General features: G+C 41.5%; 2 long non-coding RNA genes across 2 annotated transcripts; one reads left to right on the forward strand and one right to left on the reverse strand.

Moving 5' to 3' along the window:
* Positions 1 to 13,649: 13,649 nt before the first annotated feature.
* On the reverse strand, positions 13,650 to 25,670 carry LOC116449979. The gene is made up of 3 exons (XR_004242620.1): positions 25,584 to 25,670; positions 18,426 to 18,609; positions 13,650 to 17,857 (listed from the first exon to the last, which is right to left on the reverse strand). It is a non-coding gene; the product is annotated as an uncharacterized LOC116449979 (long non-coding RNA).
* A 582-nt stretch (positions 25,671 to 26,252) lies between these two features.
* LOC116449978 lies at positions 26,253 to 40,357 on the forward strand. Its single transcript, XR_004242619.1, has 3 exons — positions 26,253 to 30,369; positions 31,160 to 33,397; positions 36,522 to 40,357. It is a non-coding gene; the product is annotated as an uncharacterized LOC116449978 (long non-coding RNA).
* Positions 40,358 to 60,001: the final 19,644 nt, after the last annotated feature.

Here is a 60,001-nt window from a genome sequence, read left to right on the forward strand (position 1 = left end):
TCCTTGTTAAATCTCTCGATAAGCCACAACTATTTTAGGCATAAAAATACCAAAATAAGTTAAAAATACTATCCTGATAGGGAGAGAAAAGAGGAGCCTCTGACTCAGTCTACTCCCAGCACTGTTATAAACATCACATCCAGCCTTGGACATCTCAGTCTCATTGTAGCTCAGATTTCTCATCAGTAAAACTGGCTTCATAAAATGTGCTGCTGTCAAATATGTCTGTGGAGGTTTAACACAGAGCAGCAAATCAAAGGGAAAACAAAGCAGAGAGAGCAGGGCATGACATCTGATCTTAATTTTAGAAATTATTTGGAAGAGAGAGAGAAGTTTCAGAAGGGGGACTTCAATTCTGGACCCACCAAACCTTGTGCAAACAGCCACATTCTATTGGATGGCTGCTGGAACCTCCCCTGCTTGGGTAGAGCAAGACTGCAGAGGGGTAGAGGTCACCAGCAAGATTTAGATCCACACCTTGAATTTTTCACAGCAAGAGGGTTCTGGATTCTTGTTTCTGGGTTTGGGCCACCTCTGGTTCCAGAGAGGTTAGAGTGGGTATAGCAATTACCTTTGGCTTCTACTAAATATATTACTACCTAAGTCTAATTATACATTAATTGCCTGACTGAACTCACTTCGACTGATCTGAGTATTAAAATTTTGGTTATTGAAATAAAACCCCAAAGTATGTGCTGATGTCAGGTTCAGCTGTCTGTGTATTCGCCTGGAGGTTGATAACTTGGTGAGAATTAAAAAACCTATATCCTAGCAGTGAACAGGGAGAGAAGACAGAGCTAGATGGTGTGCATTTATTTTTAACTATATATTTAACCTCTCTGTTATAGCCTCTCTGGCTATTGTAAAACCATATTTTATAGATTATTATAATGCTTACTATTTATCTGGGGTGTTGCTGGTTTCAGGTTTTTTGTGTTAGACTGCTCTGACCTCCTTCCATAAATGTTGCTATAAATTTAAAGGATGCAAATCATCAAAATACCTGCTGGAAGATGTCTTATTTGAGATGGTTCGAATATACTTCTGCATGTATTTTAGAAAGACTTTGCATTTGTTTTAACTCCAGATATCAGAATTATGTGAAAACGAATGCTGTTGATTGCACTACTAATAGTACAATACTAAAATAATAAAAATTGTACAATACTAGTTGATGTACTTATATAAACCTCATTTAGGTTTTCAGAAAGATGTTCATTGTTTGTGTATTTTCCCCAGGTACATTTTGCATAGATCTCTGGTCACTGAACAAGCAGCAGAATTTTCTCCCTGTGAAAATAAAAGCTATTAATACTAGAAAAGTTAAGTTAGTATTTGAATAATAAGTCTCATTTTTCAGGGCAGTATAAGTGAAGCAGTTGAATTCCCTCAAGTCTGAAATACTATGTCAACGCATGAAAATGGAAAAGTTTTAAATTAAAATTTTATTTTATTTTTATCTTCAGTTCTGCAAGTTACACTATTGCCTCGATATCAAAGGGATGGTGCTCACAGTTTATTTTTCAGTCTCCAAATGAGTGTTTATTGTGCTGTAATGTGTCTTAATATTTTAATACAGTTAAATGTATATTAATACCCCAAATATTCAAGGTTGCAATGTAATTTTCTTCTTTTTCTTGGGCATGGAAACAGAAAATAATGCTGAATGTCAGTGGGCTGGGAGTGTGAAGGGGATAAATGCCGTTAGGAAGCCCTGGCCACCAACTCTCCTCTCTGGGGCAAGACAAAGTACTGTTCATTTTCACAGAAATGTCAGTGCTACTGCAGGAGCAAAGCTGTTTTTAAACATTTGTTTCCTGAGTTGGACTGTTCTAAGCCCAGTGCATCTTCCCTGCTGTGCCTCCCCACTCAGAGAATAAATCCTTGCTGCAATACCACTGCTATAAATGAAGTTACTCCTCATTTATATTATTGTGAAAGGGCAACCCAGCCTGTGGTTTCTGGCTAGGAAAGGGTCTTATTTAAATTTATGGCTGCTTTAGGGAGTTAAAATTAATCCACTGTACAGGTTGCTTACGTGTTACTCTGAGGCATCTGGAGCTGATGCTGCTGGAGACAGGAGGCTTCAGCCCTTGAGCTGCTGATCTGTCAGTGGCTGCTTTGCCCCTGCAATCTCACAGAATTCCTCTCGGTCTCTGATTCCCTGTCTGGACCTGGTTTCCCCTTCCTCTCTTTGTGTGTGTATTCAATGAATGTCACCTTGTTGTTTGTTTCTTGAGTAAACTTTTCATTTAAATCAAGATCATATTTGGAAATATCAATTAAAAGTTGTCGTTTCAGTGTTAGTAAGGTGTTGTCAACTGGTGAGCAGCCAGAGATCTCACTGTATGCCTTACCTTGGCCACGTTGGCGATTAGGCCACCAATCCAGAGAATTAACTCCAGCAAGACATTAGTCATTCTTGGAAATTACAGGGCTCATTTCTCTCTCTCTCCCTCTTTCGTATTTAAATGGTAGGGTTTTCAAGCATATTTTTATGGACCTAATTAATGCGTGTGACAGGCTTCTGATGTAAGGTGGAAGAAATGACAATTAAACATCTTTGAATAAGCGCATTCCAGAGTGTGCACAAGCAAGTCTTTATGCAGGGCACTGTGGGAGAAAGTGCTCAGCAACAAAGCAGTGATGTGTTTTCATTTGAAACAACAGGATTGGAGTGAAAAAAGAAAACAATTCATTAGCATTTGTGAGGGAAGTTTCCAATAACCATCGACGTTTTGTATTCTGCGGTTTTGTAGTCTTCTACAGGGGAACTTTGTGCTATAAAAAGCCTTATTTTAAGTTCTTACTTTGGACCCTGGAGATGAGGATGAGGTTAATGGTAGTGACACTGGTTAGCAACCAGCTTTTGTTTTGTGTCTGAGGAGATGCTGCGTTGCTGACACATGCAATTCAAGATAGACTCGAGTTTTTTACCATGCAAGTTTCAGCTTTTTTCCATCTCCTGCTGATGGACCCATTACATGGGCCGTGTTCTCCCTAGCTCTCATGGTGCAACCAGTGTACCTGGCTGTGCAGGACTCAAAAAGGAAAATGTAAATGAAACCAGAGCTAACATTATTGGCAGTATTCATATTTCTAGACATGTGATCTCTGGAGGCTAACACTGGCAAAAAGATAATATCATAGTGCATAACAAACTATGTCAGATTATGCCCTCTCACTCCCCGATTGTTCTCCAATCATAAAAGAATAAATGGGAATGTTTAAATAAAACAGCCACCTGAATTGCAGAACTCTGGTGTTGTATACTGTGACATAAGAAGTAGCTGGGTATTCTTTTATATATTTTGGCTACACTGGTACACTGTCCATTCAGGGCTTTTGCTTTCTGAAATGTTAAGCAGAGGATGCCATGGGATTAATGTGCGGCTGCTAACAACAAGATAACAGTTTTGGTTTTGTGGCCTATGTTAGGAAAACAAGTGCAAAGGTCAGGCTCTCTTAAGGTGATGTCCTTGCTCCCTTGAAGGCAGAGGGATCATCGCCATTGACTCAGCCCAGGGGATATCCATGGTTTAACTTAGTCCAGCAGAGGTGAAGGATCATCTCCAGCTGCTCTGGGCTGATAGGAGCCAAATCCAGGAAATGTGTTTGTTGTCTCCCCGTCTCACTCATGTATTTCTGCTAACTTCCTCGTGCCTGTTCGGCGATGGAGTTGGAGCCGACAGTGGTTAAACTGCATTATCTCCCTGTGAGCAGGCAACCGCAGTGCTCTCCCACTGTTTACACTGGGAGATAATTAATGGATTTAAACACAGGGAGCTCTGTGATACACGTGCCTGCTGGCCAGGGCCCAGCAGCAGAGCTGGTTCTCGTCTGGGGTCCACGTACCCACCCTGCCCAGGGCAGTGGGGCTCAGGCATCCTGTGGATGCGCCCTGGGCTTCCCAGGAGATGGTACTGGGGTATGGACTGGGGTACTGCTGGTGCTCATCTTCTTCCCCCTTAGCTGATGGCACAGGAAGAGTCTTTGGTCCTCATGCAAAGGATTCCACATCTGCCAAGGTACATCTAATGCTGCCCATGAGCGGTGGATAAGGGGTTGTAGGTTCCTGTATTTAAAGCTTGTATCAGCGAGCAAAGTGCACAGAAAACAAAAGTAGATTTTCATGCAGCTCTAAGACAAATCTACATCTTATTCAATGTCTGTGCGGAGATGTAACAGTAACTTTAACTTCTAGTACATGTATATACACCAAGTTGTCACTTTCTTGGGATGAGATTGTGCCTATAAAATGATTAGTGTTCTACTGATTGTTTTAAAATAACTCAAGCAGCATCTGAATTTATTTACATACATGATATTGCTTTTCATAAACACAGCTGTATGCAGAATGCCAATTCAAGGATATTTTTGGAAGTTCATCCAACAGTTCAGCTGGGATAAGAGCAGCTCACTAACATAATCTTGCTTTCTCCCCCAAGGGCTCTGGACCTAGTGTAGGTAGCCACCACCTCTTTGTTTCTGTGCCCTGAACTCCTAGAGACATGAAGAGGTTTGGGATGACTGACTGAGCCTGCAGGGTTGCTGCTGCAAGGATGTTGGAGGATCTGATTGCCCCAGCTTGGAGAGGCCAAGCCACACTGAGGGATGGAGCCACCATCCAGCACCTTGACCTCTTCCCAAAGGGCAGTCACAGCCAGCCATTCCAGGTGTCCAGGCTCGTGGTACAGGGTCATTCCTGTGCTCCCTGCAGGAGTCTCTGCTCCAGCCAGCTCCCTGCTTTGTTCACACGCTGCTCCTCTGCTGTCTTTGTGCTGTGAGACTTGGCACTGAGTGACAGCAAAATCATGGATATAGGTCAAATTCCATTAAGACCACACCTTTAGCGGCACACATTCACCCTCTGGAATTTAATGTTGCTCTTCGTTTAGCGATTTCCTTCTCCCCAGTTGTTTGCTTTTGAATTTAGGATAATATAAGTCATTATTTGAAGTAGGCTATTTAGAAAGCCCTGCACTGTTATTATTTAGTAAGCCAGAGTTACATTATCACTGGCTTCAATCTATGTTTGATGAAAAGATTTTTCCTATTTAAGAGGCAAAAAAAAAGAAGTAAAAGTCTTTAATGGTTTTTGTACCTATTCCAAGATCATCAACATGCAGTATAATTAGAAAGTTCTTGTCTCGTTTAAAATCTTTTTTCTGTCTCATGGGACTTCGACATTAAAAATGCAAGATTTATGTATATTATGTAATTATTTATTTGTAGTACAGCAGCACTTAGAGGTATCATTCAATCTTGGGGCCCCATTTATGTGAAACTCTCTACTAGCAATAGCATTATTGAGTCAGACTAAGAAACCCCAAGCTGAAAATGTGCTAAGTACGGTACTAATATATTGCACTGGTCACAGGCTGGAAGAATTTGTATTCTAAGTAGTTAAGATGGACAAATAGTTAAGACAGGAGAGATGAAGGATTACTCACCCGAGTGTGTCAGAGGAGGAACTGAAGCATATCACGATCTGAGACCAGATTTAGGCATGTAGAAGGTTAAATTGGAAACCTGAAGGTCTCTGTCGAGCCGGTCCTTGTGAGGATTTACCCGCCTTGCTCAGGGTGCTGAAGCTGGGAGCCTTAGAGCCTACGGCAGTGCTTCCAACCAGAAAACCATGGATGCATTTTTTGTTGCCTGCTTTTGTTTACTGTCAATTTTGTAGGTCTGTAGTCTGGCTCTCTAGAAAAAGACAATGAATTCCTGGCTAATCCAACCTGTATTAAACCGAGAAGGAATCCATGTCACCAGGCAGCCATCCAGACAGTTTTGAAAGCGAAATACTAACAAGATTTATTATGCCCCTGTGCTTCATTCTCTTTCTTGGAGTACTGAGTGTAGCATGTGACTTTGTTTGTTTATTCAGGCTATTTGCTCTTCATATTTTACATTTCTGAGTTAGGGTAATTCTTGGAAACCCCCACCATTTGCATAAGGGCTGCTATGCATAGAGCAACTTTTTGAATGATTGGTAGGAATACAAAGCAATAGGTAACTAGGCGAGTTTATTTTTTGGCTAATTGACAGAATTAGAAGTAGACACTCAGGGACAGATAGTCCCAAGATGTATCCTTTAGGATGTTCCCAAAGAGTGAGTAACTGACCAAGAGTCAAGAGACAGCTGCCTTCAGTTAAGTGCAAGATTTGGCTTGGTGGGTCCATGCACACAACTGAGTGTGTTTAACTGGTCAGCCGGGAAAGGGAAATGCTCACTGGCTTGCTTGAAAATCTCTGGAGCTCCATAAAGTCTGTATCCATATGAAAGTAAGGTCTCCTTCATGAAAAAGCAACTAAGAAGGGGGACAGGGGTGGAAATCTAACCAAATGTAGCTTACAAATCTCATTTAGAGGTTTTTGGACTGAGCTTATCACTTGCATGCTTTATTTTAGCAAAGTTAAGTTCCAAAAGCCATCGGAGGGAATAGCAAATTGGGTCATTCTTTTTCCGATTCGCGTAGGGTTTTTGGAATTCAGCAGCAGATGTCTAAATTAAAATACGTATGTGTTCCTTGTATTAACAATCCCATTAAACCATGCTGCCCTTCCCACCCACCCCCCTTTCCAGAAATATATCCTATCATTAGCTGCTATCTGGAATCGACAGCGGAGTAATTTGAACTCTGGCTCCCAGGGGCCTCCTCCTTTACTTCCTGCTCTAGGAATAAGGTGTGTATTGATTAGATATCAGGCTGTAATTGGGCTCCAATCTCTCTGCCTCAAGATATATGATGGAGATGACAGGAAACAGATACCCTGTTGCTACTTGTAAATAGTCTGGTTGAACAAAATGGTTTGTAACCACTTCAGTGCCATAGTCTTTTATTACCAGAATGGGGTTGCTTTATCACTCAGTTTGATGGCTTTTTGAAGGGAAATAATATCTTTCTTCCTGAAGGAGCTAAAATAATTTTAAACAAATTGAATTCCTCTTTTGAGGACCAAAAATAATTATCTAATAGTGCACAACTTGGTATAATTATACAGTGAGCATGTCACAGACATAAAATTAATTAAGTCCATAACCCCAATCTGGTATCCATTGACTATTAAAAAAAAAAAAAAAGGTTGTGTTGAGAATGAGGATGTCAAAAGAAGGTGTTTGTGGTAGTTGAGAATCTGGAATTATTCATGGTTTTTCTGTTACAAGATGTTCTCTCCTATCTATCATCTGTACCAGGCTAAATATGAGTCTATTGGAAACAAAAGTGCAGAGTACCGCAGATGTCTTGCTTCAGTAGGTCAAAAAAGCATGTTATTAAATATTGGTTTGAGGGAAGATATACACAGTCTATCAAAACTTCAATTGAAACACAAGTTTTCAATCTTAAAAGTATATTCTGTTCATGGGGCAGTTGTCCCACAACTTGAGAAAAATGCAGCTTTTACCATTTGTACAGAAGACTTGGAAAAAAGTCCAAAATGCAGACTGAAGGTGAAAACCCATGGCCTTTTGAGATGTAACAGACTTGGGTTTGTTTTCAGAAGTTATCTTTTGGGCTTTTTTTTAATCCTACAGAAGAGAATCCAGAACAGACAATCAGTTTATTCTGATCAGTGATTTATCTGTGAGGTTCTTAGAGCCTGGTTTCAGAGCTGTGGACCAAAGTAACTAATGTGTTGCAATAATATATTTAGCACATGATAAGGCACAGAGAAAATAGAGGGAAAGAAAAAAAAAAAAAAAACCAAAACACCACACATTCCCTGGCTGAGAAGTTATTGAATGTTTAAAGCCTGGGAACAGATAGTTTAGGGCGAAGCAGATTTCAATGACTTCCACTCTGTAAATAAATTGTGAATTCTAAAGCACTAGTACTTCATTTCTCTCTTTCAAGCATATTTTGGATGGCACTTGTATCACATTTATGCCCCAAACATAGTTTGATTTTTGCATACAAGATGTTTATATTCTGCTGCTCCTCAGAGTGACCTTAATGTGATTTACTGACAAAAGGAGATAGAGCTATTCTATTTTTTAAGCAATAGCAGAAGGCAAAAGAAGAAAATATTTGTAGTTTTTAATAAGCTCTACCATGCATACATATATTATCTGTGCTGCAAATTACATGCATTTCTGTTGTTATTAGAGCTGTAATTTTGTTTCCTTTTCTGTAGTGCCTGATTTTCATGTTTGCCCCAATACTGCAGCAGTGTAACTCCACATGCTTCATCTGACCTTATTAACTTATTTTCTTATTAACTTCAGCTGTGCAGAGATGTGTTCTTTTTGTCCCTTCCCTCTCCCATGTGTCAAATCTTTACTTTTGGACAACACATTACATTTAAATCACATAATATGCCTCCTAACCAAACCTCTGAAAGTCCAAATTCTTTGGCTTTCAGTCAAAAAAAAAAAAAAGAAACAAGGAAAAATAACTTCCACAGTGATTGATCTGTAGCAGTGTTAGCCCTGTTTATAGAAGAGTCAGAAAGCAGTGCTGTGAGTTCAGTGCTCTGCTTTTAGATCTGAGGAGTTAAGAGTAAGAAAAATTGATAGGAGCAACACTGAAGGAGTAAGAAATGAACGGAAGGAAAAGCTTTTGGCAGCCATGTGCTTGGATCTCAGAACAAGGTGTCTGACCACGGTGGGGAATGAGTGTGCAGAGCTGGGCACGTGGGGATGGGCTGAGCAGGTGCTCTCACCCACCAGCTTTTTCTGTCCCTCTACTGTGTCTCAGATGGACTTCTCTGAGTGGAAATACAGTGAGGGTGTGCTAGACTGCACTTTTAGGTGAGTTCAGGGTCTTGACCCATATTTGCAGGTGAGCTGGTAAAGTTGTTCCTGCCCTCTGTGTCACTGGGTACCCTGATGCTCTTCTGGGTGTCACAGCCTAAGTACCTGTGACAGATCAAATCATATCTTTAAGCATCAGGGTTTGACTTGTGCACTTCAGCCTGCAGCTGTGCCCCAGTCTCCCTCCCTCTGCTGCTCCCTGCAATAATTCCAACAGAAATTCATCAGAAAAGGTTTGGCTGGGGCGCTGCTTTAATTTCATATGTTTATAGCACTGTCAAACAGAAATGAAGCAAGACAAGATTGACTTCATCCCACAGCTGACCATAAAAGGTTAATATTTTGTGCTCACTCATGCGGGACTTGGGTGCCTGAAACAGGGACCAGGGCACGAGTCATTGTACGGGCTTGGTCTCCATCCTCTCACCCCTTTTTCAGGACTGCTTTGGGATAATCAGGTTTTTTTCATTGGGACCAAGTGGAAGGATCGGTGCAACCGTGTTGAACACACACACATGCATGCAAACACACCCAGGCAAGCAGTGATGCATGTATTCCTCAGAGGAAGCAGAACTAAGTCACTGTGCTTCAAACCGCTGGTATCAGCACAGAGCCTTCAGAAATCCTGCCTGGACCACAGAAAGGGTAGGGCAGAAGTCTATGGAAAGAATATATTAGCAAACTTGGAACGTGAGAGTCTATGGATGTCAAGGGTAATTTCCAGGGATATAAATTATGGAAATCATGGCAAATGGAAGTCTGGTTTAAAAAAGAGCAAGTCAGTCCTTAGTTTCTGGTTTGAGTTGTGGAATCTGAGATTCTCACTTGCTTCTCTGCCTGACACTAACAGAATTTCTAGATGATAGACAGTACTGCATTACTTTTTATTAATATAATTACTCTCAAAGCAATTTGTCCTTTCCATTTCTTTGTCTCTGGGCAGTTTCAGGCAGACAGCAGGCCAGTCAATTAGACACCAGTAGAATACACATTTTATTATGAAGGATCCACTGAATCCTCTCAATATAGGATGTGCTCCCCTTATAGAACATGGCTACAGAGCCTGGTGCTGTCACAGGTTAGCTCCAAGCCACTGGGACACGAGCCAGCTTTGCTCAGGAAGCCATTTAGACACATTAGGGTGTGAATGTGTCTGAAGTAAAAAGTTTGTCTCTCAAGGTGGATTTATCAGCATCTTCACAGTCTTATGCTAACATGGCTCTGTGCCTTCCAGACTGGAGCTGACTGGAACTCTGGTGATTTGGAGTCTGGACAGTTCTTAATGTGCTCCTGTTTGTGTCTGGGTGTAGGCACAGCTGTAATTCTTCTCTTGCAAGCTCGGGTCTCTGAGAGTAGGTCCCTTGGCTTGATCTCCTCTTGCCTTGCAAATCAAGCTGAAATCAGCACAATTAGGTAAATGTAGATCAGATAAATAAGCCAACACTCTTTATCCATTAGGACTGCTCACTTGAAGTGGGGTGGTAGATATGAGCAAGGATTTGCAAGATAAGGTGTTTAATCACAAGAAACCCACATGGAAAAATCTGCTTCATCGAAAAGCAGGGAACTGGCAGAGGAGCCAGTGGTCCTAAAGAGCTTTGATTCTTAATGGGGACAATAATTCTGTTTAATGGGAGTATCTTCAGATGATTTAATGTTGCTTTGGGCCTTTTTATGTATCTTGGTCTTATGCTGGTCTTGTTTGCTTTTCTACCAGGAGTATTTGATGGGTTTAATGCTATGATAGATGTGGGAGGGGGCATGTGTTGGGGCAGCCGTGCCAGTTCCTGGCCGTTGACTTGCTCCTTCCTTATCAATCACACTTGTCAGGTTGCCTTGCTAATCACTGCAAAGCTGCTGTTGGCTTTGGACTGCAGAGGTCTGTGCAGAAAGTGGCTTCACCCAACTGCATCAGCCTAAGCAACATCCCCAGAGCATTGCTGGAGAAAAAATTATGAAATGGGAGTTTTCTTCTTATGGGGAGACACCCAGCTCTGTCTCGGGTGTTTTGCTGTATCAGCTGTACTCTGTTCTCTCAGGTGAGATGTTGACAAATCAATGAATGGGCAGTGGCCTGATGTTTAGATCCTCATCTGTTGTGTATCCCCAGGGAAAGGAAGTGAGACAGCAAATCACAGAACAAAATAAATATTTTTTGCCTTCTTTTTCCCATCATATTCCCAAATATTCCTCATGTGATGAACATTTTGTGTGCCTGTGAAAATCCAGCTGTACTGGAATAGGTCAGAAGAAGATAAAACTGTGCAAAGAGGAGCAAACAGTCCAGGTAAATAAAAACTTAGTAGATTTACTGTCTTGGAAGAAAATCACATTGAGTCCTCATTGCCACAACTTTTTAGATGGTGCTTTCTGGCTTTGAAACTTGGTTGTGAATTTGCAGAATCCACAGCTTTTCTTAAATACTGGCTAAGACAAAAATCTCAGAGATACTTCCATTTTGCAGACACTGAGCTCATCTGAAGCACAAAGCTCAATTTGCCCCTCTGTTACCAAATTTCCTTAGTTTATCTTCTGGTATAAATGTTGGCTAATGAAAACACAACACCATTAAAGGAAGTTTCTTGCCATTCATCCTTCCCTTGCTGTCAGTTCCTTAATTTAACAACCAGTTCTTGTGTCCATTATTGTATTTTATTTCTTCAGGACTTAATGGCTGGAGGGAGGAGCCCAAAGAATAGAATACATTGATGAAGCTCCTCTTTCAGATGCCAGGTTTTGGCTGGATTCTTGGAAAATTTTGCACTTTCTATTAACTGATGTGTAATTCAGAGTAGAGAGATATTGTGTGCTGGTTTCTGACCTTTGCAAATGCTAAATCATGAAAATATCTGATTTATTGAATTTCTCCTCCCTCACCATAATCTTGCCAAAGTGGTCATGACCACAATAAGTGAACTGAAATGACTTTGGTATTTGTATCATATATAAAATGTTTATTTTGGGATGTAGTTTGTGAAAATATTAATGTAAGATAGTTTTGGCCAAAATGAAGCTTATAAAGAAGTAACATTTAATCATCAGAGACTGAACTGCACTCAGGCTGAACAGTGGTGTTCAAGATGACTTCTTGAATCAATTTATTCTATTTCTAGTATTAAACTTCAACCTGGCAAGGGCCTAGGATTGTCCATAATTCTGTAGTACTATGTTGGTGTGCTCTAAAATGCTGTCTGTAGCATTCTGCACTGGATTTATTAGAAAGTTACCATCCTTAAAGCAGGAATTTTTTTGTTCTTACTTGGCTTGAATAGGCACTGGCATATTTTGGGAGAATGATATACATCTTTCTGTTCTGCACCAGACTATTAGCAGGCTTCTTTAATATCAGATACTTTGAAAGAGGTAGAAACTTGAGTTAGAATATTATGAATTTTGAATGAGGATATTATGAATTAACCTCTCCATGGGGTGAAGTCTGTCTGAGTCTTCACCATATATTCTTTGATCTTGTAAGATATTAACCATTCTGGTCACAACTAGGCCTATATGTAAGATGTCCTTAGTTTTAAACACATGTAAAATTCTGCTTGCAGACCTCTTGTGCCAGGGGCTAGTATATAAACTGAATACAAAAATTGGATCTCTCTCTGCAGAAGAAAATACATACTGAAATTGTCATCTGATTTTTTGTTCCAAGTCCTTTAGGCATGTATATAAAAGACACAGTAAAATGTACAGTGTCTACACTGCTGCCTGATAAATGGGGTGGTAACACCATTCATACATCATTTTCTTCTCTTTTGCTACCCAGTGAATTCCAAAAGTTGGAATGAATTTAGGATGGTTTGCTTGGGCTTTGACTAAACTTTAAAAGTTCTGTTTCTAAGTTTGCTGTGTTTTTTAATCCCTGTTAACACCTACATCTTCCCCAAAGCGTGGTTATGTATTTCTTTAGCAGGAGCAGTGTTTTCTGCTGGGCAGGAGAGGACCAGAGCAGGTAATCAGTGTGTGGTGCTGCAGGCTGGCACCAGCCCTGACAGGGACCTTGGCATGGTGTTTTGGGTACCATGGAATAGAAATGTGCATCTTGTGTGTTTGGGGGAATGTTGGATTTGGTAAATGGGGATTGAAACTGGGAGGAAGAAGCAGTAAGGTTCAGGTAAGGTTATACATTGCCTGGAGTGACTTTCTTTTGCACAAGCATTGGATCATCCCTATTCTGAGGCTTAGCTTTTCTTTTTACCCTAAAAAACCTCTCTCTGTTGGCCTTTTGGAAAATGATAACACCAGTGAGGTCATTGTGGAATTGGATGTCAGGCAAACCACTGGATATTTTGTTAAATAAAATGGTCCTTGCCAATATTTTGCAATCAGTCCTTTAAGTTTAAACCACATCTCAAAGTTGAAATGTGTCTATGTCTATGGATAGATAAACTTGTGTGTGTGTACAGCACAGCCTAATCCCCTCATTAATTATAGTTCTTTTTTCATTGCAGGGATCTTTAAAATAGATAAACAGCAGTTCTGAAATCACAACATGGAGGGAGAAAACCTTAATGTGTTTTTAAGTTACTTAGAGGAAGGCCTGTACAAGAGGCTGACTATTTCTTAGCAACAAAAATGCCTTTGAAAATCTTCTCATAGTTCAGGTGTCTTCAAAACCACATCGGATAGGGGTCTAGTCTTTGCGTTCAATAACATCATCATTAAACATTAACACATCACAAACAACAACGTGTTTATCATGTTAACATTATTTTCCAGGATCAGGTTTAAATAATGGTCTCTAAAAACAGTGTAAGTCCTGTTCTTTCTGTCTTTATTTATTTTTTTTTTAAGAAAGATGTATTTGCTTGATGTATTTGCTTTCTATAAAATGAGTATTAATACCAGGGTGAAAATATGAACTTCAAATGATCTTTGTTGATTTTAACACTTGGAGACACTTGATAGGAGAAGAAAAGCTGCATGATGAAGGTACAAGCAAAAAAAGGTGCAGAGACTTGACAACAATCTAAAATAAAGAAGACTCTACATTTCAGATAAACTTTTACTTATTGAGGGAGGAGAAAGGGCTTTGGTTCCCAAATGCTCTGCACAGTGAAAAGCTGTGCATGCTGTTGTGCACTTCTGGCTGCCCATTCCCTGTGTCAGGGCACTTTCTCTGTGTGAGGTGATGCTCAGCTCCGTGGTGGCTCTCCTGGGGCAGCTGAAGGGCATTTCCAAGGCCAGGGCTGTGTTCCATGAGCAATGGCAGAGCTCTGCTGCTGCTGTTGGGGTGTTGAACAGGGAGATTCAGTGATGGTGGGGGGAGCCCTGGGGCTCAGCATCACTGCCCTTTACTGCCTGACAGCCCTGCCTTGGTCCTCAGGTGTGGAGCACTTGTGTTCTGGGCCACAAGGATATCTTGGAACATGACTTCTAGGCTCTTCCCTGACATACAGAATGGTAACTGTCTCCCACACCATTAAATTATGCCCTTTAGAGAGCTGGCAGAAGGCAGACCAATGCTGTACATCTCTGGGAAGGGTTGGGGTGGTGCCTCCTCTATAGCCAGGAAGACAAGACCATTGCACAACAACAGCTTGTTCCTTAGAAGGAGCAGGCAAACGTTCATGTTGCCTCAATTTTAGGGCCATGCAACAAGCTGAACTTGAACTTTTGATATCTGCAGCCTGCCCTCCTCTGTAGTAATTTCCTCCCTCTCAGTACCATAGTTCAGTGTGAGAAGAAGCTCGAGTACATATCTTCCTCCTTTTCCAATCACAATAGGCCATATTAAACCTTGTGTCCAAGTGGGATGGAATGTGTGCAAGTTCTGGGACTTTCTCAACTCTTGAACTTAGCAGTGAGAGCTGTGGATTGCCAGAAAATAATAAAAAAAAACCTCTCCTAGTTCAGCAAAAGGGTTTTAAAGCTCTTTTGACAAAGTCCTGAAATGTAATTCTTTGTCTTGTTGATTTTTATTTTTTTTTTAATTTAGAAGCTTTCAGGTGATTCTTGAGTCTTTCAGTTCAGCTGCTCCCTGTAACACAACTGTCTTCTCTGATCCCCCAAAGGCAGGGCTACAGAGCCTTGAGTGTTTTCATCTTCTCCTTCTGGGGCTGTGTGTTGGTTGTATAATGAATTGCAAAGGCCAACACAAAACTTTGCAGTTTTTATAGGTGTGAAACACTCTGAACTCATCTGTAGAAGGTGACATGAATATGGAGCTGTACAGGGTGCTACACAGGGAGGCGAGTTTGGATCCATTTCACACACGTTCTCAGGCAGATTTGAGATGGTTTTAAGGCTCTTGTTTTGTCTGAAAGACCTAAACATCCTTCTCTAAGTACCAGGCCTTAAAACATATTGCAAATTGATGCTTCAAAAGCAATGATATAACTCAGGCTATTCTGCTCACATATTTCTTCATTTAGAGAAAGGAGGCCTTTCTGAAGAAGGTCTGAGGATCATCAAGGTCTGGGCAAGTGAGGTCTTGTCAAATTTTACAGATAAATGTTCTTAAAATTGAATAGCTTGTTTAGTGGCATGAACCATTATTTCCTTATCTCTGGTTTTTCCTTTCTTTCTTTACTAAGATATTGGTTTCCTGTGTCCTGTTGAATTCCTCATCCTGTTAGAATAAGGGTGGGAAAAGGGAGAGAAATATTGTCCTGAGCTGCACAGACACATTGTCATTGTGGTTGCCTATTAACTTTCTTCTGATTTCTGCTTACTTATCATGTGCTTTAATGTTGTATTACACTTTCCAGCAGCAGTGTGTCTCTAGTGCTTTGTCTCTGAAGCACTAAAACTTACTGTTCCCTACTTTGCTGTTGTTGTCTTCCTCATGGAAAATAGCCTCCTTAGGATCACAAGAACAACAGGGCCAGTTATTTTAATCAAATGATGTTTTTCAGGAACTTGAAAGGTTGCTATATCAGCCTCTGCTCTGACCTCTAAAACAAAATCACTTCCATTCACGTTATTATCTTCAGCGTGTGGGAAACAGATGGAATATGAATATTCTATTTTTCCTCCCTCCTTTTTTTTTTTTTTGGGTGTTTGCTTGATTCCTTTTGAAACTGCACCCAACCTATAAGCAAACAGCCTCCTCTGTGTTCATTCCCCGGCATTCTCCAAATATTCACATTCTTAAAATACCATCATCTTCCTTATTTTCTCAATTCTGTATTTGTTTACACTCAAAAGCTTCTTTGTAGCTGCCTACACTGAGCTGGGGAAACATATAGTCTAGTCCTCCTTTATGTAAATGTACAATAGATTGTTAATATCTTTGTTACCAGATACTAGCAAGCTTTATTGAGGACAAATCCATATGCCAGTGAAATTGTACAACATGAATGTTCCCAAATGCATGCAATGTTCTTCAGATTAATTGGATTCTATGGAACATATTCCCATCACAATGTGCAGAGGCTTTAAACATATAACTCTCATTAATGTTAATGGGAGTCACATGCTTAAATCGCAGCACTTCTAGATAGGAATAGCATTGCTTTAAATGAAGTCAGAGTCCACCTTACTGTGAACTATTACAAGAAATGATTGCAGTTTTCTCCTATGGAAGAGAAGGGAACAAATGCTACCAAATCATCTCTCTAAAGCATCTCATATTTCTAACACTGCTCCACAAAAAAAAAACCTATGCTGAACTGAAGAAACAGCTCAGTACTGGAAGTTCTGCTGTTATGTTAAAAAGTGAAGTATACCTGTTCAACACTCAGCCTTAAAATAACAGAAATGAGCAGGAAACAGCTCTTTTTTTGTAGCAGAAGGAAAGGATAATCGTCCTTCTTGGTAGCACACATATTTTCATGGATTTGAAATGGTACATATACATAACCAGAATGTATATTCATTAGTAAGAATTCTACTAATATCTCAGTGTGGGCTGTTTAATTATGTTTTTCCTAAATCGAGCCAATAGGTTTGGCAATTTTGTTTCCAGGTATTATTTCATGATAGTTCATAATACAGTACTTTCACAGTGCTGGAAATGCAGCAGAAATGGGAATACTGGAACCGAAGAGAGTTCTTGAACAAAGTCACTGGCAATGGACCTTAAATAGAGAAGTAGAGAAAATGGACTCTGAGGTGGTTAAGGAAGTTTTGGATTACTTTACATCAGTCTTTATAAAACTCATTAGTCAACATCTTTATCAGTTAACTAGCTGTGATGAGCCACGGACATCATACTAGTCATTTGTAAAGGGACAGGTGACAATCTCTTCAGAGATACAAGTAGGTGGAAATAGGTGGACTTGCATTTTAGATGAACGTTTTGTGTCATCTGAAGTGTGAGATTTGTTCTCATGTGTCTTGTGCCCAAGGAGGAGCTGTGCCTTGGAAATCCTGCCCTGGAGCAAGGAGAGCAGATTTCTGACATCCTGTAGCTTCCCATGGAAGCTCATTTTGCAGTCTCCCGAGGGTGGGACTATGTTCTGCTTGTGACAGGATGCAATGGCCTGGGAAGGGGATGCCATTTCCATGGCAGGAGCAGATGTAACTGTTAATGCAATTGACAGCCTGGTTCTCTACTCCTCACTTGCTCCTGTAGGGAAATACTACAGTAACAAGCATAGATAGGTTTTATATTCCTAAAACAACCAGGCCACAAGCAGAAGGAACAGAAAAGGACTAATTTTCTGTGACATAATTGGATATGGCAATAGGCCAGATTGTTTGATTTTACTGGAAAAATCCCAAATACTGTGTATGGAAGCTGACTGTGGGAGGGAGAAGCTATATCATTGCTTGGTTTATGTGGCATATGTGTTGGGTAGGCTGAGGAGAAGGGCACAAAATGCATCTGGTCATCTTGAAGAGGTCCTTGATATTGGTCTTGAAAGAAATGCTCTGCATCCAAACTTTTTTAGTCAAATGTGTAGGGAGAAAAGTTCTGTATTATATAGCTATGAGCTGGGGTGGTTTTGTGGGCAGTATAAGGGAGGAAACCTTCAATCCCTAAAAATATTGTGGTTGATTGTCCAAATTTGAGTCTCTTCTGGTCAGCAGTAGATTTGTTCCAGCTACTCCATTTCATCCTCCACCACTGTGTTGTTTGGTCCATTCCTCTGTTCCTCAGACTAAAGCCACGCAGATGAGCAGGAGATATTCTGGTTCGCACAATCATACCTATGGAGAAGCACCCAGAGGTTGGGAGATGGTTATCACTGATCACGTGTCAGCATCTTCAAAACTCATCTCTATATGAGTAAGCTGTTGCTCAAATAAAGCTCAATTCCTTCCTGCTTAATCAGTGCTTTGCTTATTACACTAAATTGCGAGTCTTCTGTCTGAGACTTCATCTTCCTTTTGCTGGCTTCCCTACAATCTTCTGATTCATTTGCGACTCAAATCAACCATCTCTGTTCCTGAGTATCTGAGAAACTAACTGAACATCAAGATTCAACACTTGTGGAAACTGGAGGCATTACGTAGTCTTTGCTTTTCCCCTTCACTTCCTTTTCTACTGTCATGTATTTTTCTCGTTTCTGCTTCTACCACTTCCATGCTTGGAAAGGGTGGAAACTTCTTTTCCTGCCACATCTTTCCTCGTGACGTCTCTGCATCTTCTCGTTGATTGATTTGACTGTGTGAGTCATGGCAAAATTGGAATGCCTCATCTCCCTAACCAACCACCTCCACCCCCATTTTTGTTCCCTCTCTCAGTCCTGCCACGTGAGTGCCCCTGGTGACTCACCTCTCTTTGTGTTGCTTCATCACACAAGTGACCAGTTCTGTTGAAACACTTATGCTGACTCAGGTTAAAGGCCATAGATGGAGGGTTCACTGGTACTTTCCATCAGATTGGACTGTTCCAAGAGCTAAAACAATCCTTCTTCAGCATCTTTTTCCATCAGATAGTCCATCTAGCTAGTGTTAAACTGGGAAGAGATTTATTGAGATGGTTTGAATGATTTGCCTAGTGGCCAGAAAGGACACTGCACAGGGCCAGAACGTGCCAGAATATTGTTCAAGTGGAAGGAAAGGCACCAAATTGTTTTTCTTCCCTTCACTGGTCTGGCACACAGTGACCCAGAATGAGCGTGTCCTTGTAGCCCAGCCAGATACAGAAATCATTCCCTCTGATCGTCCTTGCACAGACTGTAAGCAAAGACATCAGGAAGAGCAGAGGTGGACTTGTAGCTGCCCAATGCCAGTGGTGATTCCATAGTTGCCATTCTCAGCAGTGGATTTAATGTTTCTGGGTATTTTAGGAAACGTAGTAACCTAATTTATCACCGGCATATGTAGCTGGAATCTGAAATGAGAGATGTGAACATTGATTCACCTTCAGTGAGAAAAACCTGGGAAAAAGGATTGTTTCTTGGCCAAAGCTGGCTAAAGAATTTTATTCCTATTCTGATTGGCACTGACCAAGACTCCTACTCTTCTAGTTAAAGTAGCATAGAAAATGCATGTCCAACTTAGTAGACATCAGTACAGTGAGAGCAAAGAATCCTCTCAGTCAAAAGCAGAGAATTGGTTGTATTGCAAAAGCTTTGTAAGACATTAAGTTTGCTTGACTAAAGCGGGCTGGACAACACATCCTGGGGGATGCAAAGTAGCATTTTCTTTTCTGATTTAGTCAAGATAGACAGCTCAGTGAGAGACACATGAGAGGAGAGAGCAGGTGTATTTCCTTCCCCTGGCCTATTGTCCTCATTTGATTCCCCTGTTGACAAAAAGATTTTAAATGTAACACAAATACAAAATTACCTGGGAAAGAAGTGAAACACCCACCTAAAATGTTCGGCTTGGAACATCCCTTTGCATCTGGGTAAGACAAATTCTAACATGATGGTGGTCCAAGGCTGAGGGTTGATGTTACTTATTTGCCTATTTGGCATGGATCTTTAACACTTTCTTTAGACTTTCACAACCCCTTGGCTAATATTGCTGGCAGATCTCTTTGTGGAGAAACATTGACCACCACAGTGAAGGATGCCTTGTCCTTCTTCTTTCTGTTTCCTGGGTGCCTTCCACTGTACCACAGCTCCCATTGCTAGGCATTATACTTGGGAAAACTGCTTGCTTGATTTAAAAAATAAAAAAAAAAAAAAGCAGGGAAGAAGGAGAGAGGGGAGAAAAAGGGCTTGTGAGCCTATGGTGAACTTAATTAACATCACTGGAGGGACAGCAATAAAGTACTTAACAGGGCTATAGTGAAACCTTGCAAGACATGAACGAGTCAAAATATTATTGACGTATCCAATTATTTGCAGTTGTGGGGGTTTTGTTTTCTCTGACGACTCCTGAAAATAATAAAGCACTTAAAAGTTCCGCTTTCACTTGGCTGACCCAGCGCTCTTGCAGCAGCACAGTGTGTTACCCCGGGAGGGAGCTGAGCCGGAGCCAGCGCAGGGCGAGGAGCGCTGAGAAAGCAGTACACACAGTCCCCCTGGAGGGGAGCAGCTCACATTCATCTCTAGGGGCTCTTCCTGCCTGGCCTGTATTATTTATTTTACTATTATTAGCATTTCTGAGACACCAATCACTATGGTAACTGTGTGCCCATAATAACTTTGCATCTCTGAGATTCTCTCCACCAGCGGTTTCTCTGTACTTCTCAGTTGCTAATTGTTTTCACCCCGCATGCATGGCCTGTTGCACTCTCTAGGTTATTAAACCTGAGGACCTGCTACAGATGGGAAGGCTGAGGTGCAGAGGGTTTAAGGGATGAGTCTTTATGGGTCTTCTCACTCCTGGACCTGCCTCTCCAGAATAAATCTGCATTTCAGCTTCTTTCCCTGGCTTCCTAGAGGTGCATTGCAATAGGGACTTAAACCATCAACCCCTTCTAGGCTTCATCTTTCTCTTTAAATTGTTCCTATCACTTTTCTTCTGCTTGCTGAGCCCTTGAGACACAGTGCTGGGAGCCAGGGAAGGCTCTGGCTGAATGATCTTGATGAAAATATTTCTCACAGCTCTTCAGGAGTGCATTTTGCCCCAGCCTTGCGCAGACAGACATAGTGGGCATGGTGACCCCACGGCAAGCATGAAGGACTACGGGAGGACCTCAATGGCCATGCCTCAGCTGTGCCCCCTGCCAGCTTCAGAGTTGCAGCCCCATGGTATTCAGCATTGGAGATGTTCACTGAGAGACCCCTGTGGTGATCCCCACAAACCTGCTGGTTAGGAACATGTCGGAGGAGAAACCCCCCAAACATCCAGATCACAGGGCAGTGAACTCATCCCTGCACTTCACTTCAGTTTTCAGCAGCAGCCAGGACTCTGTGGTTGCAGTCACCCACTGGCACAATAGTGTCATTTTAATCCTTTAATATTTCTCTTTTTAAGAACATCTTAGCTTGGGGGCCACATGGAGGCTGAATGGCAGGAAGCCTGTGTAAGCTCTGGGGTTGTGGAGGGGAAAGACACAGTCTGCAGCAGTGCCAGTATGCACATCACAGAAAGAATTCTGGTTGATTTTCACATATATCTATAACATCTGTGTGGCTAATAAAATTGATGGAGTTTGTCATAATCAGCCTGTACTCTCCAGTGAGAGAATTATGTCTGAGCATTTGGAAATCTCATGCACAGGCAGTTACTGAGGGAATGCTGTGAAGATTAAGTTGTTTCTGCGTGGCAATGAATGCCCACGCTGAAATGCTCTGCCTGCGCCTGTGCTGCAGTGGGGTCCTCAGGAAGAGTATGTTGTTAAGTGGGACACTTGTATTAACTAGAAAAACATGCTTTTATGTGCTACCTGCTGTCACAAGTGTGCATTTATATTCATGCTGTTGCACTAAAATAGTGGATTTCCAATGCAACCAAAACTAATCGCAGAAATATTGCATGGAACAGCCCTGGTCCTCATTCCGTGTGGAAAAGGGGAATTCCCCCCAGAACAACATAAAGGCACCACTCTGATCTCCTACAAAACCCTCACCCACTGGTGTTCCTGGCATTGCCTGTGCCTCGGGGTTGGCTTTTTGAAAGGCTTGAGCTCCTGGGCTTACTCTGCTACAGGGCATCGTGTCCTGCCCATCACTGCCACCTGCTGCCTTTGAGCTTTTGGAAGCCCAACACCCAAAATCCATGGGGGTGGAATGAACCAGACCTCAGACATGCTTGTCCTCCAAGGGCTGAAATGTGAGGAATGGGTGTTTTGTAAAGTTGTGGTTTTTTAGAGAATCATACAGTAACCTTTTGTAATGATGTCACTTAGCGTGCTACTTGCTGTGGGTTTTTTTTCTGTTGTGCTGAAGAGGTGGTAAAATCCATGTTCTTTTGCTGGATCAAAAGTAATCAGCTGATAGCTGTCAGGTTCCCCAAGAAAAAAATGGACAAATAATGCTGTGATGACAAATTCTGATCACATTCATTTTATAAGCAGAGATAGTTGCAATTTCATATGTGATGGATTGAAAAACAGTACTCAAGAGGGATTCATACATTCTCTATTTAGTTACTGCATTTTGTTGGCTATGGGCTTAAGCAAAATTGGTTTTGCATCCAAAATGTAATCTGAATGCCAGTGAACACAAGAAGGCAGATGAACACAAGTCATTTGGGCATCCAATTCCTTTGCATGTGCGTGTAAACACTTCTTTTCGAAGTACCAGAGTGGGCAACATTTAGCAATTTGTTAAAAATATGGACTCAGATTTTTCAAGGTGGTGTCTTGATTTGCTATAAATCTGGAATATATGTAATTCTGGCTGTGGCAGTTCTGTACCTTCTGCCTCTTCACTGCGCTGTCAGCTCTGTGGTTTAGGAAAACTCCTGGAGCGGTGTGTGATATTGCTGTTTTGAGTTCAGAAGAAATCCAAACCAAATGAGCCTCTTTGGTAACTCCCCTGTCTTTCTGGGATGGATATAGTCATTCCTGCTCCACCTTTTGAAAGAGTTTTGGGGCCTGACCCAAAACACATACATGTCTGAGGATTTCAGCTCAAGCCCATGTTCCTATAAGAAGTCAGTACTGTACTGCCATTTAAAAGTGAGTTCAAGTCTTTTATTGTTTTAGATCCAATGATAATAAAGACAAATGCATTGGATTAATAACTCTCCTACCTTGAAATTTAATTTAAAATCTCTTGTAATGTAATCACATTTGGGTGTGCCATTACCCAGATGGAGAGAAATTTGTTTTGTTGAGAAATTGCTTTAGCATAAGAATGACTTGAGTTTATTAACAGGGAAAAAACATGACTCCCCTCCCTAGCCACTCCCCATGCATTCCAAAAATAAGAAACTCATTTCAACATGGACGTTACTGGTTAAAAAATAATTACACATAACGAAATGTCATATTTCACACATACTCCCTGCAAACCATGCTTCTTAGTCTTCCCCAAAACACTGCAGGGTGTAACCGGCTCTTTCTTCCTCCTTCATGAAAAGAGTATTTCACAATGGAATTGTGTGATGACAAAAAATGGTGCTGGAAAAGCATCACTACCCAGAGAGACATAAGGAATTGCCACAGGCCACTGCTTATAATCCCACACAGAATTAAATAGTCATTGTATCTCTTTCCAGGGCTTCATTCTTCTTTTGTGACCTACAGCCTCAACGAGAGATTTTACAGAAACGGAACACCACAGAACAGCAAATTTGGGAACCCTGTCACTTGACAAAAAATGTTTGGCTTAGAATGTTATTTTTTTAAAATGTATCTTTCAGCCGCTGTCATTAAAATTGTTAAACAGCTTTAGGAACCTGTTTTGTCAACTACCCTTGGGGACAAGTATGAAATACTGGGCTGTTAAACGTGTGCCACAAAAAATAAACTGCGTCGTGTGAGAGCTGCAGGAGGAGCATTCGCAGGGCTGGACACGCGCCGGCACACCTCGGCTCCTCGTGGATCCTCCCCACTGCTGCAGCAGCTCTAATTAGTTGGGATTAGATATTCCCAACTCAGGGAGATGCTCTCCATAAATATTTGTTTGCATTTAAAAGCAGATTTCTGCAAAGGTTCTGGTGCCGACAGTTTCCCTCCAGGAGCACTGGCAAAGTGTGGGTGCAATGCCCAGATGTGCACAATGCGTGCGACCCATGTTGTGCACTGGGGCCCCTTAACTGCTAAGTTTTGGGTTATTTCTTCAAGTAGGGCTTTGGCGGGGCTGATTCTTACATTTTTGAATATATTTAGTATGTAAAAGAACATGTACACCATTTTGCATTAAGCTGAATTGCACAAATGAATTTTGTGCCTGAGAGCAAGAATATTCATTGTATACATTAATGCTACTTCATTTCTAATTATTTATTTCTAAATACGGGTGACGCTGCATGTCTCTGGAGGGGGGTATTGCAGTTCTGTGAGCTTATGTTTGGATGGATACAAGTGTTTTATTCCTACAATATTCCTTTTTAAACAAATATGTAGTGATAAGCCAGAGACGTTGCTAAGAAAAGACACTGCTAGAGATTATGATTGTCATAACTTCAGTAGACTGGGGTAATGGTGCTGAGTTAAAGTTCCTGTGGCAAGATTTTTGCAAATTCCAGGGATTTTTCAGGAGAGCGAGAGGGAAATCACAGATGTTTGTGGGTTTTTTACTCCTTAAAACTCTATCCTGAAATAAAATGGGTAGAAATGAAAGGAACAAACTAGGCAGGAAAGGAACAAAATATGAAGGTGAAGAACTGATTGGAAACCCCAGGGACAGAATAGAGAGGGAAGGAAGTTTGAAAAACTATTTTAATTCTTCTCCTTGAATGAAGGAGTTACATGGGGGAAAAGAATGCTCATTTTAATTTTATGAAATGAAATTTTATAAATTCTCTCATTTTAATGCCCTTATCTACTCCTGTCTGTAATTAACAGTACTCAACAGTACCACTTATTAACCTCAGTAACACTTCGTTTAAAACAATATTTTGCAGGATTGCAGTCTGTTTTTCACTGCTGTGCATTGCTGGATGTCTGGGAGAGGTTCTACAGCCACCCATAACCCACTTCATCCTCAAATCCAGGCATACTTTACATTCAGAGCTTTGAAAACCAGCTAAATTTACACCCAGCTTGCTCTGGAAATAAATCTGCTCATTTAGATGAGGTCTCATTTAAAATGGCTTAGCCCAATAATTAATCATTTCATTTTCTTTATATATTTGTGGGTGTTTGAAAGAAGTTTGATTAGTTACCAGTGATTACACTTCCCAACACCCTACAAAGGAAATAATAAAATAAAACCTGTCAGGCTTTTGTAAGGATTGCTGGGGCTGAATTTGGGCTGAATTTAATAGCGACTTACTAACTGGCAATTATTTGTCTCCCTTTAACAGGAACTCCATAATGAAGGAGGTTATCATCCATGAGTTTATGCCCAGCTTGTTTTTAACCTGCAAAGGGCAGATACTGTCAACAAAGCAGTGATGGCTCTCAGGTTCCTCCCCAGGCACCAGGAGAGCAGTGGGGCTGTTTTGGATCACCTGAGCACAGGTACCACCGACCCATCCTCTGCCACCCCCTGGGACACTCCTGCTCCTCCTGCCCATCATTTGGGCTCCTTCACTAAACACAAACGAACAGAAAGCTTCCAGTCACTGAATTGTTGTTCCTAAAATGCACTAAATTATTTTAAGGAGCCCTGAGATTCAAGATATTTTTCTAAGCCAAGGTTTTTGGCTTGTAGGAGATGGAGAGGGTAAAAGATCGTATTGGTCTGAGCAGATATTACACCTCTAAAGCTGCCCGTGGTTTCTTATCTGTATTGTGGCCAAAGTGGATGGATGTCAGAGTTCAACACACCCATGCTGTTTAACCTGGTGCTATTATCACAATGACCTTAACCAGCTAGGCAGTTCACAGAGCAGGCACTAAACAGAGCATGAGATGAATTTAATGATTACTAGGAGTATGTTATTGCAAGGAGAAGCACCTGTGGAGCAACATATTTACCTCAGTTCCACTGAATGAGCATGTTGAAAGTGAATTGGCACAGCCTTCTGCTTTATGAAAGGAAGTATTTTGTCATTCTTCATGCTTTCATTAAGAGGATTTAAGGCAGAGGATGCTGAAATGGTTCTGTGTTGGCACCAAAAAAAATCACAGATTAATAGTGGAGCTTGAAAATAGTAAAGCATCTGATTTTTGCTTTTTCATCAACAAGCCTAATAAACCAGGATGAAACTATTAACATACAAATAGACAACCTTCTGATTAAAACAGCAGCATCCAGCCCAGCCTGAAAAAGACCTCTTCACACAGAAAGCAATTATGATGGCGAGTGTTGTCCGATTCATTTCCATTTGCAGCAAACTTAGAAAATCAAAATGTAACCAATCATAATTTTGCAGAAAACCTGGTGTTATTTAAAAATGAAGATGCTCTTGATTTTTCTTATCACGATTAACATATTAGAAGCCCCCAAATCTACTATAAGGTTGTACTCCTTTGAATTTCTACCCCAGTCAAATACTGTAAATAAGGAGAAGCAAGCTGTCAGGATAAAGTATTATGGGAAACCTCCCCAGAGGAAGGATGGATATTATCCTAGATTGTACTACTGTAGTATACTTACCTTCATTTCCCTCATCTCCCCTTAGATGGTCATCTGTGGAAAAAAATATACTTACTTACTCTTCCATCCTTTAACCATCTACCTCCTGGTGATGACGATGCAGTGGAAAGAAGTTTCCTGATTTTAAAGTCAAGCCATGACAGCTGATACCACTCAGATGTCCCAGCTTGGAATTTTGTTTTGTCATGAAGGAATCACTGGCACGGGAGAGTTTTCCCTCATGATGAAGCAGACCTGGTTTCCTGGTTACGCAGAGCGAGCGTTCCATGCAGGAGCCATCGCGGAAGCGCGTCCGCAGCGTGCTCACCCCTCGGAGCAGGGAGGCTTTTCAGTAACTCCCTGCTGCCTAATTCCCATTTATGCAAGTGGAGTATAAGTGGTACCAAGCCCTAAATAATTTCCTCTTTCCCCCATTCAGAAAGGGTGTAAATACATGCCAAAATTCCTCCTCATTCAGTGAAGTGCAGAGGCTCATCTGTAATTTAAAGCACATGTTGTAGGACTGGTTGTTTTCTGAGAAGGACACGTGTATGTTGAAGGTTTTTTTTATTTTTCCTTGTCTTGAACATCGATATGCAGTGGTAATTTTGGAGAAAGGAGTCAAGATGCACTTTTCCAGGTAGAGGTAGGAGAATTACCTGAATACCTGTAGAATTATCTGAAGGAATCCATTCCATCTGAGAGACACAGTTCTCTTGGATGTTTTGAAAAGATTTCTTAACATGCTAACTCTGAAATGTTGTCATTTTTTGGTATCTATCCTAATTTTGATATTGAGGCAGGTGTGCATTTACTGTGCCAATGAATTCATCATCCCATTGCAATTTCCTTTATTTAAATTTATTTTCAATATTCCTTTTCTAGCAGAACATAAAACTGGTAGCTTCTTGCTTGTTTTGGTGGTCCAAACCTGATCATTATATATTAGGAAAGAATTTGGAGAATGAGCATGCTGGAAGATGATTTCTGCATCACACAGAGTTGAAAACCTAATTAGACAGCTAAAGTAGCCTCCAAATATGCAGACGCTCTTTTGCACTCCAAAATAGTTGCATCAGCTATCAATCAAGTGGATAAATGATGCAGACAGGCAACTGAGAGTTTTCATTTGTGAGTAATATTAATTGTGGGTGTAAAATGAAAGATATAATAAGTGATGAAGGTACCACTCAATACTGGGATGAAACATTTTTAGAAGTTAGCTCCAAATGGGGAGTTCCAAATGGAACAATTGTATAAATAAATAAAATTTCAGCTCGGCACTGACCATTGTGTGTTCTTGAAAAAATATATAGAAGTGCCCATTGATTATTGTTCTCCTTGGTTTTGGTTTTCCAGCCCAGTATTCTGGCTTGTTGTTCATTACTCTGGAGTAATTGGGCTGGGGGAACAGCATTCAGACCTCAGTTCAATATTCAAGGCAAATGAAATATGCAATTATCTGATACAGAGTCATAGAATTGCATCAAATGAAAACAAATAGTGCCAAATCAAGACCACATGTTTTTAAGAGGATTGTGAATTTAAGTGATATGCAGCTAAATGTCATCTATTTGCAAATAATTGAGGAATTTGAAAAAAATCTTTTTGAAGGTTTTCATGAATATAGTAATTGTAAAAACACTTGCCAGGATTTTTCTGAGGTCAGTGTCCAGAAGTCTGAAATTGAGATAGAAATGACTCTGTTCCTGATAATCCTTTCTGAATGGGACTCCTGATTGCGCTTCAATGGGGTCTGATCATTTCCCCATTGAAGACTGGACATCTGAACCAATGCTTTCAAGCAGTAATTGACCCCATGAGTTTTCAGATAAACCTTTAAGGTTTTGGGGTTTTTTTTATAAATCATGTTCAAATGAACCATTCTTTATTTAAAATCTGAAAAAATCTCAGAGATGCTTTCTGCTTGCTCTTTTAAAAGTTTTTTGATAGTGAATTTAGGCATTTCACTCCTTACGTCTGCAGTGGCTTGACAAAGGACCTTTGTATTTTCCCTTATTTAGATACTGGACAGAGCTCTTCACCTCACATCTGTCACTGAGGTCTACATGTGGTTGCTAAGCCTCCCCTATCACATGTAAGGGTGGAGACAGGGCAGCAGTTGTCTCTGGAAAAGAGACAGATGATCACGCCAAGTCGCAGAGAAGTACTGGCAATGGCTTTCTTGGGGAGAGATTGAGACACCCTTTTGACATGAGCCAACCACCCATTTTGAGATGAAAAACGTTCATCCCACCATCTAACTCTGCAGTGTCTTTCCTCTCCAGCAGACACTTCTCTGGGAAAACACCCACTGCTGTGTCTGGGGCCAGTGGAGATCCTGTGACTTGCTCTGCAGATCCTCAGTCAGCAGTACTGACTCTGCCTGTGCTCATCCTCTTTTTATTGCATTTTTGCCTGCACAAAATACTGTGAACAGCCAACTGGCCACACTTAAACATGAGAATGTGAGTGAAACAGGTTTCCCCTGCCTGCTGTCTTGTTTCCAGAGATTTTATGGTGGTACCTTGTCTTGTTTGTCTCTGCATTGATCTGGTCATCATCTTCTATTGTCTGGCAGTTTGGGGCCAATATTCAGGCAGCAGGAGTCTTAACTGGGCTCACATCTCCCCAGGCTGGTGTGGGAGGGTTCACAGGGAGCCTGCTGTCAGTATGTGCACTGCTGGTTCAGGCAAAATGAACTCTGCATACACAAACAATATAATTTTGGCTAAATTCAAGCCCAAAGGAATCACTATCTTGTGCTTTTCTCTCATGTGTGTATTTTTAGACTAGCTACACTTTGGATACTAGCTTGCATAAATCCATTCTCTGATGGTTTGGGTTTTTGGTTCCTGGGACAGGGTGTGTGAATCTGGTCATTCAGTTAAACCAGAGTAACAGCTGAATTCAGACAGGTCTGCTATAGAGACCTGAAACGCATACCCAAGATAAAGCAATTCCCAAATCTCATTGACAGATGCAACCAAATAAATAGTCAGTTTTAAAGCTTTTGTACAGAAGATGCTAAAGATTTTTATAACTAAGCCATTAAAATACATTTTAAGGAGCGCAAAAGGGTGAGAGAGTATTTCCAAATGCACACTGCAAATAAGAACTTAAAGATTGCCAGAAATTTTTGGAAATTGAGGAGATAGCAGTATCTTCTATTTGGATAACCATGAAGAAAACAAGTGCTGTGAGCTTTGGAAAGCCCGTGGAGCACAGGGATAGGATCAGAAGGCAGAGGGAAGGGAAGGGCACTTTGTGGGCTTTATTGTGTCCCAAGACTGCATCCTATTTCCTACACTAAAGGAACACATCGTGTTGGGTTTTCTCCAACAAGCAGGATATTGCTTAAGTCCTTTTCCAACAAAGTATTATCAAGTTTATTTGGGGTTTTTTGTTTTGCTTTTAATTGGGAGCAGCAGCAAAGTTCAGAGTACCGTATGCAGATGTTACAGGGACACGAAAGTACAAGATAAGGTGCTTCCTACCACAGGAAGGCTATTTTAATAGCTGGTTTTTAAGCTGATATTTACGAAGGAAGGAAAGTCAAAGGCAACAATAATTAATGTCATCATTATGGTGCTGATTTTCAGAGAAACATAGTAGGATTAGAAGCTCAGTCATTTCAGCTTTTCAGAAGACTTCAACATAAGATCAGGCAGCAGATGAAATGAGCATCAAAATCTAGGGTTTTTTTCACTAAATTTTATATAAGGAACCTATATTTTGTTCAAGTATATGTGTTGCAGATGGAAAAGAGTGTTAACAAAAGAGGAGGTAAATTTACAGGCCTCACCATCTTCCCTCATTAATGGTTCTCAGCAAAACATGCTGAGCTTTGTGACTTTTTATTTATCATTAAAACACAATTTTTGTTATTTGCTGAATGGTGAAAATTTTTTTTCCTGATAATTTGGGGAGGGTAGCTGTTTATCATATGGAATGATAAACAAAAGCTGCAAAAGTCTTTTCAAATGGGTTAGTTTGCAGCTCTGTAGAGCAGTGCTTCATGAGTTTATTTGCATCGTCAGGAGAATCTAAACTAATTTAATTCATGGTAGGGAGCATATGTTAATGACTTCTCTGGGTGGAGGAAGATAGTGCACACCTCCCTTCTAACTCAGTGGTCCTGATCTACAAGCAGGCCTAGAGATCAAGACCACATGCTATCTCATGGTAAGAATTGAATTCATGTTCTCCTTAGATGTTTTTATACATCACAAAAACCATTGGTATGTTTGCTACCACATCAAACTGTCTGAAGGTTGAACTAGGTACAGGCTGGATGGATCCCTCAGCAGCCTGAGCTGGTGGGTGGCATCCCTGCCCCTGGAAGGGGAGGGAACTGGAGGATCCCTAAGGTCCCTTCCAACCCAAGCCATTCTGTGGTTCTGTGATCTCCCTGCCCAGCAGAGCAAGGTGCTGCTGGCCAGTGGGAGAGGAAGGGAGGGAGCTCTGTTGTGAACTGAAACAACATTTCTGCTTTCCCAGCTTCCTCATTAGCAGGCTTGTTCTGACTTAACCACTCTGTGGCCTTCACAGGCTTGAAAAACTGTATAAAGGAACCAAAAGAGAACATATTTCAAGAAATGAAATTAAGAATTGTAAGGATCTTTGAATAACTAGTGTTTTCAAACTGGGTTAAAGCAGACTTAGAGTAATCTGACATGATGTAATCCTAGTGAAATTGCAGGAAAGCAGAAATTAAGTATTTATTTGGGGTATTACAGTGTCTAGTATAAGATATTGTTAAGTACTGTCAGTAACTCGTTATATATTTATTTAAAAAAATAAGAACTTAAAAGAAAAAAGAAATTTGAGATTAGAATGTGGCTGCTGTACATGCATTATACATGCTTCTCCTTCTGTTCCACTAATGGATCCTGACTGCCAGAACAGCGAAACGAACCATTGAAATTAGCGGAACTAAGACCCAGATCTATTAAAAATTTTCATTTGCCTCCAGTGCAGAGTTTCAGACAGATCCCTGATTTCTGCGAAGCATTTCCGAAGTATCACCTTCTGCTGTAAAATGAGTTTTCTGTCAAAGGGAACAAACGTGGTGGTAGAAGCCATTGAAACTTCTGCTTCCTAATGGCCACGCTGCAAAGACATGAAAAGGATGAAGCATCTCGAGTGGCACATCATTAATGCTGGTGGCAAACTGAGGAACTGCTGGGAAAAGAAACAGAAGCAGCAGAAAGAGCCTGAGATGAATGAAGCCGGAGTCATCAACATGGAAGTGCCACCTTAATTATACCATGTTCTGAAAAGGACTAAAGGCAGAAACAAAGCTGAAACCAAGAGGCACCAAGCCACCCATGTAGGCTTCACTACCTGATCTCACCACGGTTTTGTTACAAGTCACTGCTGGAAAATAGGACCTCTCAGCTGTCAGTCCTGGTGATCTCCCACTGCTGGAAGAGTGGCTAATCCCAAAATTTTCACATTCTGAGCTAAAATCAGAGGTGGAATGTTATTGCAGTTGGAAGTTTAGTTATGGGTTATCAAGCAAATAGAATACGGAATGGAATTTATGGGCCAGAGTAGTTACTCTTGTAAGGGGAAAAATTCTAGTTAAAATCATATTAAAATACGCTGTGGAAGTGTCAACAATCTGGTCTTCAGTGCAGAACGCTCATCAGGAAACCTCCAGCATTAAGTTATGCTTCATTTTTAATGCTGCCCAAGCATGCTCTGCTTTTGCCAAAGTAATGGAATTCTGAGCCTTTTCTGGGACTTTCCATATGACTGGGGTTTTAAGTTATATCCTTCAATTTTTACTTTTTTTTTTTTTTTTCTTTTTTGGTAATGGGAATCTTTAGTGCCTGGAAAATTTGAGACACTAAAAGAACCTAAAAAAATGTATATGCAGGAGAGGGGAGAGGGTTTGGGTTTCTTCTGAATCCTGGTCAGACTCTGGAAAACAGAACCAAACCTCAGAACCAAAAAATCCTTCATGAGTTTTCAACATTTCTGCTAATGCCGAGTTCCAGGATCTGGTTTACATTGGGAAACCTTGACTCCTGGCTCCAAAGGGTTCAATTAGTCAAAATGGTTGGCAGATGGAAAAAATAATTAAGTTCCATCCAGTGTTTTGTACAGCAAAAATAGACTCAAGACACAATGGCCTTACCTTGAACTTTGTAGGCCAGCGTCACATAAAGATAAAGAGAGAGTCAGCTTTTAGGAGCTGGATTATCTACTAGCACACGGACAGTGTGAAGCTGGGCAGCAAGGGCCAGAGGCACCAGAATGTGCAGGATGAGCACATGATTATTAGCTTGATGATTTTTTTTTAGCCCAGATTGAAGATGCAAATTCTGGCAACGAGAAATAACTTGACATGGATATTATGAGATTACCAAAACCTCATGATAGTAGTAATAACAATAATCATCTGTTATTTGAAGAGCTGCTGAAATGCATGGAAATTTTAAAATATTATTCTTAGAAATCTTTCTCCTAAATGCTTTGTCTTTCCTGAAAATTACAGAAAAGTAGATAGATAGCACTTTTTCTCAAACAAATTTTCATTTTATGCTTAAATACAGCCTTAGATGCCCAGCCTCAAGAACCTGAGTTTGAAAATACAGTTATGGACCAGAAACGTAACCTGTGCCATAATTTGACATTAAAATTATTTTACTTCAACTATACTGTAAGATAGGTGGAACAAAGATTTAGATGCCACATTATGCACTTGATCATTCTGAATAGTGAATATATTCACAAAAAAAGAGGCATATATAGGGTAAATTTGCAAATTGGGAAGTATGGCTTACTACACAAATGATTTATTACAAAACAAGCTGTAGTGAAAATTTTATGGGTTAAAACGATGTTTTGGATAATAAATTATATGTTAGAGACAATAAAAAGTGGACAGCTTTCCCCACCACTGTCAGTGATAGTACCTGGCAGTACAGGGCACATGGCTTTGGGGATTTATCTCTAAGTATAGAATGAAATCTCCAGATGGTGGGAATTACTAGGGCAGAACAGAGTTCTAGGTTGTAATATTAATAAAGTTTTCCAGAAACCATAAGAGTTCAACATATCCACACTTGCACATCTACACTTTTACATCCACTCTTGGCTGTCACTCAGGGCTGGATGCAACTGGGTGCTCAACATCTAAACGGGATGGCGAAATAAATTACACAGATCTCTGTGCAAGTCTCATCAAGCTCTGAAAGGTGAGGTAAGTCTGCTTCCTATTGCTCACGTCCTTCCTTCTGTTCCCTAAACTTCTACCAGGTATGATTGCCATCTCTTTCCCTCTCCTGCATCCCTGCTCCAAGGCTTCCCTGCCCTACTGGGGCTGCACCCACCATTGCCACCCCATGGTTTTCCAGTAGGGTTTGAGCAGCACTGCGGATCCAGGGTGAGGGCAGGACACGGGGAGACTCCTGATGGGATATCATGGAGTGTTTTGGCAGCACTGGAGTGGTTGTATCATGTGACTGGTGCTGCAATGCCAGTGCTTTAAAGAAGTGGTGTCCACGTGTTTGTGATTGCTCTGATGGTCTGGGCTCCTCTGAGGGTGCAGCAGATGGCCCCCCACCTTTCTCTTCATGGAGTGTCTCGTGTTTATTTGTGGGGGTAGTCCAGAAAAACCACTGAATCTATCCCAAATCATATGGTGTTTAGAGGGATAAAGATGTTCAGCTAAGCCTGGGAATCATTAGGTGGCTGCATTGGAGCCAAGCTGTTTGGATGGGGCTCAGTTTCACAGCTGGCAGAAGAAGGAGAATCTTTTTCTCCTTCAACTTCTGAGACTTCAACTTCTGAGACAAGCAGCAAACTTGCAGAGCCACCTCCCAGTTCTTGGGGATTCACGGGATGGTGGAATGGGTGGATGTCCTGTTTGGTGAACTCTAAAGCCATTTTGTTGCTGCGTGTGTGTGACAGGGTGTCTTTAAATTTGGAACCTGCCCTGTATTGTTTTGTGGTTTGGGTCCAAGTATTGGATCTAAGAGTCTCCTTGGGATAATAGTGGTTGGATCTTGGTATTTAAAGTAGGATGTGGCAAAGGTGAAGGGTCTCAAGAGGCAGAATTTTCCTTTGAGTCATAACACTGGTTCACTCCACCTGAACCTCCAATGAGCATTCAAATCCCTGATTTCTCTAATCTCTCAAGGGCCAAGCTTCCTCGGTTCAGCCTGTCCCAAAGCACATGCTTCTAACTTGACACAGCTCTCCTCAGAGGCCAGAAAAAATCAATGTATACTGTTGTGTTAAACCCAGTGAGGATTAGCAGAAGGGATGTGCTAATGAATTCCATGTGAATATGCTGCAGCAGACCAGTCCTACAAAGCACAGAAATAATTTGGTAGAAAACCTGCCTGATTTGCTTTCCAGTCTGGACTGATGCCTGGGCCTTCTCTTACCTGGAACCAGGGCTATTTCCTGGGATGCCACTGGCATCACTGGGGTGGTGTGAGGTGTGGTACCCTGCCCGGCGTGGGCAGAGCTGCTGCTGCACAGATCAGAGCAGGCAGCACATCTTGATGTCTGCTGCGACTCATGAGGTGAAGGCTTTGATGTAGGGCCAGGACCAGGCCCTGTGATGCAAGATGCACTGCAAAACCTGCTTTTCAGGGAGCACATCCATAGCCATGGGATCTTCAGAAACAAAATCGTGTCCATCAGGAAGCCTGTAACAGTGATCAATCCTCAGGATTTCCTGAAGAAGAGTTCCTTGTCCTATATTTGACATTAGTATCCTCTACCTCTGGGGAAGCCCAGGCCTGTCTCATGCTGTTACATGAATTACCAAAGCAAAGGCTTTGGGTTCTGCTTCCAGCTCAAAAGCTCTTCAGTTCCAGCATCAGTGCTCCCATTGAAAATACTAAAATACCTTTCTGTGTGATGTTCTGTAATTGAGTTTAGTTGTAATACCTCAGAAATACACTGCAGTGAAAACCTCTAAGTTTTCACTAGCAGAGCAGCTATGCCAGCTGGCTAAGAGAAACTGGTGTGATAATTTTTCTACTTTTTCACGCACTCTCCTGTACCTCAGTATCCGCACTTTTACCTCTTTTCACTAGTCTGGCTCTAGCTCTTCTCTTTGGCTGTGCTCCTGTGCCCACGTGCCTGCACGCGTGCACACAGGCTCAGGCAGATATTTGTAACCTGACTTCACAGTTCATCCCTCTCCCTTGTTAATTGTAAGAAAAAAGGGAAGGAAGAGTGAAAAAAAAGTGTTACATAGAGGAATGAAGCAAAAATAGAAATCCAAGGGTATGGTGGTTGCAAGGGATGCCCAGAAATTTCCTTCTGGAGTCTCTTTTAATCATCTTTCATACTTCACTTTGCTGCTCTTCTTTCAGCTGCTCAGGCCAGGTTTCTTGGTAGAGTTTTACTGCCAAATGCTATTATAACCAAACTGCTCTGATCTTTGGCCAAATCTTAGGAAAGAAGAGGGTGTGCTGCAGCACTGGTGAGCCAGTGAGGGTACTCTTTACCAAGGCTGGAATGGCAAACATGACTGTAGAGACGAGAGCTGCGGGACCAGGGCTGCAGTGCTGCCATGGGGTTTCGTTTCAGCTGCTGCATGGAGGGAAGAGCAGCCCTGAATGTCTAGGATACACAACCCTTTGAGCTACAACTACCCAGATGGTAGCACACAACATGGATAACATGAACATCTTTTAAAGTGCTGAGTACCTGAGACACCATGTGGGTTTTGCTGACGTGTGCTGGGCTGTGCTGACGAAGTGCAGATCCCCAGCGGGAATAACCGAGGCTGTACTGAAACTCGTGCCCACGCCGTCCAGGAGAGGAATCACCAAGGAGGCAGAAGGGCTCCCGTTGGGCTGTCAAGGCTGCATCTCTCCTCCTCAGGGCTCAGGGTGGGCTCCACAGCTGTGCCTGGCCAGGTCTGAGCAAGGACAAAACTGTGCCTGGAGCATGAGGAGAGGCAGAGCTGGGAACAGAGCACCTTTACAAGTTCATCCTCTGAAGAAGGGCTGAAACACCATTTAAACATAATTTCTCTGCAAGACCTTGCTCCATGTTAATTATTAAAAGGAATGCCTGAGCAAAAGACCAAAAAAACTCCAACATGCTATTCACAAATGCAATGAGCTTGCAGGTTCCCAGAGCTTACACCAACTCTGTGCTGTACATCTGCAATAAAATATTTGCTTAGCGGATGCACAGGAGTCATGTAGAGTTCAAATTTACCATACCTATCAAAATGCAAATCCCAAATTTTGTTTAACATTGTCCCGTTGGTGAGGATGTTACACGCAGGTCAGGATTCTATCTCCCCCCAAGCCCTTTAAATGTGTTTATTCATTTTGTTTATTTTTATTTCCCAGTTTCCACATGTCGCTCAGTCAGATATTCTGTTAGCAAGACTGAGAGACGAATAACATATGTTACCCCACAACTGACCTTGAAGGGGAACTGAAGAAACCATCTTCCCTAGGGCTGAGATGGAATTCAGACACAAGCTTGCTCCGTAGAGGTCCTTTTCTGAAAAGACACTGCCAACTGCATCGTAAGCCCTGGAAACGTTTCTGCCTGCATCGATAGCAGAGCATGAAGTACGTACCAGGGGGATGTTGAGGATTTAGCCTTCTGTGCCATCCCTCCCTCGGCTCTCATAAGCAAAGCAAACAAATGCTTTGCGTCTTAGAAGAATCGGATAATTCAGCCAACTTGAGTCGTTTCCTTGCAGGCTTGGCTTTTCACCTGAGGGACTAGGTTTGCTGATCCTGCCCAGGTTAAATGACTGAAAATTCAATGTGGTTTGACAGCTGTGGGAAAAAAATAAATAAATGGATGCACAAACCGTTGAGCAACAAAGACTCTTCAAGTGGATATGAGGTGAGGCACAAAAAGACCCTGTTGTCTCTGATCTTCCTTACAGGCTCTTGATTCATGGCAGTCTGGCTAGTCAGAGCCCTGCCTGATAGGGTTGGTCTGACTCTTCCATGGTGTTTTCCACCTTCTCGCCCACTCTGCTCAGGAAGAAGTCACAGCAGGGCCGTTCACCTCTTCCCTGTCTGTCACTGGCTGAGCTGGGCATGTCAAACAGGAGGTGGGTATGTCTGAGTTGCCTGAGCCTGATGTTGCAGCCTGGTGTGGTGGTGCCCACTGCCCCACTGCTGAGCTTTGTTTGCCTTTGAAAGAGCAAAATGAGGAAGTCCTCACCCATGGAGCCCAGCTCCTGAGGACATCTGAGTGGGGAGGGGTTGTTGGGGGTGGCACTGTGGAGTGAAGGTGTTGTGAGAGCCTGTGCAGAATGGGGCAGTAATGCCAAGCTGCTGGTTAGACCCACTTGCATTCATCTCTTGGGCAAGTGGTCCAGAGCAAGGTCTGGAGAAGCAAGTCTAGGTTTTATTCAGAGTCAGCTATCTTGTCACAGCTCCCACAGGCCACCTGGATGCTCAGAAGCTGCTGAATTTAGACACCTCCATGCCAGAGGCTCCACCTCTGCCTGTCACCCCCCTATAGACAACAGCTTTCCTGGTCCTGCCACCCAGCATTGGCCTCAGGAGTTCATATAACTTCCCCCGTCTCCCCCAGTACCACTTCTTTCCTTGGGGAACGTGATCACTCTGTTTTCCTACAGCAGTTCAAATCTAATTACGTCTTCGAAACATCTGGACAACATTCTCAGGCACATGGTGTGATTCTTGGGGCTGTCCTGTGCAGGGCCAGGAGTTGGACTCAATGATTTTTGTGGGTCCATTCCAACTCAGGATATTCTGTGATTCTGTGATTTTCCCTGAAGGTTGGGCGGTTTGGGAAGGGGCAGTCTGTGTGAGCAGGTATCAGAGGCTGCCTCGATACTTGGCCTTACCCTCCAATGAAATCTCAGATCAGCCTGGAATTGCAGCACAGAGAGGAGATAAATGTTACATTCAGCATGACTTGCCAGTTCTGACACACAGGAACACTAAACACGTACCCTGACAAAATCCTAAAGTCATGCCAATTTGAATCCAAAAACCTGCCTCCTCAGTTAGCGCTTAGTAACAACTTCATATCATTTTCCCCATGTCATTAGAATGTCTTTCCTGAGCCAAAAATTGAAATTTTCTTTACAGTAGGCAATTCTTATGTTAAAACTGTTTTTCTCTTATTTTCTGTCAGTTTAATGTAAGTTTTTAGTTGTGTTTGGAGACACCCATTTTGGGAGTTATGACATTTCCTATCCTGGTATTGTGGTTGTGGGGAAGGAGGAAAGTAAACTGTGTACTTGGAATTTAGCTGGACCCAATATCAGCTCAAGTTCTAGATCCAGAAAATGTTTCCACAGGTTTATGAATACTACCTATGGCTGGCGATGGATATAGGTAAAGTGTCACTAGTGAAGCTTTTAGGAAGGTTTGTTAATGCCCATGGCAGCCCAGGAATACCTCCTGTTGTGACATCTGTGTTAAGGAGAGGTGAACGGGGTCACGTACACATTTTTCTTCATGTTTTCATGCTGCGGGTTTGATTTTGACTGCTTTTACTTTTTTCAGCTCACCCATGACTCTTGCTCTCCAGCAGTGCTCAGCAGCTCCTGGGAGACCTGGAGCTCTCCATGGCCATTCCCTTCTGCCAGTTTGGGGTTTAGACATCTTCCCCTCATTCCTTTCCCTCTTCACTTCTTCCCCAAAGAGCTGCATTTCAGTTTAGTGCTGCTTTTGGAAACGTGGGTTCTTGTGATCTCTCAGATGTGCCAGTGGGCTCACTGGCATTACAGGTCAGAGTTTCTGTCACCACCCTAAAAATGGACTTATTGGCAAAGGAAAAAAGCTCAGAAAATAACATTTTAAACCTGTCAAGTCTGATTTACAGAAATCTTCCATGATCTAGAAAAGAAGCAAGCAATGATTGCGTTCTACTCCACCCTAATTTTAATTATAAAAAATGCTATATAGTTTTCCAGTTGATATCCCTGTAAAGGAAATAAGTAGAGTTGGAGTAAATCTTCCAAATAAACATGTTTCTCAGACATAAACATGATAAATCTTTTCTTTTGAGAAAGATATAAAGAATGGTTAACTTAAAATATGCATATAATAACATATTACCCACAGCTTCTCATGTTTAAAAAGATTCCATATGCTGGGAAAACCCATAAAATAAAACCCAAGAAATGCTGCATCCTCTTTCTATTAATTTGAAACAGTCACTTAATGTGAAAAAGGAAAAGATAGAAAAAATAAAGAAAACTGGTAGAACAGAATTATTTTATTTTTTCTTAGAAAATCCCAAACAAATCAGTAACTCCAGCATTCCAGTCTCTTCATCCTGTTTTTAGTGGTGTATTAATATGTAAACTCAATACTTCTGTTGAAAAATAGCTTTGGGTAAGGAAAAAATGGTAGCAAATTCCAGGGTGGCCTTAATAGCATTTTTGATTGAAAAAACTTGGAAAAATGTTGTTGTTTTAGGATGATGAGAAGTGCTGCCATCTCTTGTGGTTTACCCAGGATTGTCCCAAGTTTGACTGTTGTCTCTGGTTTGGTTTAAAACCTAAAAAGGGGCCAGTAACCGTGGCTCCCTCTCTTCACCATTCTTGCCCCATATTTAATGAGTAATTGGTTTAAAAATAGTCCCACTGAAGAAGCTTTCTGTTAAAGTACCATGGATGAAACAGTCACTTTTCCTATTTATTTTTTTTTAAGAGGAGTTTATATCTCCAAAAAAGTGTATTCCATATGACTGGGCTGCAGAGCTGGGATGGTGGGAGCTGGTGAATAGACTGGGACTAGGAGGACTTGTGCTCTGGGCTGATTATGCTTTTGACTTGGTTTATGAATTGGAGAAAATAGTTTGTATTTCACTTGACTCCATTTGTGATTCCCCCTATTTTGTCAGATATTTTCACATGGAGAACACTTGATGTACAGATGCCGGTAACTCCCTGGCATGGGCACCCAGAACTGATCCTCCAAGGAACAGAGCAGAGTCCAAGACTTTCAAGACCTTTCAAGACACCAATATGGGGATGGTGACTGTCCTGTTTTATATCACAGCCCAATGGTCAGAGCCCTTCCTTGCAGACCTGTTTTCAACTGTCTGCTTTCAGTTTGGGTTATTTCCAGTTCGCATACATCACTGTCTTGTGAACTTCTTGATCTTGATCAATTGTGGATGCCCCATACCTGGAAGGGTTCAAAGCCAGATTGGATGGGGCCCTGAGCAACCTGGTCTAGTGGAAGGTGTCCCTGCCCATGGCAGGGAGTGGAACTGAATGGGGTGTAAGGTCCCTTCCAACCCAAAGGGTTCTGTGATTCTATGCTATTTGAGCTTTTGGCTTTGCAAGGGGTCGAGGCTCCCACCCAGCTTCAAACTCAAAACTGCTCATGCCCCAGAGAGGCCACAAACCTGAGGCCACGCCGAGCAGGGAATGTGGAGCTGCACACACCCACACCCTGTGCTGAGCACCTGCAATTACACACAGAGCTTAAGCAGTCCAGTGTCAGCCAGATGGTGTTTTCCCTACGAGGGCACCCCAATTCCCTCCCTGTGCCCATTGAGAGTCTCACCTGTGGCTGTGGTGGAGGGGTTAAAGAGGGCTGAGCCAGGCTCCAGCTGTGTGCATGGGTGGTGTGAGGACTGGGCTGGGCCAGCTGTGAGTTCAGCTTTTCCCCCCAGTCAGCTAGAAAAGGGCTGTGTCTCCCGCACTGGGATTAGCACTGGGGGGAGGAAGGTTTTTATCGTAGGGAAGGAGGTGGAAAAAAACTGTGTTTGACTGATTCCTTGCTGAGCAGTGTCTGGGGAGGGTCTGGGCTGTGCAAAGCTGTCCTGAGAGGAGCTCTCTTGGCAGAGGGGTTAAGAGAAGCCTGACCTACTGACTGCTTCACTTAACATCCAGGCTGGGGAGATGCTTGTTTAGCCTAAAAGCTTGGGTGAGGCAGTCAGCTGGAGTTCAAGATCCAGGGACTTAATGTCCCATGACTGAGCGTAGCTTGTTTGACCTGTAGTGCAGATCTTGAGAAGAGGGAGCAGGAGTGTTTTTATGGTATGTGCTGAGCCTGCTCTCCCTGACTCAAACACCTCCTGGAAAATTAATAATTGAACATACATGTGACTATGTATAGACCCTTCTTCAAACAGAACCTGAAATGGGGTGGAATATCTTCCAACTTCATAGACTTTTTGTCCTGCTTACTGCACAGGACTGGCCATAAAATCTATAGGGAGATGGCTCTATAGCAGGGAGCAGGCTTTTCAGCCCACGCTTTTCAGTGTGAGCAGTGGCCTTCAACTCTGAATTCTTTAAGCTAAGCAGTGTGGTTAATTTCTGCCTTCAAACCGAGCTGGCGTAGAAGGAAAAAACAAATTAATTCTGATTAGTTTTTTAAAATATTATTTGCCAAGCCACACTGCTCCCTGCTAAATCAAGTGATGTTACTATTGGCACAGTGGGTTTAAACTCTCTACTGGGTTTTGCATGTTTTAGTAAAGGATGAAACTGATTGAATGAGATTGTCTATTAGTTGCAGTAGACCAGCAGTTTCTTCTTTGTAGTGGTGCAACTGATTGTTTGCTGAATAATACAGTGAGAATAGACTCTGTGTGCAAACCCTGTAAACTCTGAAGAAAAAGCCATGTCCTTTTTTTCCCCAATTGCTTCCAAGCCAGTAGCTGCTTCTAATATTCCTGTATCCAATGTGAGCCCAGTGCTGTTCAAAATGCACATCCACTATTTGTAAAGAGCTGTAATTGTTAGAAGAAAAGGATGTTGAGGAAAGCAGAGGGGAAATAATATAGAAGGGTTGGTTTTGGAACTCCCTGGGCTGCATTTTGGGGCAGCTTGGTTCAATTCCTGGCTCTGCTACCTCCTTCTCCTTTGACCTTGGAAAAGTCTCTCAATTTGCTCAGTGTCAGTTCCACACAGGTGTAAAAAGAGGCACTATTTTATATGCAGTATATACTGAATAAATGCCTACACTATATATTAAATACATGTCTGTATTAACTGGTAAAGCAAGAACCAATTCTGCCAAGACTTGTGTGATGCCCAGGACACGGGGTTCTGATTTCACAGTGCAGCACTGGCCGTGCAAACCCCAGATTAATTCTGTTCTTCTAATTCTTGACAATGTTCGTTATCTGAATGCTGAGTTTAAGTAGATGCTTATTTTTAGCCTCTATGCTAGTGGGCGAGGGAATGAAAGGGGAGGATCTCCCACACCAAGCATTTTTTTTTCAATATAAATACATGTCTCATAATATTATGGGCAAATAAAGGGTTCTTACCACTCATAAGGTGTTACGATAATCCTTCATGGAGTCCTTTTAATGAATAAACCAGGGATGCTTCATAAGTCGTTTATTAAGGGTTAATGGTGTATCTTCTCTCTTTGGCATCATTCCCAGCCTAAATCAAGCCTGCTTCATCTCATATGGATATGAAAGACAAACTGTACAGATTGAAAACATCTGTATACTGAGTGAATGAACCACATGGCAGCAGTGTCATGCAGAGATTTACTTGAAACTGTCCCCTTTTGTTTGACTTTAGAGGAACAGCACAAATAAATACAGTAGGTTCTGTTTAAACAAAGAGGACTCTGATCAATAGAGGTTTGTATAGCTTACGACCTTCAACTATAAACAAAAAATTGGGGTAAACCCCACAAGTCTCAGGTCAATTGCCATCTTATTTACTTTATTACGCCACTAATGTTCTAATCTCTCTTGCATATAAAATGCTTTATACAAGCCATCTTGCTTTGCTTCTCCATTTTCACCAGAGAGAAAAGGGGAGGTTGTGTTTGATTCAGAGCAACCTGTGAGTGTGGGTATGAGTGTGCTGTGAATTTAGAGTATTGTGAACTTACAGCAGAGAACACAGACATACCAGCTCAGGCAAATTTCACATTCCACTAAATTTTGGTTGAGGTTTCTAATAGTTTTTGGTACTTTTTGAGAGGGTTCAGGCATCCACAAAGAAAAGCAAAATGGTTTGTGGCTCACCATAGCCAGACCTGGGCACAAGAAACATGACAGACGCAGTGCCATATAGAAAATAGTTGATCTGTTCTGGCTGTGAGCAGGGGTTATCCCTTGGAAACACTTGAAAACATTTGCAAGTATCTGATAGGGACTGACCCTAGCTGCAAGTCTTTATTATTATTATTTTTGTTACTGTCTCCCAGCAAGATTAAGTAATTCCAAATACTGAGGGGATGACACTCCGGCATGAGTTCTGCCCTCATATCTCCAAATAGCTAACTTGAATTGTAATTACTTTTTTTCTGGTACTTTTTCTCATTTTCCAGAGGGGAGAGACTATTATCTTAATCTGTTTCTGTCCATTTTTATCTTCCCTGGATAACTTTTAATCCTTTTGGTCAATTTTAACAGAACACAAAAAAGGGGAAAAATGTGCCTATACCGGTTTGTGAATATAGGCAGCAAGACAGAGGAGAAATATTCCAGTCATGCCTTTCCCAATGGCTGAATCTATAGCAGGAGCCTTCATGACGCATCAGAGGAGCCAGTCAAGACACACAAACCCAGGAGGACCCAGATTTATTAGCCTTGCTGCTCAGTTTTGCAGATGTTTTTCTTTGCTGAGGACATTCCTGTTCCCATTGACTCCAATGTTTTCAACTTCAGTGTTATCTGCTCTAATCTAGGAAATACTTCACTGCTGCTTCAAGTGCATTTTCTTGTGGAATTCAAATGCTTTGTGGGGTAATGGAGGGGTAAGTCCCACTGGGCACAAGTCTTTCCTCAGAGATTTGAGAGATCTGGAGAGATATTTCTGGATGTTGTCTGGTTTTGAATTTATGTTGGGTTTTTTTGGTTAAAATGCAAAGAGCAGCCAAATGCTTGCCTCCCTATGTTCTCGTTCCACTAGCCAGGTGAGTTTTGATCCATGGAGCCACACACCTCACTGGCAGAAAATCTTACAGACATCTCAGTTTTGCAACTGAACAGTTGTGCGCTTGTCGTGGTTCCAGCATTTCTTCACAGCCTGCACTTAGGCCCAGAAACTAGAGCTGCAAGTCCCAGTCTCAGCAGTAATGTCTCCCCCATCATTAAATAATTGAGTTAGTCCTGCAGTCTGGGGCCCAGCAGCCGGAGACACTACCTCATAGCTGGTGGGTTGCTGGCAGCAGGTTTGACAAAACCCTTCGGGGATGGCTACCAGAGGCTCTTTCCTGGCAGGTCCCAGCTTGGTTTGTTGGGTCAGTGGGGAGACAGACAGGGCTCGCCACGCCAGGCCTGTGCCAAGCCACACTGGCCAAGATTGGCTGTGTCTTGGCTGTACCTTCCAGCACAGCATTAGAAATACTGAAGAAGGGGCTGTGGTCCTTCGTTGAAGAAAGGAAGGAAATTTAGGTATCAGAGTCCTTGGGAGATGCTGTTTTGCTGCCCTCTAGGCAAAGATTAAAGCTTAAAATGTGGAAACTACAGGAAATGCTGTCCTGAGCACACCAAAGCAAAGCAAAGGGTTGGGAAGGTTGAAAGGCTTTTTGTGGGACTTCATTAAGGTGTGAGTATAAAACCTGTAAAAAGATCTCTGGGCTCAGATAAGGAAGATCCAGTGGTGTACAACAAAGAATTATCAGTAAAGGCATCATAATTACAAAGTTCTTTTATATTAAAATGATGTCATGTAATAGGTTGAAGAACAAGAAATAAATAAGCTGTGCAGATCTCCTTTATCTAAATAATTGCTTTCTTATGCATTTGGTTGAAAACTTCTCATATAATTCCAGTCCTTTAATGGCAAAAATGTATTCAATAAAGACTATGAAACTATTTTAACATTTCAGTAGTGTGCCTCATCTAGAGAATCCCAGAGTGCCTCAGTGAAATGCAAATTTGAGGGAACCATGGAAATAGAGAACAGGATATGGAACGAGGGCTTAATGGGGAGTGTGTCACCACAGGGCTCTATGGTGAATATATAACCTCGTTTTCAAGTGTAACAACTATTGTATGGAGATTTAGATATTTTTAAACTAAAATATATAATCGTATGACTTCAAGTGTTGAGTATTCTCTTACAGAACTGTTCCTTGAGGATAAATCTTCATTTCTCTCATGTGAAGAGCTATGCTGAGATCTGCCCATGGAAAATTACTTTCTAGGAGCAAGAATCACAAAGGACCTTTGCTCTCAGGCTTTTGTCTTAGAGGTTCACAGCATAATGAGCAAAATGGAATGAAGGGTATTAACCTCTGGAAGATGAAAGGTGATCGGGACTGAACCAGTGCTCCCTGTGGTTAGACCACAAGCTCTTACGAAAGCTTTATGATTGTTCTGTTTGTGTATCTCAACAGTTCCTAGGGAGACTTTTCCATATGTCATGTGTTATTGCATAGAATATATATATAATAGTTGATCCTGAAGTGTTAAAGTCTCATCTCTTAAACCAAAACAGATACAGTGACCTTAGGAACAATTGGCTCTTGACTGCTACCCACACAGTGCAGAAAGTATTAAGGAGGTGGAAAATGAGCTCAAGTTTCTAGTTTCTATTATTTGTGAATCAACAGATTTTTGTGCTGTGAATGTTTGCTTCTCTTTTGTCTTTGTAGGCGAAAGATCAAATTATTTTCTCAGTTTATCAGGATAGAAGGGACGCTTTGGAGGTAATTTGGAGAATATCACCAGGCAATAACTTTTTCAACAGGGCTTCAGTGATTTTTGTGCTAGTCTAGGGCACTGAGGCAGCTTTGCTGTGAGCTGCTGGAGAGCTGTGAGCTGTGTGACCTTCCCCTGTTTGCTCAGTGGGGGCATGTCTCCCTGCTGCTGTTGGATCTTTTTATCTGCTTATGCCACTGGTGACCATGGCCCCCTTTTTCTCATCTGGGCTCGACACTGATCTGCTTGACTCTGAGCTGCATTAGGTCTCATTTGACTCACTGTATTTCCTTGGCTGCCAGGGCTGGGATTCCCTTTCATTCAGCAGTGCTTACCTCAGGCCACAGCCAGTGAGCAGCTGTCCTTTCTCTCCTCCTGTTATCTGCACAAGAGCCATCTACGTCATTTGTAGTATTTGTAATTTTTTCAGAGCTTTCAGTTTGTGCAGAATCTTGGAATGTACTTATCATTCCCTGCATTTTTCTCAAAATATCACATTAAAAGTTGCTCTTTGTGGATATCTGCTATATCATGAATGGATTCATGAGTACTTACATTTAATTTGTCTTGTGGCTTAGTCACATTGTTTCACTGGGTAGTATGGATGTTTGACTGTGGTCTGGTGAACCAGAAGTGCACTGTGAGAGCAGGAAAAGGTTGGGAATATGGCTATTTTTCACTGAAGAGAAGAAGGATGTTTAATGAATACACATTGGTAAAAGGATTTGCATAGCAAGAATGAGATTAACCTGCACTTTTGGAGTGTCTGGGATGATGTAGGTGACTCCTGGGGGGAGAATATGAGATATACCTCTGAGATGCTGGAATGAAATCATATTTATCCAGAGGTTCCCTTCAACCTAAGTTTTCCTAAGAATTGCATTTTGGAGTTAATTCCCAACAGAAGTGTTGGATTAAGCAGAGAAAGCAAAGCATTCAGGGAAAGCTGCTGGAAGTGCAGAAGAGTAAATAGGCACCCAGTCTTCTCACAACTCCACAGTCTGCAGTCAAAAAATGTCTCCTCAAGCGAAAAAGCTTGTGTATTAATAGATGTGCTACCAGCAAACAGGCAGTTTTATGAGCCCAAACTCACTGCCACAGCCACAGCTTTTAATAAGGAGCATGTCTTTACAGATACATGGGAGGCTTCCTGGGGGCACAGGCATTGGGATTGTACCATCAGAGGCTGAATTCTCTCCATCTGCAGAGGCTGACAGTCCCAAAACACATAGGGACAGCTCTATGGCTTCTTGAGATACCTTTAGACTTCTCCTCAAGCCCTTGCTGTGCTGAGGTCTGCATCAGCATCTGGGATATTTCCATCAGCTCCAGATTTAAGGTGTGAGAGAGCTTCCTCCCTTATGCTTGTACCAGACTCTCCTGGGCTGGTTTCATTGCTAATGATCCCAGAATGGCAAGACTTTGAATGCTGGGAAGGATGAGTTTAAGGAAAGAAAAAAAATGAAAAAAAGAAACAGAAAATTTGGTATCTGTCAGGAATGGTGGAGGCCTTGCTGCTGGCAGGTAAAGGTGATGGCACACAGTGTTTGCTTTTTTGGCTCCTCTAGTTGGTTTAAAATTTCAGCAAGGGGTTATTGCAATGATGAGACAGTTCAGTCCAAATTGCTTTTACCCTGACAAAGAACTGTTTATCTCTTTGGAAGAGGGGGACTCATCAGTGCTGGAAAGATTTCATATACCTGGTCTCAGGATCTCTTTCCCCTCAGCTGCTGGAACGTGAAATCTTCCAGCTGCCTCTCACCACACTTTGCTCAGAGAAGAGAAAATATTACGAACGAACGTTTCTAAATCCTTATTCAGCGTACTGAGGGCCAGAGCCTGAAGTAAGACTCCTGATAAATATGGGGATCCAAATCTGGCCCTCTGAGAGCTATCATCCATTACACACGAGCAAAGGAGCGGCCTGATGTTAAGATCTGACTGCTCATTGCAAAGCTTATTTTGTTACATCAGCAGGCCACAAGGTTCAATAAACTATGTGGCCTTTATCCGTTCCATATGTACTGGCTGCCTCCTGTAGTTTCTACGTATGTGCCCTGTATATGAGCTTTAAGGGAATCTGATGCCTTCAGACAGTAGAAATGCAGATAATTCTCCAGTTTGTAAAACTCCATTTAAATTTGATTCTGCATCAAAAAATAATGCCTGTAATTGCAGTTTTTGTTTTTGCGATACAGGCTTCCAGAGGGGCTTGTGACTCAGAGGATTTTATAGGCATTGAAATTTGATGGATTAATTGTTAATAAAAGTTAGATTGGGTAAGTGAATACAAACATCACACTGAGTTTTGTGTTTACATTGGCTCTCAAACATTTTTAAAGGGCAGTTTTGGACTGGGATGCCTGACAGAATTTTTGAGTTTTGCACCTAGAAAGTTATTTAACTGGAGAACAATCCCTGCTGACAACACCCAGAATTTTCTTCTGGTTTTTGTTGGGGTTTTTTTGTCTGGTTGGTTTTTTTTTTTGCATCATATTTTCATTATCTCCTATCAGGATCTCACTGTACAATAGTGACCTCTGATGTAAAGGAATCAGGAGTGCCACTTGCAAGCCCGACCATACAGCCTTGCTGAGCAATTATCAGCCTATTCAGCAACAGCTTAGAAGGGAAGGGACGTGTGTGCACACCCACACGTACACACACAGACAACTGGAAAGCTGGTGATAAAATAAAATTGAGGACCACAACACTGAAGGATCTGGAGCTGTTAATTTTTATAGCCAATACAGATACTAATATTTTATGAGGGTTGGAACTATCAGTATAAAAAAGTAATATCTAGCCTTACCCTTTTTGTTTTAATACAAAGATAAAACTATCACTTGAATAGAGCAGCATTATGGTTAATAGACCTCCTCTTTATGGACAAACCTATCTTCCTGTTTCCTTTTGTCAATATTTATAAAAGCAGGAGGATATTTGTGCCTAATCCTATCCAAAAGCCATGGGTTGGCTTTAAAGAAGCATCTCCTCCGCTCACTTATATCTCACGGCATATTTCAGCTAAATAGCAGAGTTGGACTGATCCTAGCCAGCTTTTATGTGTTGTAGTTTGTGAAATGGCTCCCTTTGCATCAATGCAGACTCTGAAGTGACACTGGATAGGAGACTTTCACCTGCAGAACTTACATGACGGCAAACATCTGAACTCCTCAAAAGTACTGTGTCCTTGCTCTAGGGACACACCAGGGTGTCTCCTTTGAGTGCTCTCCATCATATTCCAGAGGGTCACAGCTACCCCAGAGGCAGCACTGGTGGGCCTGTTGGGTGTCTGCAGAGGCTACAAGATAGTCCTTGAGATCAGGGAAATGAGTTGCAACAAGATGGAGAAGAAACTGGGGAGAACGCTGGTCCCAAGTTGTGTGAGAAATCTATGCCCATGACCCTTTAGAATAAATAATATTACTCCTTAGGAGTAATAACGCAAATATTTATTTATGATGCTAAAGACATAATACTTTGAAGAAATGTGATATTATATTGGATACAGCTTTAAGAAAGGTGTTGATATACTGACAGTCTCTCCTTGCTCTACACATTATGTGCAGAGCATAATTTTATGAGTAGAACAAGGGTAATTTCAGAGGCAGGATGCAGAACTGGTACTCAGGTGATCCACACAACCTCAGACTTCCTCTGTGACTTTATTTTCCCCTTGTGACTCTTTGGCAGCCTTTATAAATATGAAAAAACTTTTTTTGTGCTCCACAGGAAAGTTGTACTTCAAGGCACAACAGTTTGAAAAGTTTTCAAGTATTCATGTGGTGGAGGTCATGCAAATGTATGGTTCAGATTCCTGGAAAATGCTACTAGTTCTGAGTTGGTTGCAGTAGTCATTACATAAAACTTGCCATAAGCAGGAGGACACAGCACAATCTAAGCTCTAAACTATCCTCATGAGAGCTTATTCTTTATATTTTCTCATGGGATTTTATCAAAACTGCTAAAAGCCTGAGAAAAAAAGTATTAAGAAACAGTTAATGGCTTTTAAAACTTTCAATGGATTAATCCCTGTTTTCCAGCTTCTGAAAAAGGAAAACCAGATTTTTCCAGTCTTTCCGAGCCCAGCACAAACATTTTGGAAAAACACATATGTTTAGGAAGTACTTGGATGATCTGTAAAGTTGACTGACTTCTTCAATATATTGAAAGAAAGATGTGTATGCTTTGTAATCTGAGTCCTGGCTGGGCATCAAGCTCCCCATAAGGCATTCTGTCCTAGCAGCAGCCAAGAGACCTGATACTAATAATGCTCCAAGAATTCAAGGTGTTCGTTAATATTCAGCTCTAATGAATGCAGCATGTGTTTTGGAATAAACTGCATGCTTGAATGAGGACCTCTCATTCAAGAAGGTGAGGTGCATAGTAGAGTGATTAGACTTGGCAAAAAGCAGTTGTTTTGTGGGAATGACACCAGCCAGGTAATTGTCAATGCTCAGCATGCGGCTCCTCCGGCGTCACTCACAGATGCAGGAGGCTGAGCTGCTTGGATGTCCCAAACAACACTGAACTGGTAAATCCCAAGGGAATGCCATGACTGAGAAGTCCCTGCAGGTTGGCACAAATCTGTTTTGCATTAGAGCACAGTTTTTTTAGGCTTGATACACGTTTGGCTGAACACCCGGCCCTTTTCACCCTGTTTGATTTGTTAAAATTCTACTCACTTCCAGTAAACTGAAAATGTTTCAGCTTTTTAGAGACTACTTTTTAGAGCTTTGGAGGAGAATGAGCTTCAGCTACACCAGGTCAGCCCAGTAACCCACAGTAGCAATGCAAAACTTTGAATTTCTTACAGCAGGCAGGGGGAGAGGAATAGAACCTAAACATTTTTCCTTGTGAGATCTAAAATTCCACCAACCTCAAAAGAGATCTTCAGTCTTCAATGCAAGCAGGATCTATTCCCCAGTAATCACTTAGGTCTAGCTGCCTTTTTCCAGTGGTGAACATGCAAGGGAGGTGTTTCCATCCTGATATGTGCAGGTTTTGGGCCAAAATATCTTCAGTTTCTTAATGGGATTGTTGGGTGGAGGCCCTCATTTCCATACAGCTGAAGAGAGGAGATGATCTTCATACAGGGAAATGAGATGTTCTAACACCCTTATCTTACCTTACATAACTCCAGATGTTAATCATCAAAAAAAAAAAAAAAAAAGAAAAAAAAAAAAGAAAAAAAAAAAAAAATAAAAAAAACCAACCCTTTTTAATATTAGGGAGTGAAATGATAAGGCTTGACTTAATTTTTCAATTTTCCTTTGATAAACCTTAACTTTGAGATGCCGCAGGAGGTGGATTCACTAGACTTCTTGGTAACCTTCAAATGCAATTACATCAGCCTAAACCTATATATTCATCTTTTCTCCTTATAAAGCACCTTTGCATTAAATTTGGAGTGGAAATTCTTAAAGAATTAATTGAAAGAAAGTATTTGGTGCTCTATGTCGGAGGAAGAAGGTAATGTTTTTAAGAAATAGTAGTCTGGAAGAATAATCAAAATATATTCAGAACATTTAGCAACAGTTTAATGAGTTTTCAGCATTTCCATTTCCTGTCAACCAACTTTATCAGCCACCAATACTCCTAGAAAGTGATTTGAAGTGATTATTTGCTTTGGTGCTATTACAGTAGAGCAAATGCTTCTGAAATAATTGTGAGGGCATTTTCAAAGTGAAACCATTTTTTTTTTTAAGTATGACTGCATATCACTATACAGTTACTTATGGTTCTACTTTCCACACCCTATAAATAATAATAACAATGATTGAAATAACAAAAGCTTCCCCCTCAGACCAATTTACTTAAATTTTCTTTTCACTGCATTATTCGGTTTATTTAATCTTTACATTATCTCTGACTTGTCTCTGGATTTCAGACACATGTATGCAGATAATTAGCATGGATGCAGATATTGCACAAGATGGTCAGGCTTATCAGATACAGGCATGTCTAATCTGTCAGCAATTTACAGTTTCTTTTTAAATTTCCACTTCCTGATAACAGTAGAAATTTTTCAGGGGATGTGCTCCTGGTCTCCCCTCTGCAGCTGGGGCAAGAAAGTCTCACAAGATGGGATCTAACTGCAGAATGAGCACTTAAGGAAAGGCTCCGATCTGCGTGCCACACCTCTACCCTCTCTTGTATACAATGAAAAGCCCATCAATGTTATAGTAAATCACGAGGTTTCAGTCCAGAAAAAACGTATTTTGCACCTCATCTGGTCTAAATATTGAGTTTACGAGTGAATGTTGCTTTGCATTATGTGTTATAGATGCTTTATGTTTATTTAAGAACTCAGTTTGCAGGAATGTTTTCCAGACATGCGGTTTACCGCAATAGACAGTTGTTGATATTCTGATCCCAAGAGCATTAGAATATGTTTAGAAATTGCGACACTTTTAAAACCAGATGTTCTACATAAGCTACACAAAATTGGGGGTGGGGGAACAAATAGAACTGTCATTTGGCATGAAAACAGCCTGTGTTAAAGCAAGGGCAAACACATACCAAGTGAACTAAACGTGGTGAACTGCCCTCAACCCTTTCCTCCTTTTGTAAGTAACTATTTTAACAAAAGATGGAAAATCCCATCTCCCAGATGGTGTGGGAAGGGGAAAGGAAGGCTTTCAGATCCAGGTTTTCATCTGAAGGAAGCTGCTGCATCTTGTTCCTGGGATGGATCAAACCAGAATGACAGAGCTAGGCAACTTCAGGCGAGGAAAGAATGCAAATCTGGATTCAACGCCCAGCCCAGAAATTCATTTTCTGTGTGTTTCTAAAGGTAAACGATCTTCAGTGAGGAAACAAAGATTTGCCCTGCATGGTGAATTGTCACAGAAAGGCTCCTCCAGCAGCCAGAGACTGGTAGCATATTCTGTCCTGTCCTCCAGTATGGTTTGACCGAGATGTTTGTGTAAACAGCTGGGGGATCATCCTGCGCCAGGCACTGTCTCAGGGACTGAAGTATCTCAAACTAGCTCTGCCCTGGGACTCTGGTGGGAAAGCATGGCTGGGCAGCTGAACAATCTGGACTCACAGCCATCATCAGTTGATGATAAACTGCCTCTTTCCATTCAATCTGTTGCTGTTTTTCTTTCTGACTTTGAACACTTTCCCTTGTTTATTAAATAGTGGAAAGCAAAAGAGTTTTCACATACACCAACCTTAAACAGGTTGACTTGAGTCATATTACTCTGAATTATTTTTCCCCTCCTATCACAAGTTAACATGCATTAGGGTAATCAGTGATAACAGTATAGAATGGGACCTATAATAAAAATAAGACCAACTGACAGCCAAAAGAAAATTAAGGTATCTCTGCTTTTCTTTGTAACAGAATCCCACAGGGATGGAAATGTTACCAGCAAGTTTGAAGGAATTTGCACAAAATGTGTTGGCTGAGGTAAATAAAGCAACATGTTTGCCCAAAGATTGAAAATGTTGTATTTGTAATATATAAGTAATGCAATGTCTGACAAACTGCCTTGTTTAAAAGCGGTTAAAGGAAAGCTGTGAAGAAAAGTGATGGGCAAAGTTTTGCTGTTAGATTTCCTGAGCATTAAGAATCAGAGCTGTTTGGACCCTCCTGTGTCTCTTCCAAGCAGCAGCAAAGCTACTCTGCACATGGAGGGTGCATTTTAGCAGTTTGCTGAGCTGCATAGGAAAAAGCTCATTTATGAGTCTGTGGTTCATGGGAAGGCAATTTACCTACATTAGTAAAAGGACTAAACTGCCCTCCCAGCTTAGTCACCCTGCCTGCCTTCATTGAACAGAGTGCTCCTGCTGCCTTCAGTGCATGTTGGACCAGTTTGTTAGTCCAGCTTCAAAGAATTAATGCAGTAGTAGGATCTGCCCACTGATTCATTCTGCTCCTCATGAGTACCTGAAAAGCCAGCTCTGAAACTCTTCCTAGGTCTGCCTCACCAAAGACAATTTATGGCGGAAGTTCATGTGCATATTTATTTTGTTGCTAAAGAGTTTGCTGGCATACTTCAAAGTGTGGGCTATTACCTGTTCAGGTTTATTGCCTGCTGAAGTGAATTATTGCCTACCTGAACAGGCCTGCTGAGCAATAGTTCAAATTAAAATGTGTCATTTATCATGTTCACACCAATCCAAAATGACCACAAAACCCAAGGTGTAATTATTGCCAGGCTCTGACTGCAGAGCTATCACAGCAAGCTCTCAACCAGTGGGGAATACTGGTTCCTCTCTTTGAAGGAAATCTGCTTCCTTATTCATAATGAACAAATATGACCCTATCATTAACAGCAATATTGTTTCAAATGCTGATATGCACCACAGAAACCAACTTTGAAATATGGGGGAAGAATGTGACATGGATTCCATCCAAGATTAGTTTTTCAGCAAAGTGCAATTTTAGACCCAACTCTTTTCATTAAAATTTATTCTAAAAGCATGTCTTGGGCTTATCAACAGTATCCAGAAAGGAGGTTGTCACACAGCCTGGAATGGTGGTGCTATTTTTATTAGTGTCATTATTATTATTGTTACTACTATTATTGTTTACCACAATTCAGAAAAAAAGAAATGACACCAGGATCTCAGTACCAGCATGGGCTGTGGATACTTCAATTTGTCTACAGCTGTAGTGAGCCAAGCCTGTACCTCCATGTTCTGCTCCATCCTCTTCTCTCCCTGCTGCTTGCTGTGTCATCTTTTTGTGAAAAAATATTATATATTCCAGGGTTTGTGTTCCATTTTAACCTAAAACTAGTAGGGCTGCAGCTTTCTATGGTTTGTATATGACAGCAGTGAAGACCAGCAGTATATATAGTCTGCTGTTCTCTCACATCCTTCCCCAACCCTTCCCAGCTCATCTGGGGCTTTTGAGATTTTTCTGGGTAATGTAAAGCTCCTAAAGTAAGAGAAAAATAACGCTTTTTGTCTATGTCTTTACTGAAACATTGTAAATGTATATCATAACATTTGCTTTTGTTTTCTTTTATTATTGTAGGATGTGAAACAATAGGGAATAGTCAGACAAGACCAAAATGGAAAGCAAAAATCAGAAGTACCTGCTTTAATGAAAGCATGCTGTAATAGGTATGCTTTTTTGTTTGTGCAAACTTGTGGGTGTAAATACAGGGAAAGGAGGGGGAATAAACCCCCAGCAGTGACTTTAGGCTGATGAGAAAACTCCTCTGGGATGCAATTGCTTGTGCACTGGGGTTGAAGATGGATGAGGACTGCAGCATATGGTCAGGCTGGCCATAATTCATATGCAGACTTGGTTTTGAGCATCCTGACTCCTGCCTCACTTCTCCGTGAACCACTCCAGGACTCTGCAACTAAACACTTCCCAAATTATGGAGTTTGCATCCTAGTCTGAATTGTGCAATTCAAGCCTACCTGTGGTTGTACAGTCAGACAGAAAAGCCAACAGCCAAGGGCAACGCCTAGTCACTGACTTTGATCTAGAAATGGTTATTATCCAGCTATCTACATTACAAAACATCCAGTTTGCTAAACCTGGGTTATCTACTGATTTGGCTTCATTTGATAGGCAAGAGCAGGTCTAGCATGGGAGAGCTTCACATCCCCAAATGATGCATCTTTCACAAAACTGATAAGTGATAAACCTTGCAAAACCCGTGAGTAGGACACGTTTCTGTCCACCTCCCAACTCTGTCTCTACAGTTGATCCTAAACAGCACCACTGGCAGCGCTTGCAGATGAGATGGAAAAGTGAATTGTTTCTTCACCCTACAGAGCTGAGAGTCTCCAGTGGGCAGCAAGAGGGAACATGCTGCTGATGACAGCTACAGCAGTGTGGTTATGCAGAGGAGTTCAATTCTCAAGATAAGAGATTACGCAGATTTTTCATGAGGGTAAATGACTTATTTTCAAATAATTTCTTTGAAATTTTTTTCTTCCTGGAAGCATAGTAGGAAAGTACTTAGAAAGGAAGTCACTCTGAATTCTCTTCACTCCAGGTTAGAAAAAAACCTCTTTATCTGAGGAGTAAATTTGGGTCACAATGTAGTAGCAGAGTCCTCATGCTGAATAAATTGCTGAACATGTGGTAGTGTTTTGTGACATGGTCTGTGGAGTGGGAAGTAGGCTGAGCTCACCCAACCCATCTCATTTATGGCTTTACACAAGTAAATAAGTATGTTTTCAGCCACTCAACACAAGAATGGCTTGCAAATTGCAACCACCATTGCCTGGCAGGTCAAAGGTTAAGCTTTTCAACAGGTCAGACTACAGTGCTAATTCACCTCAGTAGTGAGTCCCAGGCAGCCTGTAATGCATATTTGTGGTGGTTGTGTTTGTATAGCATACACATAAAATGAAAACCGTATGACAGAGGTTAGTCCTCTTAAATGGTTGTCACATTGGCTTGGGCTGCTTTTGTACAGTTATCCATATGCTAGCCAAGATTCTGGTGGAATTTTTGTATGAATTTTATTGACGTGGTGAACTAACTTGGGTAATTTCATAGCTATTAAAATCAGCCAGTGGCCTAAGAAATGCACTGCTTTATTTATCTCGAAAATGTTGCTAACTGGTCTGGCCAGATCCAGCTTCCAGTGGTGGCCCTCTTCCAGATGTGGAAAACCCCTTTTTCTGACATAAAGGGTCCAGACAATCCTTGTGTGCCTGGTCCACAAAACCACTGATGCTGTGGGCTGAGGGCTCAGCCCCTGTCACCAGATGTGTTTCCTGAGTGTTACACAAAGAAGGAGCTTGCAAGAGCTTCTTGAGTTTCATTCGCAACTGCCAAAGCTTGCACTAGGGCCTGAATTAAATGAAATGTCTAAGTTAGGAGTCTAAATTAGGCATTTAAACTCCCTTATATACCCAGTTGGGAGAGATAGGCACTCCCAGGGATACCCTGGGGAAGTGCATTTGACCTCCATGCGTGTGTGTCCACTTTACAGGGAGCCCGAGGCAGCAAATATCCTAACACAGGCATCTCAGCTGGGCACATGCAGTGCTGTTCATCTGGACCTGGATAGCTGCACACCATGCCAAAAACTACCTCAAACTGCTTCTTCAAAGGGCTAATATTCTCATACAACCTTGCATGCTACTCAGTGGATTTGACATGCAGACATAATCCCGTGGACAGTAGTGACGATGTGAGTCCAGCAGTCCAAAGATCTCTGTCTGAATGACCAAAAGAAGTCATTTACTGTCTTTTGTTGGCACAGAAGTATTAAAATTTCCTCCTCCACAAAGCAGGAAGAGCAGACACAGCCCTGGACTTCCTGTCCCAGATCCTTCCTGACCAAGATGCCCTGCTCCAAAGGAGGAGCCGTGACCTTTCAAGGCCGTGTCCTGGCACATCAGGACATGCTCATGTCCATAGCACACGTTCCTTGTTCTGTTGCAAAACAGGTTAAATAAAAAACTTATAGGCCTATTTTAAGAGATTTCTGCTGAAAGGCGAAATAACAAATAGAAAAGAAATGTATGGGTACACATGGCAGGAGACAAGTGGGATGTTTTGGGAAGCTCCCATTTCCATCTCTCAGAGTTCCTCTACATCCCTGAGAAAAGAAGATGAGTGCTCCCCATCTTTGGTGAAATGCTTGATGGAGCTAGCAATAGCACTCCAGTTTAACACTGACTGTAAATGATGCTTACATTTCAAAAGCATTTTTTAATAATATTTTTCATAAGTATAAGCTAAAGGGGTTGCTTTCCACGAGGGTCATTGAGAGTTCACTAAATGCAGATAGACTGTATTCTGTATTAATGATGTTAAGCTCACTGCCTCATAGAACTGCCAAAGCCCTTTATTTAAAGGAATAGCACTGTATTTCACAAGAAAATATTTTTAAAGCTCTCCTTACTGAAAACTTGTCTAAAGAGAGACAAGTCTAATTATTTACATGGAATCTGAAAGGTCCAGTATGGGATGTGTTCAATGAGATACATGCTTTATTTACATTTAGAGCACTGTGCTACACATATCATTAAAAGATTTTGCTTTTTTTTATTTAACAGAATATCAGCAATTAGCTTCTGCAGCTAATGATTGGATTTTATAATCCAATTTTATAATATTTTTCTGACTGTTCAGGAACAGCTACAAGGATTTGGTTGAGCTTTTGTACTGAGCTCTGGGTAAGGGTTTCCACACAGCAAGAGGAGAATCACTGTACAGGTCACAGTTGATTCTTCAGGAACAGCTACAAGGATTTGGTTGAGCTTTTGTACTGAGCTCTGGGTAAGGGTTTCCACATAGCAAGAAGAGAATCACTGTACAGGTCACAGTTGCTTCACTTCACAAGGGGAAGTGATTTACAGCTCATCTGTTTCAGTTCACCCACAGCAGCAAGGTGGGTGACAGAGTTGGGATTTATCTCTTAACATGGGACAGTTGTTTATCAGGCCAGAAAGTGGGGTTGTAGGTAAGATTCTGCCTTGCATGGGTAATGTAAGTCAAAAACCATTCTGGCTGGTACTTGTGGAAATTCCACTGTGGTGGTGGCTTGAAAAGTGGGATCGAATTACAAACTAGTTCTTGTTACAGCCACAACTGTGAAGTGGCCTTAAAGCAAATTACTGGGAGTGTGGTGTAGGTTAGATAGTGAAAGAATCTCTAGAAATAGGCTCTTCCTTATCAAGCCAGTGCAATCCACTGAAACCCACATGGTTGTACTGAGAATTAATTCCTTGTCTCCTCAATGGAGAATGAATCTGTAAAGAACAATCTGCTCACACTTCTGCCCTCCCATGTCACATTTCAAGTCTATGCAGTTGTAGAGGAGCTATTTCTAAGCAGAAAAACAAAAACAGTACAAAAACGTTTTTGCTTCTTACAAGTCTTCTGTCTACTCATGATGGATCAATTTATGAAGTTGACAAAACTTGCCATTAGAGTGTGAAGACCTGAAAGTGTAACGTGTAGTACCCAGTTAAGCAAAATTCCTCTTTTAGCTCTGACTATTTGGTTTAGCAGCTGTAGCAAGAGTGTAAAAACATTTTCAGAAATACACTTACCGTATATCCCACTTCATTAAGGGCTGGTACTGTGGCCCCACCCTGGCAAAACTGAGATGGCATCTGGAACCTGTGATATCTTGAGAACTGCAGGTTGCACTTCTCAGGTGATGTAGTGATAGGTATTAAGGGCCATATTTAATGGGAAAACAATTCCTAGGACACTTACCTGTTTGCTTTCCAGTGTGTGAGAACTGGTTCTAGAGTATTGTTTTATTGTCTGTGCTCTTGCCTATCTGTGTAAGATGGCGTCAAGTGACCCTAAACAAACTTGAGCTGAAGTATACAGGGAGAGGATTAATCAGTCAGGCACTTAAGCATAAGCCTAATGTTAAGCATGCAACATAATGTTGTTGAAGTGAAGTCAGTGGCATTATTTGTATGTTCAAAGTTAACCACTGAACTTATCTGTTGTACTATATCAATGCCTAATAGCTTGTGCACTTACTTGCAAATATAAGATACTTAATGTGTTTATTCTGGACTCTTCCTGTTGCTGTGCATCAGAAAATGTTGCCCTCAACCAAGCAGGGTAGTCCAGGCCTGCAGCAGCAGTGCAGGCCAGCTCTTCCTCAGGCAGGGACAGAGAGACGGGATGGAGCTGGATATGGGCAGGGAAATGCACAAAGCAGGTCTGCAGCAGGTCCAGCAGCAGATCAGGTTTTCCAAAGCCCTCAAGCAAATGTCACTAGTTCTGGCTTTAGCCTCAAGGGCAGCAGAGTTAGGCCACTGCTGAAGGTTTGGAAAGTTTTTTGCTTGTTGGGCTGGGAATAGTAAGAGGAACATTGTGGTTTCCCTGCAGCTGTCAGAGACAGAAGAGCTGAGTTCTGATCTTGTTCACTCATGGATGTTCTACATTTGTGCAAGTCCTCTCACTGCCTCACTGGTCTGGGGATGACTGTATTTTGCTGTCCCAGCTCCTCTTCTCTGTGCCTGCAAAGCTAACAGACTCCAAGACCTAGAGACACGAAACCTCTGTGTAAGAGTGGCTTGTGAGCTAGACCACCCCACCCAGCTCCTTCTTGATTGTTTGGAAGGACAGTCTGGGAAAATTTAGGCAATAAACCAATATTCCCACCCACTAATAACCAAAAAAATTAATGTTCTTGAGTGATGTGCTCAGCACCTTCTATTCTCACTGAAGTAAGTAGTTCCTTTGGGTCTACTTTCATGTGTCTTTAGGGAATGTAACTAAATTACACCACATGAGAGCTGGTAATTTTAATGTTATGCTGTAAGGGGAAAACTATAA

This window comes from Corvus moneduloides, chromosome 12 (assembly GCF_009650955.1).
Source record: "Corvus moneduloides isolate bCorMon1 chromosome 12, bCorMon1.pri, whole genome shotgun sequence".
Classification (NCBI taxonomy): domain Eukaryota; kingdom Metazoa; phylum Chordata; class Aves; order Passeriformes; family Corvidae; genus Corvus; species Corvus moneduloides.